This window comes from Spinacia oleracea, chromosome 3 (genome assembly GCF_020520425.1).
Source record: "Spinacia oleracea cultivar Varoflay chromosome 3, BTI_SOV_V1, whole genome shotgun sequence".
NCBI classification, from domain to species: Eukaryota; Viridiplantae; Streptophyta; class Magnoliopsida; order Caryophyllales; family Amaranthaceae; genus Spinacia; species Spinacia oleracea.
The window spans coordinates 16,427,902-16,489,099 of NC_079489.1; the positions used below are offsets into that span (position 1 = coordinate 16,427,902).

Here is a 61,198-nt window from a genome sequence, read left to right on the forward strand (position 1 = left end):
GTACTCCCTCCAAAATGGAGAGGCGAATGGTTCTCATTTGTCAAAAGAGAGTCGAATGTATTGTTTGCTCCTCTAATATTTTATACCTCATATATTTTAGAAGGTGAATTTAAAAACTGCACAAATATCATATACGGAGTAAGTTTCATCTCTAAAATACAAATTGCTGACAGAATTAAATATGTGATATTTTAATTATTCTTATTTTAAGTTTAATTTATTTATATTAAAAGAGAGGTCAATCAATGAGTGACATTTGTCATCACCACATTGATTTCCTCTCTTTTAGTATAATATATATAGATTATTCTCACGCCTAAACAATATGTAAAATTAATATTATGTTTTTTGTGTTTCTATTGTTATAGCCTAAAAAATAGGAGAGTGGGAGTATAAAATCTCGCAGCTGCATATATTTAGATTGGGCTGTATATTTTTTCTGGAAGTTTTGTTATTTGATGCGTGATATTATTTTGTTACAAAATATTTGTTGCTTTAATTATTTTTTTAACATTTTTGTCAGCCGTTTTTTCTGGAAAGTTAACATTAGAATCAGAGATATTATTGTTTTGTGAAATATTTGTTGCTTTATTAAAAAAAAAAAAAAATTCGTAGCCTTTTTTTCCTGGTAGTTTAAGATCATGTGCGGTATTAGAAAGATGTTCTAAAATGTTTATGCTTAGTTTTTTTTAAAAAATTTTTTAATATTAAAAGAGAGGACCAATCATGTGGTGACATTTGTCATCACCACATTGAGTTCCTCTCTTTTAGTATTGTATATAGATATATAGATTATTCTCACGCCTAAACAATATGTAAAATTAATATTATGTTTTTTGTGTTTCCATTGTTATAGCCTAAAAAAATAGGAGAGTGGGAGTATAAAATATCACAGCTGCATATATTTAGATTGGGCTGTATATTTTTTCTGGAAGTTTTTTTATTTGATGTGTGATATTATTTTGTTAAATATGTGATATTTTAATTATTCTTATTTCAAGTTTAATTTATTTATATTAAAAGAGAGGTCAATCAATGAGTGACATTTGTCATCACCACATTGATTTCCTCTCGTTTAGTATAATATATATAGATTATTCTCACGCCTAAACAATATGTAAAATTAATACTTCCTCCATTTTTTTATTATTGCACCATCTATATTGGGCACAAGGATTAAGAAAGGTGGTAAAAGGTGAGAGATTGACAAAAATATCCATGTGATTAAGTACAAGTTGTAGGTAAAAAACAAGTGGGGTTTGGTCCCCACCACCCATACAAGGATAAAAATGTCATTTCAGGTAGGTAAACTTACTAAAAAAGGAAATGGTGCAATTAATATGCAACTTCCGAAAAAGGAAAATGATGCAATAATAAAAAAATGGAGGAAGTATTATGTTTTTTGTGTTTCCATTGTTATAGCCTAAAAAATAGGAGAGTGGGAGTATAAAATCTCGCAGTTGCATATATTTAGATTGAGCTGTATATTTTTTCTGGAAATTTTGTTATTTGATGCGTGATATTATTTTGTTACAAAATATTTGTTGCTTTAATTATTTTTTTAACATTTTTGTCAGCCGTTTTTTCTGAAAAGTTAACATTAGAATCAGAGATATTATTGTTCTGTGAAATATTTGTTGCTTTATTAAAAAAAAAAAAAAAATTCGTAGCCCTTTTTTCCTGGAAGTTTAAGATCATGTGCGGTATTAGAAAGATGTTCTAAAAAGTTTAAGCTTAGTTTTTTTTTTAATTTTATTTTTAATATTAAAAGAGAGGACCAATCATGTGGTGACATTTGTCATCACCACATTGAGTTCCTCTCTTTTAGTATTGTATATAGATATATAGATTATTCTCACGCCTAAACAATATGTAAAATTAATATTATGTTTTTTGTGTTTCCATTGTTATAGCCTAAAAAATAAAAGAGTGGGAGTATACAATCTTACAGCTGCATATATTTAGATTGGGATGTATATTTTTTCTGGAAGTTTTGTTATTTGATGCGTGATATTATTTTGTCACAAAATATTTGTTGCTTTAATTACTTTTTTAACATTTTTGTCAGCCGTTTTTTCTGGAAAGTTAACATTAGAATCAAAGATATTATTGTTTTGTGAAATATTTGTTGCTTTATTAAAAAAATAAATAAAAATCGTAGCCTTTTTTCCTGGAAGTTTAAGATCATGTGCGGTAGGAGAAAGATGTTCTAAAAAGTTTATGCGTAGTTTTTTTTTAATTTTTTTTAATATTAAAAGAGAGGACCAATCATGTGGTGACATTTGTCATCACCACATTGAGTTCCTCTCTTTTAGTATAGTATATAGATGCTAGGAATATGTTTTTCTTATATGGGATTATAAAATTTTGGGAAGGTTTTACTAATAAAATATCCCGTTATATTGCATATTTATCATATTGGAGTACATTTATGTATATTTAGTGATAAGTTTTTTCATTTTAATAAAATTTATTCTTTGAAAATCACTAATAATGTATAAAGAACTATTTAACTCTTTAGAATGTCTATCTATTAAGTGTTTTGTATGATATAAAAGTTAATAAAAGCATATTAAAATTTACAAAAAAAAAACTGGATAATTTTTTTTCTTCGATATACAATAAGTTACAACTTGTGCTTGCAAGACCTTTAAATTGGAGTATGGTTATGAATACAGCTATTTATTTTTGTTATACCCAAAATAGTACAGAATACTTAAAATATTATACTTGATTTGACTACAAGAAAAAACATGCTTTAGCGATTGAATTTTGCGACTACTAAAATTTTAGTCACAAAATTAGTTTTTGCAAATTGCAACTGAAGGAGAGAAGTAGTCGCTAAGTAGTTGCAGTATTACGACGGTCATGTGATGTCTGCAACTAAGTTGTTATTGTTTGTTTTGTTTTTTTTTTTTTGAAAGGGAAGATACACGAAGGTTAGGAAAGTCTTCTCTTAAGGCTGTAGCTTAATTTATCTAAAGAAATAAAATAAGAAAACTTGTTGTCTACGTAAGGGTCAATATCTTGGTGTGTCTGAACTTGGTGACCTAAGGAGGCAACATAATCAGCCGCACGATTGGCTTCCCGATACACATGACGAGAATCAACATGTACAACTAAGTTGTTATTGTGTACTCCGTACACCACAATTTATGAGTAGTATATTTTATTTCCTACAACAATAATAACGAGGAACTGTTGTGGGCTGTGGGGATGGGCCAGCATGATATGGTTATTACTTAAGAAAATTGGGTAATATTAATCTAATTTTTGGCCCATTTTCTTTTATTAATCCCATCCACGATTTCTTTTTTAATAATCCCACTTTTAGTACCCAGCAACGAAATGGCTTTCCTTTGAGTTGATTCATTTTTGTCCTTGAGTCGAATTGGAAGCACTATTGGGGGCTTAACCCTGTGTTCTCTCCTAATCAGGTCGGGGGGTCTTCTACTAATACCCAACCACTGAAGCACAACGCTATTTGAATATGGAACATCATAACAACGGCTTTCCCAGGCGACGTTTTCTATTTACCGGGACTCGCTGTTGGACAAGTCCCGAAACTGTTTTTAAGTTTTTAACTACTCGAGGAGAACTATGGGCGGGGGGAGGAGGAGGGGAAAGGGATTTCTAAAGAAAATGCAATGAATTGCGTCCTTCCGTTCATGAATGTAAAAAGGCTTTTTCAAAAGTCTCTTCCAAAAGCATAGCTTTAGCGCTAAGTAGAAGTAGAAGCTATAGGCGAAGACTTTCGCTTGGATTTTCTTCATGAAATGTTGATTGCCTTGGAGTTTCCTGTTTGCTTCACTAAATGGATCAGAAAGCAACCCCTCCAATTGCTCGCCGGCCCAGACTTTGCATAAAAATATTGATCAGCGTCTCCTCTGAGTGACAGCTGCCTTCTTGCATGCGAAAGGAAATCTACATGCTTTGATCTCGAATTAGCGTTCCACGAAGCTTTCGGTTGTAATAGCTAAAGCTATGCTTTTGGAAAAGGGCGAAGTTCTTTTCCCAAGCCATCTCATCAAGGCCTAGCCAAAGGCGTGAGATTCATTGTTTTCCAAGCCCAGAGATTTTCCGGAAAGTCTAGGTTGGCTCCCAGCTCCATCTCAGCCGGCTTCTTCTCCTGCGGAGCTCTGATAAACGGTGGCCGAAGCGCTATGCCGGGGCGGGGGGACGAGAAAAGAAAGCTTTTTCTTCGCTCTTCCGGAACCGGTACAGAAATGGGTGCCAACTGCACTTGGTCAGTAGAACATAGTCTCGACGGCCCTGCGAAAAGGTCTTTCAGGGTGCCATGATTTATTTGGTACGATGTGTTAAGCATATGCCTTTTGACACAAATCAAAACCCGAGCTCTATGCTGTTGGGGAACTCTGCAAGGGGAACGTAGTCGCTTAAGCGATCGGAGCGAAGTTTTTGGAGCGGTAATTGATTCGTTTAAGTTTCCGAAATTATTCGACCAGAAGAGGGTATTCTCGAGCGTAGATTGATAGAAATTTGAGGTCAATCTTATTGGGTTTATGTATCCGGTAACCGATGAAAAAGTCAACGAGACGGTGATAAATTGATGATGATGACTGAATATATCGAGAGAGTTGTGAGATTATTTTAGGTTTATCACTTGTTTTAGGTCTACCGCCTACAACAGGTTTATCACTTGTTTGGCCCAATAAAAGTCGTTGGGTAGTAAATGTGAGATTATTAAAAAAATATGATGTATGTGGGATTAATAAAAGAAAATCGGCCAAAGGTTGGATTAATATTACCAAATTTTTCTATCTCTATTATATAAGTGAATAAGTGAGATTATTTTAGTAAATTTACTTTTGGTGTTCTCCTTGGATTATTAAAATATCCTCCACATTTATAGAATAGATAATATAATGACAACCTACCCAATATGAAAAGCCCAAAGAATCATTTTAATCAATCTAGCCCCTTAAATAAATCCTTACCAATTTAATCAATCTGTTTAAATGCGTTCGGCTCTGTCTAACTTATATATTTCTTTTATTCGCATGCATTGCATTTCTATTATATTTTTACATGTTATTTCAGATTTAAATGTAATAACACAAATCTATTTCTTATATTCGCACGCATCGCGTGCATATAAGACTAGTATATATTAAAAAAGATAGTGATGTTGGATTTTTGTTAACCCTAAACAAGGAATAATGACACGCAACTCTCTGCCTCTTAGGTTTCATCTTCCTATCCAATGTGAGTTTTGTTTCACCTCCCTAATCTTCCTGTGATTTTAAGGGTTTGTTTTTATATTCTTTTGTGACATTACAGGCTCCGTTTTATTGGACTTATGTTGACTGAACTTATATTATCTGAACATAACGGAACTTATCTGAACTTATTTTATCTGAAAAAACTTATTTGTCTGAAATAAACTTATTTGTGTGTGAAAATGTCTGAAAAAACTTATTTTTGTTGAACTTATATTATTTGAACTTAACTGAACTTATCTGAACTTATTTTGTCTGAAATAAGTCAAAATAAGTCAAACAAAACAGGCCTTAATTAGGCATTGCTTTCAAGGTCCTAATACTTTTAAGTTCCATTAGAACGAAAATTTGGGGCTTCCACAGTTGTATAATTAATTAATTATGCATAGATTATGATATGATTTATTCATATTGGCGTCATGTATCCAACACAATAAGGACTGTCTTATTTTAACCCTTAACTAGTGTGTGGCCCGGGCGATGCCCCGATCGCTACATTGAATAGTTAAAATTTTAGATTTTTCTTGAGCTTAATATTTGACGAAATGCATGTATACCTTAAATGAAAAACATCAATTAAGTTTGTCAACTACACAGACACTACGTCATTTATCATGCCAAGTAATTTTTCAATTAGATCATCTTACAATTGTATAATTTGTTTTCTAGTGGAACTAAGTGCTTCAAATTAATAACACCAAATTAGATATAAGCAGCCATGCAAGGTATTTCTATAGTTGATGCTTATGAGATTCATGACATCATGTTTCTTCATAGTTGTCCTAATTATTTATTTTTACTTTTTTCAAAATATTCCATAGAAAATAAATAATCAAATAAAAATTTAGTTGGTTTAGACTTCATGTTAACATTTATTTATAAATTAATGTGAAGAAATAAACCACAATTGGTGGTTGGTTAAGATGGTAATGAGAATTATCATTCAGACATGAGGTCTAGAGTTCGAACCTCGTTGTATTGATTTTTGGTTATCCATGACATGACATACCACTTGTTGAGTGAATGATGTGGCGCAAAGGAAAGAGTACTACGTGACACATAGACATTTTCCAAAACGTCTTTTAATATATTAGTATAGATAGGATATTGTAGTACTCTCCAATTAATAAGTTTAGAACAACCTAAATCTAACAATATGGTTGGTTATATTTTATCCTTATTTTACAGAATTCATGAGGTCATTTTAGTAAATGGATTTTTGGTGTCCCGTTATGGAATAGATTACAATACTCTTAATAAGTTTTAATTTAATTTAATCATAATAATTCTAAAAACTGATAATTTAATGTCATATTGTAAAAAAAATGAAATTTCAATGCACGTAACAATCAAAAGTCAACAACAATTTAATTTAATTCTATAGCAAACATGAAAGAGGTTATTAAGGCAGTTAAAAAAATTGGAATTCATCCCTTCAATCTTACATTTTTTTATTACAAAATTAAACTTAGTCTTACTCTTAATCATACCCTAATTTTATATGGTTATACAAGCACTTTGCGGCAAAAAAGGCAAAAAAATGAAAAAATGAACAAGTAAAAATCTTTTACGTTTATTTTAATTAATTTGTTATTACATTAATTCCTATATAGATTTTATTACATATAAATATGTATATTTTTTTTCTTCAGTTCTAAATAATTTTTCTTACATGTTTTAGAAAATGTACATCCTTTTAAGAACGTGTAGCGTGTATATAGGACTACGTTTTAATTAACAAATTAGAGAAGAAAGTCATTGAAGTATTATTTTAGTTCATTAGAATCAAACTTTAGTTTAAGATATCGATAATGCACTTATAAAAATTGTTAAAATATCCTAACACTTATAAAGCTTTGAACTTGATTTACTATTCACCCAATAGTAGAATACCCACACTACCCCCGTTTCATGCCTAAATTTTATTTTTGTCTTATTCTTAATAATAGTGCTCAGACTATATTACCCTCGGTTATTTTACTTACACGTGTTTCTTTTCTCCTTCTCTTTCCTCCTTCCTTTTCTTTCCTTTTCGATTGAACGCTGGGAAGTGAGAACCCTATCTTTTCTTCTATCTCCTCCCGTCTTTCCTCTGCCATTCATCATCTCCTTCCTCCTTTCACCTGGTTTTTCGAGTTCTCCTTCCTCTTTCTACATTGGATCTTTTTCTCTCTCCTCCAAGCAGCTTCAATTCTCGTCTGCTACTTCCGACGATTGTTGTAGCAACTACAATCTTTGACCCAGGTTTGTTTTATTCAGTTTCTCAATCTATTTTCTTGATTTTGATTTCTTTGATTTCATGGCACTCTTTATGAATTTGTATGAATTAGGACTGATGGTATGAATTTTTTAATTAATTATGTTACTTTGTTAATTTTATGATGAGATCAAAATTGTATGAATTAGGGCTGATTGTATGAATTTGTTAATTAGTTATGTTAATTTGTTAATCTTATGACGAGATCGAACTTGTATGAATTTGTATGAATTAGGGCTGATTGTATGGATTTGTAACCCTAAACTGAATTAAGTTGTGAAGACTAATTGCACTTGCTTAATTTAAGCTGCTTGTCCAACTAGCAGTTCATAGTTCATACTCTTACATTATTTGAATGTACGAACATCTTCAAGCTTACAATTGACATGTGAATTTTCTTTTCTTGCCAGCTTGTTCTGGTTTACATGTCCAAGGTGGATGGAAAATTCAATTTTAGTCAGTGTCAACTTCTTGACCGAGATTATGAAGGTTATCTTTGCAATTGTTATGATTTTGATTCAGGTAAACTTGTTAATCTTTTTAGTTATAAATTCTGTCAATTTTTTCTTTTTTAGCTTAAGTTTGGTGTCAAGCTCTGAACAATTCTCTTCACTCTGCATGGTCTGTCTTCCCCCCACTCTTTTTTTTTACTAAGATCACAGGGGGGAGCAGACAAAAAAGTTTTGGTCTCCATCACTTCATATATGCATTTTATTATATGGGTAGGGACGTAGGGTGCTTTGCTAAAGTTGACAACTCAAGTTGTCTTGATTAGTTCACTTGTTTGTTGTCCTGAATGTGCTTTCTTCTGTTTATGTCACCTTGAATCATGATTCTGATAACATATCACTCTAAAACGGAATCAGGTCTGCACAAGCTTCAATCGGCCTGGGGTATGGGCACAAGTATATGACTCTGTCTATACATGTTAACCTCTCTGGAATCCCACAAACCCTTTACATCCTAGGTATTGTTGTATTTAGCGGTCTGAGCATAGCGCTGTAAGATGACTTATGTTGCATAGATCTCATATTATCAAGAGATGTGACTGTAGACTAGAAATAGGATAATTGACATGAGAATACTTGATGGATTAAGCTCTTGCATCTGTTTTATCTTGTGGCATTAATTTCCTACACGAACGACCCCTAATGGTGAGTATAAGTATATAACATAAAGACGAGCCCTCTACCTCAAAGAAGCGTTAAGGAATGTTGGTATACATATAGGAAAGTAAAAGGAAAAAAGGTCTTGAAGCTAAAGAATTAGTAATAGTCTTCTCCGTATAAAGAAGTGATCTACATAGACCGCTTGGTAGGGATGCCAGTGGGTTTCATGGGAAATTTTAATTTTACTGTTTTAGTTAATTTTTTCATGTTAGATTTTACTTCAAGATGAAAGAGTAAAAACCGAAAAAGTTACTTTAGGATAGTTATGGGGGCTACATTTCCATAACTACCAATTTAGTTTACTTTTAAGTTAGGCTATTCTGCTTACATCTGTACTTTGGGGAACTTTTTCTTTCATATTGTTGACTTATCTACTCTGGTAACTGGTAACGTTTGCAGGCCAGACAAAAAATTTGGAGAAAAGCCTCTTCCATCTGTCTCCACATTTGTTCAGGTATTCTTTTTTATTATGTCACAACATTCACACTTGTAAATTGTAATTCCCCCTTGTAGTGTATAATTTATGTTCTTTTTAGCTCAGTATGTCTTTGCTGGACAACAAAGAACGCCAGGAGGATAGCAGTATCCCCTGGGTCCCTCGTGAGAAATTTTAAGTTGTTATGGTGAATCAAACAAATGTCCATTTATATTGGTACTAAACTATTATGATCTTCATTATTTATTTAGTCTTCCAGGAATCTTGATCTTTTGCATCTTGTTATTTGTTTGGGATTGATGATATTAGTTAAGGTCACATTAAAAAAATTCCTTAGTATACCTTTTGTATCGCGATACGTTGATTGGTCCAGGTCAACTAGGTAATTTTTTTCTTGGGACAGGATATGTAAAGCTTCAAGCAATTTTTCAATTTGACATAGGAAGGAATACAAGCCTTTAGGTTTTGGTATTAGGGTAAGATTTATAGTTTAGTACCTTTCAAAGTTCAAACTCAGTGACTGGGTAGTCCTTAAGACACATGATAATATGGATCAACTAAGGTTGCTTTTTTTCTCACAGCAAATGCTGTAAATAGTCATTGCTGGCATATGCTGAGAGGTATGTCTGCCCGGCGTAATATTTTTACAAAATAGAAATTATTTAAGTTGAAGTATCCTTTTGAAAGTATGTCACTTTGTTCTTTCTTCAAAACAAACCCATCATCCTAACATTTATAAAGGCTTGAACTTCATTTACTATTCATGTAACAGTTAGATTACTATAATGCCCTTATTTCTTCTTTGTTTTACATTCTGCCCTTTGCCTCAATCTGATGCCACGTTCCCCCCTTGCCATCGGCTCTCCTCTCCTCTTCTCTTCTCTCCCCATTTGGTGCCCTAATTCTTTGTTTTGTTCTTCAGCTCTCTCTCTCCTCTTCTCTCATGGTAGTAACTAGATATGCTATGGCTATCTTTCTCTTCCTCGATCTTACCTCCCTCTCATCTACTACCGGCCATATTCTTTGATCAAACAAATTTCTCTGGTCTCCTCGCCCTCTTCCTGTTCCTCTTCGATAAATCTTTGTCTGGTTTTTTCACCCCTTGTCCTTTTCTCTCTCATGTGAATCTCCTCTGATGACCATCAAAGTATCGCCGGCAATGTATCTCAATTGGGTTGTGCTTTTGTGTGTGTAATTTGTGTAATCTTGAGCAATGTAATTATAGTTTACATACACTCTTTTGTAGTTGGGTTATTACTGATTTTTATGTTCCAGAAAACAAATCAAGGGTTTTAATTTCTAGGGGTTTTTCTCAAATTTGTCCTTTTTTTTGGTGAGTATATTTTGAACCGAAATTCAATTTGTAGGTAACTGATTACTGGGGCGAGTACTTGAGGTCCTCTGTCGATTTCTTCTCCCTGAATCGTTTCTTGCTCGTCGGACTCAACTAAGCAATGATGTAAGTTTAACTCCTAATTTCTTTTTAGTACCAGTGAATTGATATAAGATTAAGTTGAATTGTAGTAATCTGAGTGCGGTTGCTTTCAGCTTGATGCTGATTAGTCGATTAAAAGGAGGATGTATAGGGAATTACCAATAGAGATTTTATTGTTAGAGCTACTAAGGAGGATGTATAGTGGAATTACCAGTGGAGATTTTAATGTTAGAGCTATCAAGGTTAGAGCTTTTCGCCTCTTCTGTTGATTTCAGAATTAATTGGAGCCTATACTTCTTAGTGTTGTAAGTGCACTTAAACTACAATATATGTCTGTAGGATGTGGCACATTTTCTTGAGGCTTTTAGGCAATCTTAAAGCATTTTTATTTTAACCATAAATTAGAGAAAGTATGATAGTGATTGAACTATTATTAATTTCTGATGATCTATCTTAATCTGTTAGCTTATTTGGAGGTTTTTGGTTTGTTGGGTGTTTCCACAACTCTGATTTTTACGTGGCCCTGTTTAGTCTGAAATTTAAAAATTCTTCCGCCTTCCACAGTATGTGTTTATTCAACTTTGAAGAGACCTGCTCATATATCATTTTTATTAATATTATTAATGTAAGTGTTCTACTGCTTGGTCAAGATAGAATCTTATAGTTGTCATTTGAATGTTATTTATTATGTATTGGAACTCGCAGTAGTAGAGATGTAAATGGAAAGACCTTCCTGTGTGGAAGATGTAGTTTCCTGAAGATGTTATATTGGCTTGTGATAGTTGATTAGTTGTTATTTTCCCAGAGATGGCTCATCTATTGTTTGTGCATTACAGGTTTCTTCAGTTCGTGCAAGCAAGTTAGATGATAAAAGACTGAGCATATTTACTGGAACAAAGACTCTTCACTTACACTGTGTGTCCAAAGAAGATAGAGAAGCATGGATTGAGGTGTTGTTAGCTGCAAAGATCTTTTCCCCAGGGTGCTTTCAAGCATTGAATTTTCTCTTGAAGACACTCTTGTGTCAACAAATAACCTTCGGCGAAGGATGTTACAGGAAGGTGTTGCCGAGCCAGTGATTAAAGATTGCGAGTCTATTATGCTCGTAGAAGTCTCTAAGCCGAAGAATCAATTTACAACTCTTCCACACAAACGTATCTCTTTGCTGGAGACTTTGAGACGGTTAGAGGTATGTATCAGAATCACCCAACTTTATTAAAACTGTCAGGTCATTTGGCTATTATATGCAGTCTAAGAATTAAAATTCTCCGTAGTAGGATTTGTGTATTTTGCAATTCTATTGAAATAAACGGTGTGATACTATGACAGTGTGACATAGATAACTTTTAAAGTGGTATAAAAAAAACCTTAAGATTTATATTTTCCTTTTATAGACAAAGAATCATGTTACGAAGTTACCACGCATCTCCCTTTTCCTTCCTGCGTTTGTGTTTTAGCTATATTCTTTTAACAACTGCTACTATCTTCATATGTGAGCTTTTTCTTTTGTGGATCAACCTACCAGAAAATACTTCGCTTAAAAGATCCTCTTTTGACTAATAGTTGCAAGTTTATACGTATATCCTTATCCGCTTGCATTATATCTTTCAAAGTATCTTGAGTCGTGGAGAGTGTTTAATTACTGGTTATGAATAATGAGAAGTGTAGTACGTTGTTAATATGATCTTATTTGATCTATCAGGCTTTAATCCATGGGAAAGACCTACCCAACTGTCAATGAGGTCAACCAGAAATCTAATCGAAAGGCTAGGAGAAAGTGAATGGATTTTATCTTTCGTCTTGCGTAAATTAACTTGTTCGAAATTTCAGTTGGAACTGACGTTTTATTTAGCAACAACAAAACTTTGATGATTGATTTGTTTGTTGCACAGATGGCACTTTACTGTTACCTTTGATTGTATGTCAAAGACTGGAGGACGGTACAGTGAGGCACTAGGAGGAGTTGTCTCATGGGGCTCACATAGTACTACTGCTCTTTCCGCTTACTTGAATGAGGTATCTATTGATTCATGTACGAGTAAAATGATTAAATTTCTACATCTTGGTTGATATTTGTTTTCCACTTCACCACATTGTTGGTGCATAATTGATAAAACCTTCGGTGTAGTGGAATAACAAAAATAATTAAGCTTGAATACATGCCTCACGTGTTACTTAGATGTAGTTAAATGCAGTAATAGTTTTCCTAGCAATTTCTGGGCCATTGCAGATTAACGTGCTGATCAGGTTGGTTCTACACCTTTATGACTATATGTATTAGGTTATTTACTTGGCCCAAGAGAACAAGGGGAATAGAAAAGTATGATTGGTAGCAAGATTATGAATCGTATTGTATGTCAAAGTCAAGTAGGCTCAATTGTCTTGCACAATAAATTTTCAAATATTTTGGATAATTTATCTACTAAGATACGGTTATCTACATTCAAAACTTATTAGTCGTCATCATTCTTTATTTGCAGTTGGTATAGATTCGACTATCTCCACATTGTTGTAGTGGAATATATCCAACATAACATGCAAAATTTTCAAAGTTAAACGATTCAACAATTTCTGATTCGATTATGTTGAAATTTCTGATTCGATTTTGTTGAAATTTCTGGGGTGTGGGGGGGGGGGGGGTGGTGTTATAGGAGTTTTTGGTATTTAATATCATAATTCATAAGAGTTTTAATGAAATAAATTATAATACCCAGTTGATATTTCCTTGTGTCAGCCTTTTTTATCTTGTGCACTGTGCCCCTTTTCTCTTTTAATCAATACTTGGATTGTCATTGCGGACTCATAGTGGTCAGTTGTATGCTGGGAAAATCATAATTTGAAAGAGCTGCATTTCAACAAGATAAGGCATCTTCATCCCACTTGTGAAAATTTTAACTTGCCAATATGTTGAAAGCCAAACATCCATGCCTTCAGCCTCTCATCGCTTGACATTGAGATTAATGTATTTCCTTTATGGATAATTGTTTTTGCATTCTTTCATATTGAAACGGAACGGTTTCTTTGAGATCATTTATATTCTTGTTGACCGTAATGTAGCAAATGTATTGTTCAGTTAATTGGTATAGGACAATTAGCAATACTATTATGAGAACTGTCAAAACTGGTGTCAAACGCACTTTCCGATTATCGATTAGTTAAGAATATAAATTTTAGGGAACATTCTTTTGGAGGTTGGATTAGTTGTTATGAAATTATGGTGCAGTTTAGACTAGACATGTAGTTAAGAATGTAAAAATAACTATGCAACCAGCAAACCGGGAATAGTGTGCAGTACTGTAATGCATGTATTATAATTGCGAAAAGAAAGAACGGTGTACCACGAAAGTTGTTTACATGATATATTGATATACATATGCACTTATATAGAATAAAGTAAAATTATACCACTAAGCTAGGCGGTAAGTAAAGATGTAATGGAGTAAGAAAGAGAGCATGTGCCTAACAAAGCTCTGGTCAAGGGCATTATGTGTTTGCAGACTGGATCCTTCCTTTTATTAGTATTGAACTAATAGATAAAATTACCATAAAAGGGCATAACAATGTACTCATCGTACTCTAGAGATTGAAGCTTTGGTTGTTGAAGTGGAAAACCAGATGATTTTGCTTCCTGCTTAGCTTGTGAGACCTTGTTTCCTTGGCAACGGTCGGTGTAAGAGTTGCAGGGCCACAGACTAAGACACCAACATCAACCGCCCCTCCCCCCAATGTTCTGACAATTGTTCAAAAATTTCTGCAATAATAATTGTAATCAAGTTGTTGATCAAAAATGTCTGTCCATAATTCTTTCATGGATACATTACTTTTAAGGGTGGGCAGATTTGGGTTTTAATAATGATGCTGAATAAAGAGATTTGACAAACCGGCCTTAAACATCTGCTGGAAAATTCAAATTTCCTATGTTTTATCCTACAAAGGATCCTCAAGTTGCTTGACTGAAGTTGTTAAGACTCAGTTCGTTTCAGTTTTCACTTTATGAACTTATATGAACTCATTTACTTGTGAAGTTTACTTGGTAGCCCTTATCTAAAGATGTTTTTTCCCGTAACTTATAGGTGAAGAGAGCAAACTTTGGTGTTAATTCTGACTTTTGAGATAAAACTATCGTATCTTGCTACATTTTTAAAAATAACAAAAGAAGGGCATGAAAGGTTTTGGATTACAACGAGCCTTTAAGCCGACAAATTTAACAAGTGATTAACCCTTGTATAATCTTATTTTAAGCATTATCTGAGAAATTTATATATTCCTTGATCGTATTATCATTAGTTGATCTTATTTGACATGCCAATTCAAACAATTGGTTAAATTTGGTGGTTTGTTCTTCATTTCTCTGTTTTAGGTTAGTTTTTAGTACGTATTTGATTTTTAGTTGTTATGGTTGATTTTTAGTTGTTATGGTAACTCAACAAGCGCTTCACCCAAAACATCGAGTGATCGCTATAGACGTAATTTTTTACTCTGGTTATGGTGGATTATCGAGCTACCTTCTTGTGCATGTTAAGGTAGTTGTTTCATATGTAGAGTATATATGCCATTTTCTTTGTCTATAACTATTTGTAAATATCTACTGTAGTATTTTGATTCAATTTGTTCTATCTGTCTTAGTATTAACACCGCTTAATATTAACACCACCATAACTTATGTTGCCTGATTACTTTTTAAATTGTTAAATGTCTCAGATTAAGTAGAAACAATAAGGCCTTGTGAATTATGTCAAGGCATTAAGCTTGCTCATTTTCTGTCAATAATTTCACTTTGCTGACACATTGTATTTCCTACAGCAAGGGTTCAAGACGAAGATTTAGTTTCTTAAATAAAAAATTGGCAGAAGGTGTAATATCCCGATATTTTACGATTTCTTAAAATGTATTTTTATAGTTGTCTTTAATTATTTGATTATCATGTAACAACTTTCCTAGTTTACATAGTTTATTTTTGTAATTTGGAAGAATAACACCTCATTTTATTTTTATACAACCCTCGTATATATATACATGTGATAGAGTATAAATACTCTTTAACCCTAAAAACCTTATTATGTTATTCATCAGTTTTACCAGGGCAGCCGTATCTTTTTTCCCTCTACCAAGTTTATCTTGTTACGTTCATCACCATTCAATCGAATTCTTTGTTTCATGCGCACAAATGAAATATATAACCTTAATCATGGCAAAAGTCAAAACCTTTCTTCATCCTTCATTAAATTCACGGAAGAGAATTAGATTATCAAATACCTTCATCAAAGATCAACAATATCTCGCATCCCTATTACTATAAACCAAGCATGATTCTTTAGCTTTTGGATTTAAACTTGATATCATGTCGTCGAGATGCAGCGGATATTGTTCTAATGCATAGTCTCGAACCCTCGCGAAGGTAATCACGCTTAGTCCCTTCTGTATATTATTAGTTGTAATCACGCGCACTCGTTACTTTGGAGATGTTTAATTATACTACTTATTATGTATATATTCGAATTGTATGATGTATTGTATGGTATATTGTGATTATATGATCGCTTTGTTGATCTGATTTATAGTGATATATTGGGTTATATGAGAAATGTGTAGTTGTTATATTGATTAGCAGTGCGTTTGATGGTTGCATGTTTATGGTAGTGTAATTTCTTTTGTTGTTACTAGAAGTCAAAGTAATGAGATTTGGATGAATTATTTTGGGAGTATTACTTCTATCAAGAATGAATGTGTTGGTGTGATTATTATTAGAGTAAATCATATTATTTATCGTTTGGGATTTTAGGTCTTTATTTTGATAAGGCTCGGAATTTAGGTCGTTGTTGTTACGGGCCTAGTTGATAATCCGTATAATGATATTTTGGGATCTTATTCTGTTATTGAGAAGTATAGATCTTTAGCTTAAAATGGGTGTTGATCATTTAATTTTGATCAAATGATGAGTTATACTTCGTATTAGTCCTTGGTGATGTTTATACTTCGTATTATTTTTATCATTTATTATTATACAAACTGATTGAAATTGATTGTATATTCTAATGGTCCAACTTTATTTGTAAGTTGTTTAGATTACAACTCATGTAGTATATATGCGTATATCTCCGACGCTATTTAGTTTTTATATTAGTTGATGCATTAATTGTAGCGGAGGGGTATGAAAATTGAGGTCTAGATTGTTTATCTTGAGTTGTCTAGAAGAATTATACCATACGATTTGGATTAATTATTTTGGGATGACAATCGATCATCTTGTAGTACATTTCCTCCTATGATAACATAACCGGTTAAATAGCACATTGTGCTTTATTATTTGGTCGGAGCCATGAGCACGACCCTAGGCTTAATCTACTCCTTTGAGTTAAAAACACTCACGGGGGGGTGTGCACACTTAAAGACTAAGACCTGTTTGGTGGTTACATCCAATAGTCCAATACTATTGGGTGGTGGACTAGATTCACATTTTTCTGGTGGTTACATCCAATAGTTTAATATATACTAATGGGTGGTGGACGCGATCCACATCTCTCTGGTGGTTACATCCAATAGTTCAATATATACTATTGGGTGGTGGACTCGATCCACATTACTCAAATGGTGAACTTATAAGAAATTAAAAATAAACCCTTGTTACTTATTGTTATAGGTACTAGTTTTATAAGAATTGTATATCAATTTGTATTTATGTGTTTGTTAAATTATTATTATTATTATATGTCTGTTTATCCAATCAGCGTTGATTTCTCAGCTTTTGCTGACGTGTGTGTTTATTTGCTATGTGTGTTTGCGGCCATGTCTTTTTCTTATGGTGGCCCTGCGACGATCCTTTTGGAATTTGTCCTCTATGGTGAGCAGTAAAGATGACTGGAGCAGATTGATCGTGAAGGATTGCCTTTAGAAGTTAAAGGAAATCAAGTGTTACTGTTTACTCTTTTATGACAGTTGTACAGTTGTAAATAGATCACCTAGTAATTGAGTTTTAATAGTTTGAGTTGTGTAAGCCTTAGCACTTGGCAATGTGGTCAAGTGTGGCGGTGATACCTCCGATTTACTAACTAGAAATAAATAAGAATATAAAAGACTTTATAAAAATATTGCGGAAGCTTACACTTCTTATTTATTTCTAGTTAGTAAATCGGGGGTGTTACAGAAGGCAGGGGATCTCTATTTGGCGGTTGTTGTAGAACTACTCCAAAGACGATAAATGGCGGACTCTCTTCGAGCATTCAGTCCCTCCGAGTTAACAAGTCATTCACACTTTTGTGTTGTAAATGAGTAATTAGGAAATGTGATCTATGCTTGTGTACTGTTGTTGCCTTCATTGTTTCATATAATTCTGAGGATTTGCTTCCGAATTTGTTTACTGAAGGGACCTTCTCGCTTCTCGTTTCTCGTTTTCTATGATCTGTATATAAAAATATTTGGATATCAGTACAAAGGCGAGCTTTGCATACAAAACAAATACAAGTACTACAGTTTGCAACCATTAGTCGTTCGTTTTTATTATTCTAAGCTGACTCGTGAACTTTGACCCCGATTTTACACGTAGTGTTTTTACGATATATGTTTGTATCCCTTGGGGGATCGTGCGCGCTAGCGCACGGTCCAACAACTAGTTTATAAAACATTAGAACGTACTTGCATATATATCAAATCAGATTTTTAAAAATATTTGCACACATTGCGTGCATAAATTACTAGTAAGATTAGTAACACAACCAGACATGAAAATAAGAAGCTGAAAATGGGTACTTGGGTCCATTTAGAAACTATATTGGAAATTTCTACATGGGTCCAAGGAAAATGTCCCAGTATTAGAGCAAGATTAGCGCTAGTATAAGCTAAGACTTCCACATCATCTTTTTATTAATCAGATTTTTGTCGAGACCCCTCGTACTCATTAATTCAAGACTCCTAAAATAAAAAATAAAAAAAAAATAAAAAATAATAATAATAAGATTCAATTTACAATTTAAACGTCTTAAGTAGAGTCTTGGAATTCCAAACTCTTGCTCAGACTTTTGTCATACTCTTCCACTTAAATGGGAGGTCTTAAGTTAATACTCAATAAGACTACTGCTCAGACCAGCGCTAATCTTGCTCTTACAGTTGTTTGAATCGAAATTCATCATATTAATTTGAGCCAAATTCTCTTTATCCGAATATGACTATTGACTAATACCAGAATGAACCCGCCCAAAAATCTCATGACGACCCTCGTAAAGACTCTCCAAGCAAAAATACTACTGTACACCCATTTCTAAATGATCATCGCCACTAATATATTTTTTTGTTTTTTTTTAAAGTTGGTGACTACTATCTTTAAGGGTTGCATTTTCTTTCACTGAAACAAACAAGAAACTGATGGTATATTACATCCTTTACTTAAAGTTCTTACAAGTACCAGTTGTATGGATTTCAATGCATTATTTAACTAATAATATATTCAATTTTGTATGTAAAAAAATAAAAAAGTTGATATTCTGAAAACAAAAACCGAGGACAATCTAACAATGATCTCGATCACATTATAATGTTTTGATGTACGGAGTATAAAATAGCCAAAATTTATAGTCAAAATTTACATTCTTTGAACACATATTCTAAGGCATAAAGAACTTTCAATAATGAAGGTAATATATGTGATTTTTTTTATTATAAGTACCTTCAAAATATTGTTGTTATAAAAAATCTTTAAAACATTGTTATTATATAGAGTACATCAATTAAATAATGATTAAATTACGAGTCAGTCAATATATATAGTTGAAGAAAAGACATGAAATTGGAGGAGAATGGAAAAGCATGAAACTTAAAAAATAAATAAAACTGAAGATGTTTTCTAAGAGAGACGCGTGAGTGCGTGACACTCTATATTTCTTGCAAACATTTTTGTTATTAATTTCTCTAATTTTCGTTTTTCCGTCGATTTCACGCATTTAATTGGGTAGTTTTGTGATTTTAGCAAATACTTTGTACTGTATATCTTTTTTTTTTTTTTTTTTATAGGCTTAATTTGCATAAAATAAAACAAAGTTCTGTATTGTATATCTTATTGCACGCAATATTAGTTTATTATTTAAGGAATGAGATTAACACAATTTGGTATAGTAATGCAACGGAATATATTCTTTTCCTGAATTTTAATATTTAGGAAGACATTGCAAATTAAAAGATCACGTTACATTTTATTCGAGGAAGGTAATCAACTCAATTTTGTAAACTAACCAAAGATCTCGTTACATTTTATTCGAGGAAGGTAATCAACTCAATTTTGTAAACTAACCAAAGATCTCGTTACATTTTATTCGAGGAAGGTAATTAACTCAATTTTGTAAACTGACCAATGCTAGGGATATTAAAAAAAAATTCGACTAAAATATTTATAGTGATACTAGCTAGGAATATATTTCCTTAATATTTTTAGGAAAATAAATAAATTAATTAAGTTTCATATTCCAAATTACGATCTGAATATATTTAATTTCCTTAATATTTTTAGGAAAATAAATAAATTAAGTTTCATATTCCAAATTTACGATCTGAATATATTTAATTTCCTTAATATTTTTAGGAAAATAAATAAATTAAGTTTCATATTTCCAAATTTACTATCTTGTATTCCCTATAAATTCAATGCTAGTTGAACCTTTTATGCATCCCTAATAATCTAATATCATTCACCCTTTATTTTAGCAATGGCACCAAGTAATCGTAATGGAGCTTCTCTATTTACCATTTTCTCTGTGTTCGTTGTTTTGTCTCTTTTGGTCATAGCCAATTGTAAGTTATGCAAATACTTTAATGTTACTTATGTAAGGAAGTACTAGTTTATACATGTACATATGATAATTTTGCAGTACTATACTATTATGTATATAATGTGAGCATCACTCAAATAGTCAAATGTATTATAGTATATATATTTCATTCCCATTTCATTTAAAATGTTTTGATTTATCCTTTGATATATTATATATTTTGGATTTATGTAGGTGACGTTGATAATGGTGAAAAATACAAAGGATTGGAGATAAGAGAACAAACCAAGGAAATATTGAATGGAGTTGAAATGATGAAGTTTGGCCGAAAACTTGCAAAACCAACATGCGTAGAAAGGGCTTGCGGCTTTGTTAACCCCAATGTTAATTGCTTTTGTTGTAATCCTTACTCATGTTATGATACTAAAGAAGAGTGTGACAAAGTATGTCATTAAGCGTAGTTTTATATGAAGTGTGACTTCAAAATAATTAAATAAAAGAGCTATTTATTATTTTAGCTATTTAACTCTTTAGAATGTCTATCCATTAAGTTTATTTTAATGACATAAAAGTTAATAAAAACATATTAAAATTTAATAAAAACTTGATAAAAGTTATTCCGGTATATAATAAGTTACACCTTATGCGTGCAAGATCTTTTGATTGGAGTAAGGTGATGAATACAATTTGCTGTTATACCCAAAATAATACGGAAAACTTGAAATATTATACAAGGAATACTTAATTTCGATACAAGAAAAAACGTGCATTAGCGATTGAATTTTGGCGACTACTAAAATTTCAGTCACAAAATTAGTTTTTGCACTGAAGGAGACAAGTAGTCGCTAAGTAGTTTGCAGTATTACGACGGTGATGTGATGTCTGCAACTAAGTTGTTATTGTGTACAACACAATTTATGAGTAGTTGCAAAGTAATCATGACAGATGCGATAGATAATACAATCAAGCCACAAGATGGATCAATACGAGATTTTCTGAATCTATACGTGGTATACCATTAAAATGGTATATTAAGGGTAAAATAGTAACTTCAGTTGATATATTAATGGTTAAATGGTAAATTTATGTAATAAATTGAGTATGTTGTTTGGAACCAAATAAAAATGAAACCACGTTATCAAACTATGTTGTTTGGTATCACAGAGAAAATACAACTCTTTTCTTGTACCAAACTATGTAGTTTGGTACGAAATAAAAATGCAGAATATTAGTATAACATTTCAATGGTATACCTAGTATAGAATAAGACTTTCTCGGATAGATACTTCTATACTTGGGGTCCTATTCGCCGAGTCAGTTATCAGTTATATAGAGCCAAACAGTCTGTATTCTGTATCCACTTACCTGCTAATCTGATATACGTAGGTATAAAATTCACCACAATAAAACTGTCTTTTGTACTTGTAATTTTATCGTTCTATCATAATTCATATATGAGGTAAGCCTACCAAACTGAATACAATAAAAAGACTGAACCCTCAAGGCTCAAGAGATGAATATCCACCAGGTTCATCAATGCCATAACAAATTAAACCAGCATGTAACAATATCAATTGACAATCAGAATGAAGTTCAACACACCAGCTAACATAAACTCCAATATGCTCAAACTCCCCATAAGATAATATCATTATGTGAGGTGGTGGGATCTTGTTCCTTATACATGACGCGTTCATAAATCTCAACATCACAAGTCTTGGAAGCTCTTGGAAACATCAATAACTTCTCCCTGACTTCTTCACTGGCAGAATCCGGATCATAACCAATCATCATGCTCTTCAACACATGGGAATTATTTAACAAATACTCTACTACTTGTACTTCATCTTCGTTTCCTTTAAAACACTGAATGCCAATTATCTCCAGATTTTCTAATAAACAATTTGGGACTTTGTCGGGTGGAGTCCATTGGTATAGATCATCATCTGACGGTCTGTTATCACTGTCGTTGATCCCCTCCTGCAAATGTTCACAAATAACTGATAATGCACCCCTAGATATTTTAAGACAAACCAAGAAATATGCTTCCACTCACCAAATCCAAAATAAAAAAAGCTAACTTGGGAGTGCTATGGAGCAATTTTGAAAAACAGGTCCAACCCGAGTATAGATTTAATTGCATGATCAATGTCGTCAAATGTGGGAATGCAGGCCAGGCATAGCTAAGAGCCGAACCAAGTACCTTCATAAAGAATAAAAATAAAATTTAACAAAATGGAATTGAATTAAATCATATTAGTACTGAACAAAATTATTTTGCATGCTCTATTGCTCGGAAAAAGGCATGAATCAAGGTTGGAAACTTGGAATGTAACCCAATTAGTACTTAAATGAAGAGAGGAAACTTACATCTATAGTACTCCAATGCAATGTCAGAAGTTCAGTGGTGGCAATCCCCTTTAAAAGATCAAGGAGGTGGTGTATGTACTTGGGAACTAAATCATCAAGCCATATGGCTTCATAATTGACAAAAACATTAGATACCCGCGATACATCTTTCACCACATACTTAGAAAACGAGTCATCATCTACGGAGAGGTATTCCAGATTGGGTGTATTGATAATAATATCATGCTCCTCTTCATAACTGCTTTCAGTATTTACCAGTCGCAAACTTAATCTTCTTAGAGTAGAAACAGAAATATTAATCTTCAGGCCCTCAGGGTAATCAATGAAACCCAACAGGTACAGTTTTTCTAAGACTGGGCAACAAGACAAGAGCCGATTCACAGCATCCTCACTGTCAGGGAATATGACCTGAAGATTAAGTGACTTGAGACAAGGAAAACTAACTACGGACTCAGGTATTTGAATGTCAAAACAATCAAGATTGAGATACACTAATGTGTTGTAAGAAAGAATGCATTGTGGCAGAGGTGATTCAGGTAAGATGTAATCATCTGTGTTGTTGGCGTGTATAGTCAGCTTTTCAATTTTACAACTCTTTATACTAGCAATCCATGAGTTTAGACGAGAGACGTCTATTAACAACGGGCAGAAAAGCTCAAATGCCAAAAAGTTTGCCGAGTTACAACTTTTAAGCACATGCTCCACAAGGTTTGAAAATATATCAGGATCAAAATCAAAACCTCGCAAACAAATACGACCAATGCCTTTCCAAAGATACCTCCATCTGGAGGACAATACACAAGTTCTCACTGCTTCATCAGTTTCAAGGAAGGAAAGTGCTCGAGCAATCAAATGATCAGGTAAATCACTAATTATGTCCATCTGCTCAACAATTTCCTTCTCCTTTCCGTCATTCTGCAGAAAGGGCCGTTTACGTTGGCTCTCAAGTCCAATTCCGAGTTCCAAATTACAATCCATTGATTGTTAATGCCTGACAACATTTCATCATATGACAGTTCAGAAAACTATCAAATCAGGCTATAGCAGAATGAAGCCAGAATGTATTGAATATATAAGAATTACATATTTTAATTGAATTCCAATACTTGGCTCGCAATTTTCACATGTAATGTCAAGAAATTACAATGACAACTGCCAGATACATCATACGATTCTCAATAATATGCATAAAATCCACACATTTTTTGAACGATAATCGCATTGACTGAACAAATTGAACACGTTAATTGCACAACAAAACAAAACAAAACAAAATGGTGAATTTCTCTGTAATTATTGCAAAATGAAAACCCTAATTAATTCGGAAGGAATGAATTTGCAGATGTGAAATGGGTATCAATTCATGCAAATCAATAACGAAATGAAAACCCGGAAATTGGAAAAGAGTGAAATTGAATTAATAGAATACAAACCTGGAAATTGGCGAGTTGAAATAAATTCTAGGGTTTCGATAATTTGGGGAAGAATAGAATGGTGAAAGAAATAGCAGAGAGCGGGAGTATGAATGTTGATGCTTTTTAAAATACGCGCCAATAAGTCATGTAGTGTACCACCCACGATTGCATATTATTGAAGCTTTTGCCCAGCTTCTGTCTACTCCCTCCCTTCCCTAAAAATTAGTTCTATAAAGGAAGATAGAGAGAGAGAGAGCAAATGGGTTACTGAATAAAGTATGGGACAAATAAATAGGGACATTCTCAAATGGAATATGGGATAAACAAATAGGGCTCAAAATGCAATATGGGGGTAGAGCTGTTAATACGGTTACTCGAGTCGGGTCCGGGTCTGATCATCTCGGGTCTCGGGTCATGATCTAGTCGGGTCATGTCAGATCATTTTATACTCGGATGTAGGTCGGATTCGGGTCGGGTTCGGTCAGGTTGATTATTTGTCGGGTCATGTCAGTTTATTTTTTCATTTTGATATATGTCGGGTTCGGTCGAGTCTTTTCTAGTCGATCGGGTACAATTTCGGGATCGGGTCATAATGAGTCGGGTTTGAGTCATACTTGTAGTAGTTAATTTCGGGTTCCGGTCAAGTTCGGACTGGATAATTATCGGACACGGGTTAAAAAAGGGTTCGATAACTATCAAGTCTAGTCAAGTTTAAACCTTATAATTTATACCTAGTCTATACCTAGCAAAACCACATTCGATTAGATGACACGTGTCATCATATTTGATTAGATGACACGTGTCATCCATTCTTACCTCTATCAATTTGGTTTTTTATTTTATTTTTTCTTTAATGTTTGATATATTATACAACTCTAATCGCCTCTTTCACTCCATATTCCTCTCATACAACATTTATTCACCAATCTATTCATTCAACATCTTCCACTTCACCTTCCCGATTAACACTCAATATTAATACACTATTTAATTTATGTATTCTTTCAACTTTCAAAATTTAACTCCATTTAAATCATACTATATTTTAGCCCGTGTGATGCACGAATTCTAATTAATTGTTAAGTTAAAATAAAACATTTATATATACCAACTGCTATATATATATTAGAATACATTGTATTTTATTTTGGATTTTCATTTTAGATTATATATATATATATATATATATATATATATATATATATATATATATATATATATATATATATATATATATATCCAAAATCACAAACTCAATAAAATTATAACTTAAAAAAATAGACTAAATAATCACTATACAACCGTTCGTTCTTTGAACGGGCTCAAAAGCTAGTTAACTTTTATAAATTTGGTTTTACGCTTTTCACTTGTTCTAGATTAGGAAATAATATTAATAATATTAATCCACAACTTACTCTTGACTGAACCCGTAGGGTCACAAAAATAGCACGTGAACGGATCAAGTATTTAAGTGAATATATATATGGAAAAATTGACATAAATAATCCCAATTTTCACACATCTTCTAAAAATAATCCCAACTTTGGATTATTTTAGAATAATCCAAACTTTAGGGGTTACCTTCTCAAAATAATCCGAAGTCTTTTTTTTGTGTCATTACTAATCCATTTTGGGTCTATTGTACATAGGCAAATTGATAGTTTGGATTATTTTGAGAATGTAACCCCTAAAGTTTGGATTATTCTAAAATAATCCGAAGTTGGGATTATTCTGAGAAGATGAGTGAAAGGTGGGATTATTTATGTCAATTTTTCCAATATATTATTCATTAAGTACTTTATTTATGATCATTCGGAAATGACGAGTCTCGGTTCCAGTGGGAGCTGAAATCGTCAAAAGGCAAAGTAAAGAATATTCCGAAAATGAAGATATTGCCGGAAACGAAAATATGGTTCATGACGGAAGTATAAATATTATCCAAGTCTTAGATGTTGCCGGAAACGAAAACATGGATCGTATCGGAAAATATTATTGGAAATAGAAATATTGTCGGAATCAGAAATATTGCCGGAAAAGGAAATATGACCAGAATCGGAAATATTGTAGGAATAGGAAATTATTTCCGGAATCGGAAATATTAACGGAAACGTAAATATTTGTTCGAAACGGAAATAGAGAATCAGAAAACGAATCGGAAGCTCGACGAGCGACAAGCCGACAAGCGAGCCGGCCCATCGCTCGACAAGCACAAGGCCGAGCGCACAACACTGAGCACGAAGCCCAGCGTCAGCGCTCAACCATATGCGATGGGCCTGGAGCGCTGTGGGCCGCGAGCAAGCTAAGGCAAGCAGCCCGTCGAGGCCAAACTGCAGCGTGTTGGGCTTTGGGCCAGCAGCGGCTACGTTTGGGCCTAGCCAGGCACACGCACCAGCGTGGCCCTTGTGGGCTTGTGGCTGCGTTGGTTGTTTCGTCTTGGGCTTCAAGCAATATCCGATTACTTAGTCGCCAAGTAACTTTGGCTTTGAGTATTAGTTTTCCTTGTCCTACTAGAATTGGATTAATTAAGTGTTTAATTATTGCTACAATTCTAATTGGTTAAGAATTTCAATCCTAATGGGATTGGTAATTGTTTTCCTAGTAAGACTCAAATTCCTAATTTCCTACTCTATAAATATGAGGCTAGCCCTCATAATTTATACACATATCAATACATCAAAACAAATTCTTTACATATATTGTGTTCAAGGGAGAACATATATTATAGCCTAACCCGAGTACATAAAACCTTAAGTAATATCCTAGTTGGTTGAACCTAAGGCGGATTCGAACGTGCTGTGGACTTTCTACGGAGGGGCGACACTTGGAGCTCTAAAGACTTGTTCTTGTTCGGTTCGGGAGCATCTAGGGAAGACACGCATCATATTGTAGAATGAGTCAAGGTGAATTGAATTAAGGACTTTTCGTGCCTAGTGCACAACCCGCATGTTAACAGGCATGTCGTGGAACTCAACAGTATGTTGAGAAGGAACAATGGGAGTAATTTCACTTGAGTCTTGAATGTTTGATCACAAGTCCTAATGAAGTAATGAACTAAAAAAGAGTATTGTTAGGTTGATCGTTTATTAAATGTTGCTTGTTTATGTCTTGAGTCGGCTTTGTAAATAAAATATTAATAAACGTAAAGTGCAACCAGAATAAGCTTCAAAACTCATAGAACGTATATACCTTGAGTATGAACAATGGAGGGAGTACCTTGCCAAGGGGCTTGTACTCCTACGAATGATACAAGACATTTTTTCATTCTTTTATGCGCTGGAATTCCGCCGATATGGTCCGACATGGTTACTTTCTTCCGTAATGGATATTTGTTTTAGTGTTTGGTTGCCTCCCAACACTCTTCCGTGATGGATATTTATTTGGGCCCGATCAAAGCTTATTCTAATTAATCTATGAGTCAAGAGTCGTGTCGAGAGTCGAGTCTTGTCTCCATGATTAATTGTTTACTTAATTGGCGTTTGCATGTGATCTAATTTATCATTGGAATGAAGCATTTCATTCTAGCTTGTTTGTACTCAGCTTTCGCTGATTACGTGCTTTGTGTTTTAGTAATGGCATTTTCCTTAATGACCATAAGATGATCCATCATTTGCATTTGCATTGTTGGGGAGTAGTCTATCAATAACAGGTTTGTTTAGAGGTGACTTGCAGGATAAGTAATCTTTCATGGCTCGATTGAGAGAGTTCTGTACTTGCATTATTCTAACTCTAATTATTTTATCTAGTCTAGCCTATAACGTTTTTGATTAGTTAAAGGATTTGTTTAAAGTATTTTGGTTTGGGCTGTTATGGTTCCAACTTGTATGGAGGATGTTAACTATTATTATTGTTTTAAAAGTTTTGATTAATTCCGCTGCGTAATTCTGGTAATAGCCTGAGCCGTTATCACGGTGGCGGTAATACTTTAGTAATTCCTTATCTGGATTTGGAAATTGGTTTTAAAATAGCAAGGAATTATTAGGGTGTTACAATATTATTAAACATGGTATACGTTGTACTATGTAGGTAAAAAACTCATGTAGAACTTGTTTCACTTTGTTTTGGAAAAAATTGATGAAAGAGCTGCAATTTTTTTTAAAACTTTGATTCATTTTTTTAAAGCACTTAAATTTTGAGTCCAAATTAAATATGTGCTTAATGCAGCTTTAGAACCTATATGTGTGGTAGATTATATGATCTAAATTACCATAGGATTATAGAATATATATATATATATATATATATATATATATATATATATATATATATATATATATATATATATATATATATATATATATCTTATGTTATTCCTAATTATTACTCATCCGTTCCAAAAGGATATTCCAATTTAGAATTGGAAAATTTGGTAATATTAATCCAACCTTTGACCGATTTTCTTTTATTAAGCCCACCTACGACATATTTTTTAATAATCCCACCTTTATTACCCAACACCTTTTATTGGGCCCAACAGGTCATAAAACTGTTGTAAGCGGCATTATTTCTCTACATGGCAGTACTCTCTCTCGATATATTCAGTCATCATCATCAATTCATCACCATCTCGTTGACTTTTTCACCGATTACCAGCCACTTAAGCCCAATAAAAGTCGTCGGGTAGTAAAGGTGGGATTATTAAAAAATATGTCGTAGGTGGGATTAATAAAAGAAAATCGGCCAAAGGTTGGATTAATATTACCAAATTTTCCTTTAGAATTTTGACACTATTTAAATTGAAGACAATCTTATAGATTATTTCCAATACGTAAGAAAAAAAACATATTCATGCAAAATCTTATTTGATTCATTTCAATGAGTATTTTAATAATATCAAAATTTTATATTTTTTTTGCTAATATACAATTAGAGATATAAATGATACATAATGTGCATTGAAAACTGAAAAGTAAAAATTAGAACATCGATCATTATAGTACGGAGGGAGTATATTACTATTTTATTAAAAAAAATCAATACAATTTTTTAGTTTAGGTAAGGACTCTTGTTATAAAAATTTTAGTGTGAGTTATGACCCATATAAGTTCTTGAGTACTTCAATGTTGAGTAAAATATTGGTCAAAATTACCACAAGTTATGTTGAGTTTTTCTTTAGGTAGAAATTTATTTGCCATTATTTATTATTATTAATTCATATGCAGTAAAATATATTAGTACTTTGGCCCAAAGTCTGTCAACAGAACATTAAATCTATGTAAAACCCATATTCTAAGTTAAAAATGATACTACTCCGTACTTATAATGTTCAGATTAATATATTTGGTTTAACTAAAGTTCCAAGTCTATGACAATAAATTTTTCTAATAGAAAATTCAAAAAAAAATTCAAAAAAAAATATTCACATAGATTTTTGATAAATCTTAAGGATAGGCCACCTCATAAAATTATTACAATAAAATTTATTCTAAACATGTGTAGATCTCTTCTATTATATTAGTCATATAAATAAAACAGTAAATATCTATTTACATCTATATTGAATTTAAAGAAACTATTTTCTGTTTTAAAAAATTATTAGAGTATTTTTTTGTGTGAAAAATAGTTGGAGTATGATGATTCGTTTTTATTTTAAATAAAAACCATGATTATGATTTATTAGATGTCCCACCGACTCATTCACGAGTTTTTTTTCTTACTCTAAAAATTACATTTGAAATTACTGGGTAACTATTATTGATTTTAATACTACGTATTTATGTAATTTTAGTAGTAAAAAGTATGCGAGAAAAATCTCGCAAAGAAGTGACACATATCATCTTGGGATAATAATACTACGTACATATACGTCAAGTGAAAATTACTAGGTACACCCGGGTGTACCGTGCACCCAAGGGTATTTTTATACTCGTGGGTGGTCTCTCTCATATTTTCTAGATGGTGATTACTTAGGAGTAACCCTCGTGCGGAGGGGCTCCTAATGTACTATTTTTCTTACCTTTTCAAAAAAAAAAATGTAATGCGAAAATGTAAGAGGGTACACCGTACACCCGGGTGCACCTAATATGTTATACAGGTGAAGAGCTCCTGACTTTTTTTTTTAATAAACATTACAGAGTATATATTATTTAAAATTCTTGCCATAAAATAGAAGATCCGGAGGAAAGGAAATTATTATTTTTCCTAATAAAAATTACGTTTTCAAAAACTTCTTTAACAAAAATATATATATTTTTAGAAAAAGCAAGAATACTCTAGGAGATGACACGTGTCATTCCTGGTGTGTCTTTTAGTATATAGTTACTAGTCTTTTATGAAAAATTAAAATTGTGTTATATTGCATCTAATCACCGTAAATATTAAGCAAGAAAATTTGTTCACAAAATTATTCGTTTAGAGAAAAAATCAGAGTCGTCTCTATTAAAACATCTGTATAGATATTTATCCGAGTTACGCCCTTACATGACAAAATATCTAAATTGTACAAAATAGTACTAAAGTAAAGAAATTGACGTAATAGTGATTCACTTGTTTATTTTGCTCGCATTGTACTTGCGTGACCACGTGCAATTATCCGCCGTATCAATTTGCAACGCATAACTAACCTTTATAGGAAAGCAAGTTATGGATTAAATTGTTCAATCGTTGGAGGAAATTCCTACGAAAAAATTTGTACCCTAAAAGTTTGAATATTCTTTCCAAAACCCAAATGCGTCCATTACGTTTATATGTGGAAAACTTTAGTTTTCCGCATTTAGATTTTATTTTTAATAACGCTATTCCGGAATATTATTTGAAAAATTAATTGGTTTTGCTTTTACCCCTTTTAACTTTAATTGAGATATTTTAGAAATTATTGAGAGATTGTGTAATTTTGGGAAAGATTGTATCACGTGATTGCTTCACAAAATTGATGTAGTTAAAACATTATTTAATTTTTTGTCAGAAATATTTATTGTTTTCTTGTTATTACGTTATTGCTTAATTTCCTGTTCATTGAATAATCATCCCCAAGTTCGTTTTTCATTTATATATTATTTGTTTAACGGAATTTGATTACTGCAGTTGTCATTAAGGGTACTAGTCTTATATGCACGCGATGCGTGCATGATTATATAAAAACTTAAAATTGTATTACAACCACTAAATATAAATATTAGATAAAAAAATGTTCACAAAGTTCATATCTAAAAAAATTACGGTTATACTATACGATCATACATCTAAATAGTAAAACAGAGTAATCATGCCTTACATGACAAAGAATCTAAATCTAAATCTTAATACAAAAATATAAATTCCAAAATTCCATCATATACCTAAGAGTTACTCCATTTTGTTTCATTAACGCCATTTATGAACTTCATCAATCAAACTCTTTGAAAAACTTTCTACAGCTTTTTTCACAGCCATTTGATGAGGAGATACACAACTAATGCTCCATTCATAAACTTAAGTCCTAATCCGAATAATGAAGGACCCTGGAATCAAACCAAAAGAGAAGAAGCCGGAAGAGAATGGAGTTTATTCCAATAGATGTCAGAAGAGCAGAAACAATCATTTCTGGAGGGTATCCGTATCACTGATTATCTGTAAAGAACTTGCAAACCTGACATGAGAAACAAATCATCAGTCACACATGCAACATAATTGAATAGGGTTGATCAACATGGAACATCAATTTTATCACTGAAAGATTTCAGGTGAGAAACTTTAAAGCAAACTGGAAATAGGAAGTAATCGAAGAACGACGACCAGAGCAAACAATATTTTCTAGATCAACCATATTACTTTTTGTTTTCAGTAAGTAAACTTCCTGTTTTCAATTTGCTTTAAATCACTGAAATATTTCGAAGAACGACGACCAGAGCAAACAATAGGATTGTATCACGTGATTGATTCACAAAATTGATGTAGTTAAAACATTATTTAATTTCTTGTCAGAAATATTTATTGTTTTCTTGTTATTACGTTATTGCTTAATTTCCTGTTCATTGAATAATCATCCCCAAGTTCGTTTTTCATTTATATATTATTTGTTTAACGGAATTTGATTACTCCAGTTGTCATTAAGAGTATTATAATATATATTTTATAAAGAGTATCTAAACGTCAAATGTTAAGGACCTCAGTAGTTTCCCTATAGAACAAATATTTAGAAAAATATTTAAGTAAGTTTTGATATATTTCCCTTAAAATAAACATTATGCCATATTTGTTAATTATTTTCATATTAATAATGAGAAAGAATCAAATAATACCTTATGATCCAAATGTGCTACCACTTAAAATGTTTAAATAAGACCGTAAGTTATATTACCAAGAAAATTATATAATATAATAAAATTAAGCTGGTAAAAATGAAGTTTGTCGTTTTTTAAATTACCAACGTTTGTTTCTTGTTCTCCAATGGCTTCCATCACCGGCTCACTGTTGCATTGCTCCAAAATGTTACCTTTTGAAATTTTTATTTTCATTTCAATAAAATAGTAGACGTAGATAATATTTAATTAGCGGTTAATTAATCATGCTTTGACTTTTTCCATTTAATTGATTGCTTTCCTATGAAAATATCATATTTGCAAATTAACATTAATTGTTAGTTTATTAATTTATTTAATTATTAGTTTATTAATTTATTTTTTAGTATCGTCTTATAGCGCCGCTCCTCTCTCTCTCCTTTTTCTCTCTTCTCTCTCCTCTTTTAGGGTTTTAGTTTTCTTTGCCGTTTAGGCCGGAAATAGTCTAATTTCTTTGGAAATTAGACTATTTTCGACCCTTATTCTTGTTTTTTCATTGTTTTTTCCTTATGTATTGTCTTGTTTTGTTTTTTCCGTTGATTTGTTCCCAATTTATTTTTGGGTTTGTTCCCAATTTATTTGGGTTTTTCCTAGAGTTTTCTAGGTTCTTGATTCTCATCCATGGATGAGAATTTTTTTAGGGTTTCAATAATTGGGAAGGAGATTTGGATTCATACAGGTTTAGAGTTTATCATCAACTCGTCAATCAGAACCATTCGGGCGCATATTGCGAAGGGCTCTACTTGGAAAGATGCGAAAACATCGAAAATCATTGCTCGCGTTAAGCTAGAAGCGGTGGAGTACGAGATGTGCTTTAGGATGCAGAATAGTAATTGTTTTGACTGTAACTGTTATGTATTTTCTTTGAATCTGTCGTATGCAGATCTATTTTGTTATTGTAGATGCCGTATGGTTGATTATTAATGAAATTGTTCTTCCCCGTCAAAAAAAAAATAAAATAAATTATTTTTATGTATTATAAATTGATTAATTCAATTGTAAGTAAGTGAGGGTAGTATAGACAATGTTATAGGGGACACCAAAAGTGGAATCTTATACAGTTATACGACGTACTCCCTCCGTCCCGGAATACTTGACCTGTTTTCCTTATCGGGCCGTCCCTTAATACTTGATCTGTTTCTAAAAATGGAAATATTCTAACAATATTATATTATTTCTCACTCCACCCCTATTAACCCACCTATCCCCTACTCCATACAAAAATTAATTAAAAATTCAACCCCTACTCTCCCCAACCCCACCTCTTAACCCACCTCCCACTAACTATATTAAAATAATACCCCACTATCAACTACTACCTATTAAATTAAATAAGTCAATTCAAGTCCCTTAAATTCTATGCCGGTCAAACCGGGTCGAGTATTCCGGGACGGAGGGAGTACTCCGTATAATAGAGATTGATATTTAGTTTGCTGGTTTGGCGCCAAAGGTTTCAGTCTCCCCCGCCACTTTTGCTGCCATGGCAACCTTCCGTCCTCCTCAATTTTCCGACGTAATTTCTGCCTCTTTCTATCATTTTCTACTTTATTTTTATTTTTAATCGCCATTTCCGTTTCCTCAAGGCAACTAGTATTGCTGCGATTTCATGAAAATGTACAATACAAAAATCTCGAAATTTAATTGAATTAACCCCAATTTTGACAGGATGTTGCTTGGCTTCCGGCGTGGCTTCAACCCAATCAATCGGCGGTTACACCGTCTCAAGGTTTGACGAGTGAGGAAAACTCCCGCCATTCTCTTCAGGTTTCAATTAATCAATTTACCCCTATTTCTGATTATTTTTTTAATTTCTATTTCTAGGGTTTCTTAATGCTGATTAGCTTAGTTGTTTAGGGATAAAATTTATCCCCAATTGAGTCTTATTTTGTATTTGGTCCAACAAAAAGGAAAAAAGTTGTTGGTTTTAGTTTAATTTAGTTATTGGGCATTGTTTAATTTTGACGGTGACTCAGTGGCTGTGTCGATTTTTGACATCGAGTGCAATTAATTGTTAGAGTGTAGTATTAGAGAAGGAAGTAAGTTGTAAGATATCAGCTTCTGGCTAGTTCAATTGCAAATACTCCTACTTTAGGGTGCTTTTAGGGTTTGGTTTCAACGTTCTACATGCACCGCTTTGAATGAGGGGATTGAAGCTATTGGGTGATAAATTGGTGTTTCTTTTTATTGTACCTTCAAATTTTGACAATACGTATTTCAATTAAATTTTAGTTACAACCAGATGCACCATGTTCATGCATCACCTAAGTTAATAATCAACTAAGTGGGATCTTGTTTTGCTCCTTATCTCCCTAAAATTTCTCGCCTCTTCTAAGTTCCGGATGAAGGCTCTAAAAATATTTGATATTGGCAGCATAGGCTAAACTGAAGCTATTAGTTTGTATGGAAATTCAACAAGAACATTTATTACTGAATTACACGGAGTATTACTATTACTAAGCATTGTTTAGCTAGATGTCGTATACACAAATTCTTTCTTCATGCTCAACCAGGATGCAGCTTAGTTGTTGTATGATGCAGAGCTGTTTGTGTCAATCAGTTACACTAGATTTTGTTGACTTGTGGACGGTGCTTACGTTTCATGACAATGAAGAAACAAACAGATGCAATGATATATTTAATCATTGATTACTTATAATGAATCAGTAATGCTTACTTATTGTAAATTTAGACGATAGCTTCTTTTTGTTCACCCCCTCCACTGCTGCAATGTGCAGGATGTGGACATCTTTAAAGGAGAGAACAGCCAGGTTAAAGAACCTTATCTTTCAACACATAGAGGGAGCAGATACAACATTTGCCATTTGTATTTATCTGGAGAAGAAAGTTCGCCAGCTACCCTCACTCCATCTTGTGACAAGGTGCTCTTTAATAGCTAGTCCAATAATCTTTATCATGTTTCACGACTTTGGACGATATAGTACATAGTATCAAAGATATATGATCTCTATTCCTGCCTATTTTTATTGATAGTTTTGCCTTATTTTCTCGTGCTCGATGCCCTCTTCATTGTATCTTTGTCAGGACTAAGCATACTACTTATAATCTGCTCTGTAGAATTTCATGCTTCCATTGTATCCATAGAACTTCATGCTTCCAGTTTTAGAAAAATAATTAAAGTGGTTTAGTCTTTTTTCCCTTTGCCCTATTAAGTTGGTGATGCCCATGATATTGTTTTTCTTCTGGCTATATGACATCTTGAACTGAACTCATCAATGGGTTTCACCCTTCTGCATTCCACAGAAAAACTAAATTAACTTGCTATTCTAGGTTGCTGATCCATTCTGGTGTTTTCCTGTAGCATTGTATCAGATGGAAGGGAGATTAACAATGATTGCTTGATCTTCTTTTCTGTGCAGTTATTGTCGCATTATTTTCACTTTTAAAACTGCAGCTTACTTTTCGTTTTGCACATTTTCTTTCTAGCAGGTATTGCATTTAAATCTGCATCTTTCATCAGACGGAACTTCGTCGAACATTTCCAATACACTCTTACATATTTCACTAGATGACAAGCTTGATTCTGCACTAGCTCTAGTTGGCACAAAAGAAAAGAGCCAGTGCAATATAGGTCATGATTCTTCTAAAATGAATATTGTTCCTTCTCCTTCAAGTGAAAAATACTCTGGATATTTTGCTAACCAAATTCCATTAACTAATGATGCTGGAAAGAACACTTTAGAGATCTTTAACTCCAATTGTGCTAAAGATGATGACATTAGTGATGCTGTGGAGCTCTCGATTGCAGCATCTGAAGCATTAGTCATACATAAAATAGTACAAAATGAATCATTTTCGGCAGCTTTGTCCACTTCAGCAATACTTGAAGTTGCTCTTCGAGTGAAACAAGCACGACTAGATGAATTAAAGGATTCCTCAAATTGCTTTGAGGATTCTGATAACACTGCTGACATCCTTTCAGATTTAGGGGACTCTGATATCGAGGATGCATGTAAAGATGTTGGTCTGTATATCAGTAGCTTGGACAATACCCCTCTTGAAGATCTGTCAGCATCTCGAGTTAAGGAGACTCCGTTGTCAGAAATTCCTGGAGAGGATACAGAGGTTCAATGCAAATGGCAGGGAGACCAGGAAATATATTTCAATAATTGTTTAGTAACAGAGCTTCAGGAGAACAATCCGGAAACAAATAAATTAAAGGACCCGCCAGCTGAAATCTTTGACAACGAGAAGCTCGAGTTAGACAGAAACCTACCACTTGACTCGATCTTAGTAAATCAATCACAGAATGGGCATTTAGATGACCTGCAACTACTGCAGGTAATTGATTACAGGACTTTTTCATCTCCTCATATATCTAGTGTATTTCGTTATCTACTAAACGTTTGTATTGGATTTAAGCCTTGTTCATACATTCTTTTCATCTTTCAAAATCCTTAGAGAAATGTGTACTCCATATTTTGTACTGAAACTAATAAATAAACTGATACTATGTATCTAAAGGAACTAAACAATGCTGTTCCTTTTTTTATTCCCCCGTCCTGTCTTAAAGAAGTCACACTTGGATTAACTGCACTATACTACTATGTTAATTTGCAGGAAGAAAAAAATGACATGACATATGTAGAGGGCTTCGCACATCAATTAGAAGTAAATTCTCTTCCTCGGTCTCAACATTTAAGTAAAGCGAGATTAGACTCTATACCTACAAAATGGCATTCACGTTATGCAGGTAAAGACTGTTAAGTGTCTCCATGATTTCCATCACAATGTTATGAGTGCTTACCTGAGCCCTTTACTTTTTTGTTGGCAGACATAAATAAGTTGAACAACAGATCATCATGCAGATTCCAGAGTCGCTGGTTTGGTGGTTGGACAGGAATGGTATGCATCATTTATTTGAAAGAGCTTTATTATTATGTAGATCACTAAACTCTTGTAATCTTCAGACCTGGAGTTTCTTTGCATCTATGTTGTAAACATGATTGTTTCTTTGCATCTATGCTGTAAACATGATTGTTTCTCTTTCTTGACCTTTGTTTTGTGTCAGACCCCTTTAGTCTGATGATGAAGTTATTGATTGAGTTATCGAAACAGTCTCTCCTCCCCATTCAGTGTTTGGCTTCAGGCTGTATATCTGTCACACTCGAAAGGTCCTATTTCAGTGGGATCTCTTCCTACCTGTTTGTTGTTAAATACTGGTGTAGTAAAAAACGCACACCATATGGTGTATGCCTATGTTGTAAATGGTTTCTCTTTCTTGAACTTGGTTTTATGTCAAACCCTTTTAGTCTGATGGATAAAGTTATTAATTGAGTTACAGAAACAGCATCTCCTCCCCATTCAGTTTTCAGCTTCGGGCTGTATACCTGTCACGCTCCAAAGGCCCTATTTCAGTTGGATCTCTTCTACCTATTTGTTGTTGAATACTGGTGTAGTAAAAAAGGCATATCATGCTTATATTTGGATTCATGTCTGGAAATTAAACTGATGTTTTTTTTTTATTCCGATGTTATCTTAAGCTTATGTCAGTTTTTATGTTTAATGATCTTAAAGAAAACCAAGATTGTGGCTTTGAGTACGCTGGATCATCTTTCTTAAGCTACTACTTTTAGAAAAGAGGGAGTGAGGGATGACTGCAAAAAAAAAATTGTTGTAAAGAAAGATATCTTTACAGAAAAAAAGGAAAGTGGAAACGAAGAAAAACAATTTGCTCACTAATCCGCTCCCTTCTTTTCTGGCAGGAAATAGATGATTGTGGTGAACTGAAATCAAAGAGCAGAAAAACTATCCCCAATTTTTTTATTGGTGAGACAAGTTATCTTTCAGAATCCATCGATGTTTTCCCTGATCAGAACTCTGTTGTACATAATCAGCATCTTAGCTCAAACACTACAGCCTCTGTAAAACCTTTTGAAGGTTCATGCAAGTCAGCTAGTAAAGGGGCATTTGTCAGTCAGGAAGTTGTTAAAGATTCTGCATCATTTATTGATCCGTTATGTTCAACGGTTCCCTGTAGCATTTCTGCACAAATCGGGGATTCCCTTCTGCAAATTAATAACAATGATGACAATCAAGTGCTTGATGCTTTCAAAAGCTTCCCAACAGGTATTGAAATACCGTTGGAAACCGCCCAGACAAGTTCTGGCCACTATGATGAAAATGTAAGTAATGAGAAGCACAATGGACTGGATTTGGATGATGCTGGTCCTTATCCTGTGGTTCGCCGGCAATTGACGTCTCTCAAGACTTATAGTACTGGACTGCCAGGAAATTCTCCCTTTTCATTCAAGAGAAACTTAAACTGTGAGTTTGTGAGCTGTGGAGAAAATGATGCCAGGGTGCTTTCTGACTCCACCGACTACACGAATGATAAGGATACGACAAAGCAACCACCTGTCAAATCCACGCCCAATTGCGCTACATCCAAAAGTAATCAAGAAAATCAAGAGGTGAAGTTGCTTTCACTGGAACAATGCATAAGCTGCACCAAAACCTCAGATAAAGGAGGTCCTGAAAAACAACCACCTATCAAATCCATATTCAGTGGTGTTAGTGCAACAAATGATAAGGAAATTCGTGTTGAAAATGCATGTGAAAGAGTGGTGCTAGATCAGTTTGAAAGAAATGGAGTGGAATTGCAGGTAAATGTTGAGGACAATCCAACATCTCCTCTTGTCCTATGTCATAGGAAACGAAGATTTAAAGCTCCTAAAATTAATTTTAGTGATGCCTCAGCAGCCAGTCTATTGAAAGATCAAGCTCCAGCTTCCGATAAAACTTGTGACGAAGCCAGACAAATTCCTAAAGATCAATTTAGAAATATTCCTAGATCTGAGATTTCAGCGAGAAAGCGAGTTCGTTTTTCAAATGTTGACTTTGTACTTCAAATCCCTCAAGGTCAATTGAAAAAACATCCCAGAAGAGTACTCACTTGTGAAAATCGTGAGTATCGTCAGCTCATTTCATAGTTATATATGTATTCTGAATCTATCTAAGTTGTTTCCGTAACATTTTGATTAGGGTCAAGTTCCAGATTGGGGTACAGGCCTGAAAATTGTTACCAGGAGCAAGTTACTGCATCTCAAGAAGTAAAAGAGCGTCTAACTAAATGTCGCATAAAGGGTAGGAAGAGAACAATATTCCAAGGCTTAGACTTTTTGCTGACTGGCTTTTCCAAGAAGAAAGAAAAAGAAATCGAAGGGATAGTGAGGAAACATGGTGGAATGGTCCTTTCTGATATTCCTGCCCCACCTCCTTATCCAAGTAGAAGGAGGTCCTTGAGATTTAATGCCGAAAGGCTTCCCGTCGTCTTGTGCACAAAGAAGGTTGGCTTTTAAATCTTTTTCTAATTATATTATTGTTCCCTTCATTTAATAAAAACTCTATTTAGTAGTGTCATAAAAAGTATTTTTGTTTTCTGTAAATAAATTATACTCTCTCCATCCTATAAAAACTCTGTTAGGTTTGGGCATGCATGTCAATGATTTTAGTCAGAGGTCCACACCACATGGGTTGAGTGGAATTATGTTTCCATTTTAAGTAACAACGAAATCATGAAGGTTTTTAGTTGAGTACATGCATCAATATGGTTGTATCAATTGGACAATAAATTTGATGTGTCCTAAAACAAGTCCAGTGAACGTTCTAAATTTTGGATGGATATTAGACATTCTTTGTTGAAGGAGGGGTGTCTTCAGGCCCGGTCCTAGGGGGTAGGCGAGGGGTGCGACCGCCTAGGGCCCAAGGTGGATAGGGGACCAAAATTATAGTCTGTCCAGTAAATTAGTACTAGTAATAAACAACACATTAAATGCACATGTTATGTCCTTGGCTCATTGGTAAAAGTAAGTGTCAAAGTTTTGATACCTATAATAGGTCTAGGGTTCGACTCCCCTCTATGTCTTTATTTTTTTTGTTTATTCGTTCCTTCATTATTTTTCTTGTTCACTTCCATCTTCCTTTATTTGCTCAACTTTTTTCCTTTTTTAACTTTGTCAATATTTTTTATTTGAATTTATTTTTTAGCAACTAATTTTTCTCATTTATAATACTTTGTAAATATAGTGTCTCAATTATTTAAACCCTTTATTTGTATTAGCTCTGTCCTTTTAGTACTCAGTTCTAATCGATGTAACTATATGTGGGCGAAAAAAATGCTTATTTGATGGACTATGGGTCTATAAGTTTTAAAATTAATATCAAGTTTAATGATGACAAAATTAACTGATACTTTTAATGCTTAAGATGAACCTTTATTTTAAAAAAATTAAAATCTCTTTATGCATACTCCGTATTAATTATCTTGTACGGAGTAATTAAGTAAGTATTTATTTTATTGAAATATTTCAAGAGATCGACCAGAGCAGGATTTTGAATTCTATGATCCTGCAAAGGAGATATAATAATTTTTTTTATTGATTTGAATCCAACAATAATGGATTTAACAAAAAAAATTATATTATTTCAGTTTAAACGTATCATTTTGGAAGGGGCCCTAATCCAATATTTCGCATAGGGCCCTCAAAATGTCAGGACCGGGGCTGGGTGTCTTGTACTCCTTTGTTTTTTGTGATACTATCTTTTCCATCGAGATAGAATTTTAAGTGAAATTAGGTTGAATGTTTTCAAGCTGCTGCAAATTTCTCTAGTGCTCCTAAATTTTCTTTTGAAATATTCTCATGTTAGCAAGTGTTTCAAGAGTGGAGCAATTATCGAGTCATAGTGTGATTTTCACAAAAAATGACTTTATTGTATTCACTATCTAGAATGAATATCATTTAGCATGACTAATCTTATTAGATTTTTGTTAATCCTGTATGTATGGTGATGTTTCTAAGTATTCTAATTAATATGTTGAGGTAGACAATTTTTCCTTTCATACTATGCACGCAACTGTAGTTTGTAGTTACAATTCATCTACGTGATAATGATTATAATTGACTGAAGTTGATTTTTCTTTTGTTAATTTGGATGCTTCAAGTACAATTAGTAATCATGAAATAGCAAAGAGAACTCTCTTTATGATTTTGAGATGACATAAGATTCATGTGCATCAAAAGATTTTTTATGCAGTATATAGAATATTATACCTCTATATAAGTAGATATATTAATTTTCCAGCTGTATGAGGTTTGTGCATTTTGCTATAAAGGAGTAGAGTTTGCTTGGTAGGTGGAAACAAACATATTACAACTTGATGTGGGAAATCATGAGCCTAGCAATGGTCTATTTGGTGTTTTTGAGAGTGGGTGTAAGGATGTATCATCAAAATGTCCATGAGGGTCAGTAATGGTTTCAAAATGCCGTAGAGTTAGGGCATCGGTTATTCTAATATATATCATTCCTTTTTCACCTTCCACCTACTTTGGGGAGGAACTTGTAATCTTACAATGCAAATGGGGAGTTAAAAGTCATTTCTTTCTCACTTTCCGCCCTAGTTTAGGGGAGGCACTTACTTGGGGCAGGTTGGGATGACTTTCTGCTTTTATGTCTATCATGTGTGGACTATAAAAACAAAATCATGATGTTATTGGTTTGATGGTTAAATTATAGCATGATGAGATTGATGACTTTATGGTCTAAGGTTCAAACTGTGCGCCGTTCTTAAGATTTCTCCTTCCTGTCATTGATGAAACACTCTACAGAATATCTCAAATTTGGATCCCATACATCCTTTACTGGGCCGGAAGTAGACATGTCATATGCATTTGGAGACTGTGTTTCCAGTTTGGAAGCCTTGTCCTGAGACATACTGTTGTGTTGAAGCTCATCCTTGATTACTCTCCCTGTTCACCCCTCCCTCCACTCTCCTTTTTCTTCCTTGCTGCAGTTGCTGTCATTTTTTTTACCAGTGTAGTCTTGAATGTGCATGCCATTAGTCTTTACGATTGCTTTGTTTTTCTAAAATCTCTGTTGCATGTTATTGCAGTTGCAAACAACAAGATTTTTGTATGGCTGTGCTGTCCATGCCTTCTTGCTTAAAGTTGGTTGGGCATATGATTCAATTAGAGCTGGTTCTGTCTTGCCTCCTGACAAGTAAGTTGTAACCCTTGATCTCTAATATCTTCCTTAAGCTTGCTGCTTAATTTTAGTCTCCTGCAATGGTGCCTCTCATCTCATAATGGTCCCATGACCAAAAAGAACTGGAAGTGACGGAGATAGAGGCTTTGATTGTCTTTTTGCTTCACTTGATCTGTTGTGAAACTTGTGATTGAAGGAACTTCAAGCCATAGATCTGTTCTGCAAGGCATCCTATTTCAAAATGTTCTTAAAAGTGTTGGATAATGATCAATTCAATTTTTTTTCAAGTCCCTCTTGGGCTTCTGTGATGATTGTTTTTTTCCCACCCCACTCTTTCTCCAATTACTATTTTTATTTTTGTTTTTGTTGTTTTTGTTATAAAAAATGTTTACCATGATAATGGAACCTGCCCAACCGAACTTACTCACTCACCCTTTTCAAGGCTGCCTGATTTAGATGGATACTCTTCCGCCATCTAAAACAAGGGCCATCTTGCCAGCTAACCCTTGGACCATTTGACCATTCCATGAAATATATATTACTCCGTACTAATAAATGTTTCCTATTTATGTTTGTTGAGATGATTTATAAAATAAAATCTCTGTTGTAAAACTTTTTAACTCTTAATTTCATGTTCCTGGCTTCCATTAAAATAAAATGTATAAAATAAAATGAGGTATTAGTCAGAAATTCTTCATATGCAAGGACAACTGTTCCGATTTTACATTTAAACTTTGCCGGAAAAGATTTGTAAGACTTGTCAGCGTTTAGAGTTCATGAAGAAGACAACATGTTAATGGAGGCTAGAGCCTTATGGAAAATGTTCCATCTGGCATGGGGACCTCCATTTCAGTCATGGCCTTAATGGGTTTGTTGAGCCTTATGAGGATATAACTTTCTTCTATAGCATAACACAGTGATGACCATTATGCTGTATAATATTCCTAGAGGACACGTTTACTCAGTCTTCTGTTAGATAGTTTTTCTGTATTCATGTTTGCATTCTTTCCCCTCACCTCAAATTCGCAAACTCCTGTGGCTTTTTGAATGATAAGCTATTGAGTCCATTACATTAGTAATTTACCCCTTTTCCCTAATATTTTCTGACCTTTTACGTTATTTTGAACAATTATTTTGTAATTTTCTCATGCTAATTTTGTTGTTGTTTTGACAGATACGTTATATTATCTAATCAGAGTGATAGGATGCAGAACCAAATCGGGAAATCAATTTATCAAAATGACAATGACTACATTTTTGACAAAGTTGGAATTATGCTGCATGGGACGCATAGTTTCTGCACCAAATTGACTAAAGTTATCAAGGTAACAAGTTATAATTTGCAAATAAGGTATATTATAGGAATATCTATGCTGCAAGTGAACATAGTATTGGCATGGGATTCTATGTATAACTTTCTTGTTGTCTCTTCTGTCCCGCATTCAGTTAATCATAATTATAATTATTTCCATACCTACAAGATATCATCCTTTTAAAACAATAGGACTCCAGTGTTTTCCTATGTTCAACGGTCAGAGCATGACGATTATTGGAAAAGCTGAAAGCTGAAACTTGTAGTATTGGCATTGAGCGCCACCATTGTTTCCAGGCCCCTAAAATTGTCACTTATTAAAATTAAAGAAACTGATTTCTTTAAAACCAGAAAGCATGTCTTCTACTTCCAGCAAATTCTCTTAGTACGACTAATACAACTGAAATTATGTTCTTGCGCTGAGCTGTGAATCTGTGATCTCATGTAACTTTGATATGATTCTTCCTAATTAAAGGCATGTGCGAAACTTATTACTGTTGTCTGTTATCAAATATCATGAAATCAGTTTACTTTCTTCCTTGTTTGAGGAATACTAGATCAGAGTATAACACATGAAATCAAGAATCCAACTAAACTTCTGCCCCTAATGCATTTTCAGCATGGACGGGGTCATGTGTACAAAAGCCTGCAGTGGTTGGTTCAAAGTTTAGAGAAAAAGAAGATTTCTGTTTGTGTTATAGTTGCTGAGGATGAGAATCGTGCAACTCGTCACTTGAAGAAGTGTGCCTCTGAGCAGAAAATAGCTGTAATGGTTAGTATTAGTTTATTGTGTAGCTTGGTATAAGTGTATAACATCTAATAATCTTTTCATCTTTTCAATATCTTACAAACTCATGTTGTTTTTGCATGTCCTGTGGTTTATGCAGCCGGCAAGATGGATCACAAACAGCTTATTTGAAGGAAAGCTACTTCCTTTAACGGATAATTACCGTTCATCTCAGCCACGGGCAATCAGAGTTCCAGAATTAGCCGCTGTACAGGAATGGAGTCCAGAGATATGATCCTTCGATCCCAGCATAGCAGGAATTGTTTGATTGATTATTTCCAATAGTAGTCAGCGAGTAGAATTCCCATGCTTACAGATCTTTAAAGTATTTGTTTGCACAAAATGTAATTAATTGTAAATATTACATTTATTGTTCATATGAGAAATTGTATTTTAGGTCTCAATTGGGCTCAAAAGGAGAGTGTTGTAAAATGAGTCTTCCATGGGATGAGTTATACAAAATGACAATAATTTTTCTTAAGTTATTTTAATGATTTTAATGATGCTTTTATGATTAGAGTTTTATTTTAAAGAATTGATTTATTAATTAGCATGATTAAAATATTATTTTAATTACGGTGATTGATTATATTAAAAGCATTAAAGCTTAAATTTTGAGGATTTTAATGCATGAAATCAATGACTCGGCTAGGACCGCAAATACGATTGTGCAGGGGTGTGTATGATGCTCTTGGTGCACTGGTGTCCAAACGACACGCGTCATATATAAAACGCGGATATCTTGTTGAATCCGGAGAATAAAAGAACAAACGTTGTTTTTTTGATAAAAAAAAGAACAAACGTTGTTCTTTTGTTAAAAAAAAAAGAACAATGACTGCTCTGTCCCTTTTTTGTCGCTCTTTTGTTTTTCGCTTTATTATTCTGGTATATATACCTTCTTTTTTATAATTTTCGAATCAGAATTTGTGAAGAGAAGAGAGAAAAACTATGGAAAGGAAAGAGAAACTGTGAAGAGGAGAGAGAAAGTAATGAAAAATTCTCAGATATTGGTTGATTTTTCTACTTCAATATCAAATTCTATTGATTTTTCTTCTTTAAATTTGAATTCCTCTGCTGATAATCCGATTTGTGAAGATAATTTTTCAATTTTTTAAAAACGAATTACTTATTTATGATGATTTTGATTTCCATGTTCATTATTTTCATCATTTCAATTTATTTTGATTTTTTTGATCATTTCGATTTCTGCATTTCTCAATAACCTTGATTAATGTATTTTGATTCTATATTTTGATAATTTTGATGATTAATGTATCTTGATTATATATTTTTGATGATTTTGATTTATGTTCTTTTTTCGATTTTATATGTTCTTTTAGTCTTATCTTTTGTTCTTTTATATATTGGTTCTCATATATGTATTATGAGATTGTAATAATACAGAAAATAATTATTGAACATGTTGTTCTTTTTTGCTTTAGCTTGTTGTTCTTTTATGCTTTAGCTTGTTGTTCTTTTTTGCTTTAGCTTGTTGTTCTTTTGATATTACACATTTCAGATCAAATTGTTCTTTTACCATTTTTGTTGTTCTTTTATCTTTTTTCTTGTTCTTTTTTCACATGGTTAAAATAAGTGTTCTACATGATATGTTCTTTTCTGTTATTTATAATGTTCTTTTTCTTTACTTTATTATGTTCTTTTATGCTCTATTGTTGTTCGTTTTTTTATTGGTAATGTTGTTTTACATGGTTAAAATAAGTGTTCTACATGATATGTTCTTTTTTGTATTCATTTTCATTTTCTTTATTTATAATGTTCTTTTATTTATAATGTTCTTTTATTTATAATGTTCTTTGAGGTTCATCCTCTTTTTGTTCTTTTGAGGAATTGCTCTGTTTATTCAGCCTCTCTTCTTATTCTTTCAGCTGTTTTTGAAGATTTAACATCATTTGTTGCTGGTCAAGTAAAAGCTTCCTTTGCTCTTCAATACTGTACTTTTTGAAAAAAGAACAAACATAAAAGAACATTAAGATTTATATCTAATAAACATAAAAGAACAGAACAACAAAACCCCCCCCAAAAAAACAAAAACAAATGCACCGTTCTTATCATGAACATGACTTGTATTTCTTCTCCTTCCCCCTCTTTTTTTTTTTATTTCTTTTATTTTTCATTTCGTATATATATAATATTTCTCCTATTGGATTCATAACTTCTCATTTTAGAAACACATTCTTGAGAGAGAAAGAGGAGAGCTTTTAGTTTCTCCCAACAAAAGAGAGATTTTATGAGAGAGAAAGTTCAACACAACTTTTATCCTCCTTCTTTCTCTGAAATGTGATTTTAATTCAATTACGTTTACAAAAAACTAGTTTATTAAGCGAAATACTATTTCAATTTCGCTATTTTTTGAATTTTTTTTATTCAAAGAGGTTTATGCTGCTGATGAATGTGCATCGGGTGATTAAAGGTAAATTTTCTCGTTCTTAATTCTATGTTCTTTTTAAATTTTAATGTTATTTTCTTATAACTTTCTATTTCCGTGGCATCAAAATAGTGTGTTCTTTTTTAGAATCAGGAATTGTTCTTTTTACATATTTATAATGTTGTTTTCAGATATTTTTTGATAAATAAAATAACGGAATTAGAACATAAATTGGTTGAAAAAGAACATTTCCAGAACTTAAAAGAACAAGAAAAAATATAGATCTGGTTTTAAAGTTCATCAAAGGTTCGTCGTTTTATTTTTTAATTAGAACATAAATTGGTTGGAAAAGAACATTTCCAGAACTTAAAAGAACAAGAAAAAATATAAATCTGGTTTTTATATTTGTACCTTTTGTCTGATTTGTCAATATTAGTGTTCTTTTTGGTTTTTTGCTAATGTTCTTTAACTTTACTTGTTAATGTTCTTTTCTGATTTATTTTCTATGTTTTTTTTTTTTTTTTTTTTTTTGCGATTTTTATGTTTGTTGCGTTTTAATGTCATTTTTGTGCGTTTTTGGGCAGGTGCACGAAGAGCACCGTGCACACCCTTGTATAATCCGAGCGTTGGGCTAGGACGAGCATTTTTTGGGTTCGGATAATTAGAGTGGGGGCTTAGTTTATCCTTTTAGAACTCGTATTATGTTTAGTGGAAAGAATTAACGTACTATATAAATGAGAAAAGGCAGTTGCGTAAAATTTCATAAACTCTAAATTTGTTTCAATCATCTTCTTCCTCGTCTATTGTCCATTTGTCCTACTTAGCTTCCTTCCTACCAGAAAACAACTTCAAGTTTCTTCTTCCTTTTTTTAAGAAAATGTAAAAAAAAAATCCAGAAACCAAAATAGAGGTTTAAGTAGGGGAGAGAAAATTACTGAGAAAGTGAAACGTGTGATGTGAAAAAGGAAGTTAAAAAAGCCAAGTATTTGGAAAAGGCAATGGCCCTGTTTGGCAATTGGTTGTTGGTTGTCAGCTGCTTTACTTGGCTGGTTTGACTGGATGTTCAAGTTCGCTGCTTTTGTTGGCTGTTTGACTATGGATTGGTTACAAATATGTTTGGTAAAATCAGTTGTTGGTTGTTGGTTGTAGCTATGTAAAATGACATTTAAGGACATTTAATGTCTTTTATTCATTTTTCAATACATACTTTGTATTGTGTACGGAGTAAAACGTAATTACAAATAAATAAAATATAAATTAAAAATAAATTACTTTATGCAATAGTATTTATAAATTATTATTTTAATTAATAATTACGGAGTAATAATTAATAACTAATAATTAATAATCAATGATTAATAATTAATAATTAATAATTAATAATTAATAATTAATAATTAATAATAATTAAATTAATTAATTAAATTAATAATAATTAATCATTAATCATTAATAATTAATGATTAATTAATAATTAATTAATTATTAATTAATTATTAATTATTCACTTTTAGTTATTAGTCATTAATTAATAATTATTAAATTTTAGTTATTAGTTATTAATTATTAATTATTAATTATTAATTATTAATTATTAATTATTAATTATTAATTATTAATTATTAATTATTAATTATTAATTATTAATTATTAATTATTAATTATTAATTATTAATTATTAATTATTAATTATTAATTATTAATTATTAATTATTAATTATTAATTATTAATTATTAATTATTAATTATTAATTATTAATTATTAATTATTAATTGTTAATTATTAATTGTTAATTGTTAATTATTAATTATTAATTATTAACCATTAATCATTAATTATTAATTACTAATTATTAATTATTAATTATTAGTTAATTAGTAAAAAACAAGGACAAAAAAGTAATTTAGATAGTGAAAATCCAAAAGCCAACTCCAAAAAGCTAGTGTTACTAGATTTTCATTTTTGGTGGAAAAGCTGGCTTTTCAGCAAGCTAAAAGCCAGTTGTCAAACATATTTTTTGGCTGTTTGACCAGATTAAAAAGCCAACAGCCAAAAGTCAACCAAAAAGCCAGCAAAAAGCCACTTGCCAAACAAGGCCAATAACCAGCTGTTTCAAAATGATCTCATAGGTGTAATTAGTTTTTTTTAAAGTAATTTATTATTATTTTAATCAATTAAATGGAAAAGCTAACTGGTGTTCACAATATTAGTGGTTTTCATCAATTTTAAGGGATCAAACTGACACTTTTAAAAGTCCACGAACTAAATTGAAATTTTTGTGAAAGGTTAAGGACCTCCATAATAATGTACTCATTTATTATTCATCCACGCTGCCGTGCTAAAACTTAAGACCCTTTACCCTTACATTGAGTGCCGGAGTTTTTGGATCTCAAGTCTCAAAGTTAGTCCCAGTCAGGTGAGTCAACAGCATAATGTCATAAAAGAAAAGATTCCAAACAAATGTCATTCATCATTATTATCATCGTTACCCCCATTGCCTCAAAGAGACTCCCACAATCAGCGGGATAGAGGGATTGGACGTACTCACTCGTCAATAGGCGCCCAGTCAGGGTCTGGTCCCCACAACTTTACCCATGTAATTGCAGAAAGGTTGTTTTCAATTGACCCAAAACGATAACGGGACGACTATCTTCTATTTCACGTAAAGAAAGCGAAGAGATTTTAAGAGTCAAACAAATTTATTATTATAAATGTAAGCAACGTAAATATGAACTTTCGATTTAATCATCCAAGTACATAATTGTCAACCTTTCACTATAAAAAGTTGGAGTACATAATTAAGGGCAATAAGATCACGAGGGTGCTTATGTCAAAAAAAAAAAAAAAAAAGGATCACGAGGGTGATGCAATAAGAGCTGGTGGCTTTCGCCAGAGTCGTCGCTAGGGTTGGACAAGGTTGACAACAACAATGAGTAGAGTCTTCAACCAAGTGGCCGGCCGGTGCCGGTTTTTGGTAGTGTAATTATGATAATATAATTGTTTTTAGGTTGGAAATGTTATTGACACACACATCAAACCATACAAGTATTACAACAAACGCCATAACAGATCTAATACCCCTATTAATTCCTTTTGTAATTTGTAAAGTCCTTATATATAACTCGATCATACACGCTCTCACTTAAAAAGAATAAAAAAAATCAAATACCAAATGTACGACTAGCAAAAACCTTATTCCCAAATACTAGGGAAACACCATTAAATGACATTAAGGCTGATAATATTTCCATGAAAATTTATTTTTCAATTAAAAAACACAATTTTATACTGGTATACTTTTGTTTGATTCCTTAAAATAAAATTTATACAGAAAAGGATAATGGGTGAGGATTAATAGGAATAGAGAAAAGAGATGTAAGGAGAAAAAGGGAAAATTGGATTTCTCTATCTTTCAAATGGTAAATGTATGTTTTCCACCTTTGAAAGTTATTGAGAAATTGTTTTTAACTCATTATCAAAACAAAATAATTAAAAAGGGGAGATTTTTTTTACTTCAAACCAAAGAGTCCCTCGTGATGACATGAGTGAATAATTTAAAGGGACAAACCAGTGAGGTTGGCGTAGCGGCAGTCTGTGAGGTATTTCATAATACCTCACAGGGTTATGTTCGTAAATTTACACCAACATCAAACAAATTAGGAATATGACAAAATGAGTAGGACAATAGGAAAAGGACAAAATTAATAAATAAAAGAGAAGAGAATGACAGAAAAAGAGGAGAGAGAAAGTGACATGAACTACCATTTCTCTTTTACAATGTACCATTTTTTAAAAAACAAGTACCATTTTATTTTAAAATGTACCATTCTTTAAGAAACAAGTACCATTTTTTAACAAAACACCATTTGTTTTTTACAAAATGCCATTCTTACTTAAAAAATATATACCATTCATTTCATTTTTTGTACCATTACATCATTTGTTCGATCCATAATCGGTCCAAAAAAATATGATAGCAAGCAGTTTTGTCTTTTCTCTATTTTGTCTCTTTGTTGGTGTTATGTTTTTGGTGATACATCACAGCATGAGATTTTTACTTCCTCACAAACCAGTAACTTCAAATTTTTGTTGCATGAGTTTATTCATTCTCTCGGCCATACTAGGTGTGAAATGGTGGATCCCATCTCCCACTTCCCCCTTCCTAAAATAACTCTTCTTGTCATAGTACTTGTTAAAAACTCCAATCTTATTAACCTCCAATTCTTTCAAGTTTTTAATGCTGCAAAGTTGTATAATCTCTTGTATGGCACCATCACTTTCCTCTTGGGGAGAAAATGGCACCCCAGCAAATTCAGCCAACTTCTTAACATGACTTATTGTATCACCTTTAAGATCCTCGTACTTAAGAAATAACACCTTGTCAGACCTCTCTAAACTCGCCTTCCAATATCCAAGCATGTGCTCAAAATAAGGCCCATTCACTAGAATAATTTTGAGGGTTTTAAATTTTAATGCATGAAATTAATGAGCCGGCTAGGACGAGCTTTTTTTGGGTTCGGATAATTGGGGGCTTAGTTTATCCTTTTAGATACTCCGTATTATGTTTAGAGGAAAGGATTAACGTACTATATAAATGAGAAAAGGCAGTTGCGTAAAATTTCATAAACTCAAAATTTGTTTCAATCATCTTCTTCCTCGTCTATTGTCCTACTTAGCTTCCTTCCTACCAGAAAACAACTTCAAGTTTCTTCTTCCTTTTTTTTAAGAAAATGTCAATCCTCATATTCTGGAAGGGGTTCTTACAGTCCAAATAAATAGTTAATACAGATAGTTGCAATGAAATTAATAAGTTCAGTTAAGTTCAGATAATTTCAGTTCAGATATTTTCAGGAAAAATAAGTGAAAATCAGGTGAATAGAAAGCACCCTAAATGAAAAAGCTAACTGGTGTTCACAATATTAGTGATTTTCATCCATTTAAACTTTTTAAGGGATCAAACTGACACTTAAAAGTTTAGGAATTAAACTGAACTTTTGTGAAAGTTTAGGGACCTCCATAATAATTTATTCATTTATTATTCATCCCACGCTGACCTGCTAAAACTTAAGAACCTTTACCCTTACATTGAGTGCCGAGACGGAGTTTTTGGATCTCAAGTCTCAAAGTTAGCCACAGTCAGCAGCATAATTGATAGGACCCTAGTAGTATATCAACTACCCACAAGGATCACCTCCAAGACAATCAACCAAACCATACAACTCCAATACACCACAAATAATCCACCAAACAAATAACCTAACAATCAACCAATAATGGATAACAACAATAATCAAATGCGGAAGAACAAAATGCAATCAACAACACATGAATTATACGTGGAAAACCCCTTCGATGTGAAGAGTAAAAACCATGGGACTTGTGAGGAGTCCACCCTTGTCACCTTCTCTTATTATGATAAAATTGAGGGAAAAGAACCCAAATCAGACATACAAATGTGCACAACCCACCAAAACTTTCATACATAAGAGATCAACAAACTAAGAGACAAGAGATGAAGAATATCACCAAAAAACGTAGGTTCTGTCCAGCAGCGACCACGGACAAACCAGAGCTCCAAACGACGATCCAACCGTTCAAAATGAGTCCCTATGTATCCTCAACAAGCTGACCAAAAATCAGCACGATCCGACCATTCAATCTCCGGCAAACAGAAGTTTTCTGATGGCTGTCCTGAAAACTACGAACACTCTCTTCTCTTTCTCTCCTCTCCTTTTTTGTGTGTGTGTTTAATCTGATTTTCTGCCAGCTAACCTAACTCACCTTAGGTTATGACTAAACATCAAAAATACCCCAAAGCTTCTAACATAAGCCAACCCATTTAGCCCCAAGTGGACTAAAAACATAATCCAACATTTTGGGCTCACAAACACAAGTTAAATGACTTACTTGTGCAACAAGTGGGCTGGACCCACAACAATCTCCCCCTCCAGCCCATCACGGGTAAGACACGATCACTCCATGATCACTTGAACCTCATCCCGGCAAGCTTACTACAAAGCTCAACCTTGCTTCCGGGAACTACCTTTGTCAACATATATGCACCATTCTTGTCGGTGTGGACTTTCTTCAGCTTCATTCTCTTTTCTTCAATTACATCTCGAAACCAATGATATCTAATGTCAATATGTTTGGTGCGAGCATGGTACATTGAATTCTTGCTCAAATCCATTGCACTCTGACTATCACAGAATACTACATACTCACCTTGCTTCAAACCCAACTCTTGAAGGAACCTCTTAAGCCAAAGCATCTCCTTGCTTGCTTCCATTGCTGCAATATACTCTGCCTCGGTTGTGGACAAAGCTACACATTTCTGTAGCTTGGATTGCCATGAGATGGCTCCCTCTGAAAATGTAAACACATAACCTGAGGTAGACTTTCTATTATCAAGATCACCAGCCATGTCTGCATCAGTATAGCCTTCAAGTATAGGTTTGCCACCTCCATAACATAGACTCAATTTGGAGGTGCCCCGCAAGTATCTGAAGATCCACTTCACTGCTTCCCAGTGAGCCTTACCCGGATTGGATAAGAAACGGCTCACCAAACCGGCCGCATGTGCAATATCAGGTCTAGTACACACCATAGCATACATCAAAGAACCAACAGCAGAAGAGTAAGGAATGGATGACATAACTTCTTTCTCCTTCTCTGTTGTAGGGTAAGCTCTCTTACTTAGCTTGAAGTGAGTAGCTAGTGGTGTACTAACAGGTTTAGCATGCTTCATATTGAACCTTTCAAGCACCCGTTCAATATACTTCTCCTGGGATAACCACAATTTTCCAACTTTCCTATCACGAGCAATCTCTATGCCTAAGATTTGCTTTGCAGGACCCAAGTATTTCATGTCAAATGACTTGGACAAGGATTTCTTCAATTTTTTAATCATATCTGCATCTTGTCCAACTATCAGCATATCATCTACATGTAAAAGAAGGATGATGAAATTACCTCCAGGGAACTTTCTGAAATACACACAAGGATCGGCTGTAGTACGTTTATAACCACTGCTTGTCATAAACGAATCAAATTTTCGGTACCACTGCCTTGGTGCCTGTTTGAGCCCATAAAGACTCTTATTCAACTTGCAAACAAGTTTATCTTTTCCTTTTTCTTCAAAACCTTCAGGTTGCTCCATGTAGATCTCTTCATGCAAGTCACCATGTAAAAATGCAGTTTTTACATCAAGTTGTTCCAACTCAAGATCAAGACTTGCTGCTAAACCCAACACAGTTATGATAGATGTCATTTTGACCACCGGAGAGAAGATCTCATCAAAGTCAATGCCCTTTTTCTGGTTGCATCCCTTTACCACCAATCTGGCTTTGCGCTTCACTATCTTCTCACCATCTTTCTTGTTCTTGAAAACCCATCTGTTTCTCAAGACTTTCTTGCCCTTGGGAGGCTTCACTAGCTCATAGGTGTCATTCTTTTCCAAGGAATCCATTTCCTCCTTCATTGCATCGAGCCACTGGTTTTTCTCATCATGAGACAACACCTCTTGATAGTTTTCTGGCTCTCCATCTTCACTAACTAGAATGAACTCTGAGCTTGGATACTTTGTTGAAGGTTTACGCTCTCTAGGGGACCTTCGAACATGTGTATCCTCCACTTGAGGGGTAGGTTGCTCCCCCTGCTCATGAACCTCTTCATGAACCACTTCCTCATGTGCATCTTCCTCATGGATTTCTTCATCAGATGAAGACTCATCAAGATCATCATCATCATCACATGATCTGGTACATTATCATCAGGTTATACCTCACCAACATCATCATGTACATCATCAAGTACATCTTCAACATTCTCATTTGCTGGCTGAATAACAGGAGGAGTAGAAGTAGAGCCATTAGTATCAAAAGACAAATCTGAAGTAGAAGTATACCTTGTACTCAGAAGATCTGCACCCTTCTCGTGCTTAAAGAATACTACATCTCTGCTTCTCACTACCTTATTCTTCTCTGGATCGTAGAGTCTGAAACCATACTCTTCATCCCCATACCCAACAAATACACATGGATTGAATTTCGAATCAAGCTTTGACCTCTGCTCTTTAGGCACATGCATGTATGCCTTGCTGCCAAAGACTCTCAAATGTGAATAAGTGGGATCACGTCCTTTCCATGCTCTCTCTGGAATGTCAAGACCAAGAGGAATCGATGGAGATCGATTAATCAAATACACGACACATTGCACTGCTTCGTCCCAGAATGTCTTAGGAAGATCAGACATTCTAAACATGCACCTCACCTTCTCAACAATGGTTCTGTTCATCCTCTCAGCAATCCATTGTGTTGTGGTGTGCCGGGCACTGTCTTCTCATGTCTAATGCCATGTTGTGAGCAATAATACTTGAACTCATTCGAAGTATACTCACCACCATTATCAGATCGAAGACACTTCAACTTTCTTTCGTGTCTCCCTTTCTTCCATGGCATGAAACTTTCTGAAAATCTCGAACACTTGGCTTTTTGTCTTCAACATATACACTCAAGTTCTTCGAGTAGCATCATCAATAAAGGTGATAAAATATCTATTGCCACCAAGAGACTCCACCTCAATAGGACCACAAACATCGGAGTGAACTAACTCCAACTTTTCTTGCTTTCTGGTGGACTACCTAGAAAATGAAGCTCTTTGCTGCTTACCTGCCAAACAATGATCACAAGGGTCAAGAGAAACTGATTTATCAACAGGAATAAGAGATTTACCTGCTAACAGTTTGATCCCCTTGTCACTCATATGCCCTAGCCTCCGATGCCACAAATTTGGAGAATTCTTTTCTTCAACTGCATTCAGCTCACCAGAACATACACTCAAGTATGTCTTATACAAAGAACAACACAACTCGCCACGAGCAACTGTCATCGAGCCCTTAGAGAATTTCCACTTACCATCACCAAAGGTGTGTCGGTACCCTTCTAGATCAAGGACATTTGCAGACAACAAGTTAAGGCGTAAATCAGGAATCTGGCGCACATTCTTCAATGTAAGCATGCACCCAACACTTGTCTTCACACGAATATCACCCAACCCAACAATGCTAGCTGAGCTCTTGTTCCCCATCTTCACACTACCAAAATCACCAGATTGATAGTCCGTGAAATACTCCCTTTTGGGAACACAATGTATGAAGCACCTGAATCTACAAGCCACTCTGTGTCTGAACTCCCTACATGATGACACTCACTAGTTGCACAAATCAAAGCAACATTATCATCACTCTTAGAAGCGGTTGCTGCAGTATTTTTATCATCTCCCTGTTTTTGTGAGTCTTGCTTCTTACCTTGTTCTCTCTTCCAACGGTAGCAAAACTTTTTGATATGGCCAGGCTTGTTGCAGTAATGACATGTCCTAGTCTCTTTGTCTCTAGACTTGGACCTCCCCTTTGAGTTATCACGGCATTTGGGACCCTTACTCTTGCTTCTTCCACGATTCTCAACAACAAGAGCATGTGAATTATCAACTCCCATCTCCTTTCTTCTTATCTCTTCATTGAACATGCTTTCTTTGATCACATCCAAAGATAGAACACCTTCTGGAGCAGAGTTACTAATAGTCACAACCAAGGTTTCCCAACTATCTGGCAAAGAACTCAACAAGAACAAAGCCTGCAATTCATCATCAAGAACAATCTTCATAGTAGTCAGCTTATTAATAATATCCTGAAAGTCACTCAAATGCTCAGAAACAGACTTTCCACCTTTCAATTTCAAATTAACAAGTCTCTTGATTAATGAAGCTTTGTTATGTGCGGTCTTCCTTTCATAAAGACCTTCTAATTTCTTCCACAAATCATATGGGCCGGACTCCTGAGACACATGGTTGAAAATGCTAATATCAACCCACTGCCTAATAGTCCCCAAAGTTTTTCTCTTTAACTTTCCCCAATCTTTCTCTTCCATTTTCTCTGGTCTTTCAGGTTTACAAATGGTGCCATCGACTTTTGTGGTTGTTTCAATTGGATCATACAAATCTTTGCAATATAGCAAATTCTCCATCATCGGTCTCCAGATGGAATAATTGGTTGATGTCAATTTAACCATTGAACTACCTCCACTACTACTAGTAGACTCCATAACAATGATCAAATTAAACCTCGCTCTGATACCAACTGATAGGAGCCTAGTAGTATATCAACTACCCACAAGGATCACCTCCAAGACAATCAACCAAACAATACAACTCCAATACACCACAAATAATCAACCAAACAATTAACCTAACAATCAACCAATAATGGACAGCAACAATAATCAAATGCGGAAGAACAAAATGCAATCAACAACACACGAATTATACGTGGAAAACCCCTTCGATGTGAAGAGTAAAAACCACGGGACTTGTGAGGAGTCCACCCTTGTCACCTTCTCTTATTATGATAAAATTGAGGGAAAAGAACCCAAATCAGACATACAAAGGTTCACAACCCACCAACACTTTCATACATAAGAGATCAACAAACTAAGAGACAAGAGATGAAGAATATCACCCAAAAACGTAGGTTCTGTCAGCAGCGACCACGGACAAACCAGAGCTTCAAACGACGATCCAACCGTTCAAAATGAGGCCCTATGTATCCTCAACAAGATGACCAAAAATCAGCACGATCCGACAATTCAATCTCCGACAAACATAAGTTTTCTGATGGCTGCCCTGAAAACTACGAACACTCTCTTCTCTTTCTCTCCTCTCCTTTTTTGTGTGTGTGTTTAATCTGATTTTCTCCCAGCTAACCTAACTCACCTTAGGTTATGACTAAACATCAAAAACACCCCAAATCTTCTAACATAAGCCAACCCATTTAGCCCCAAGTGGACTAAAAACATAATCCAACATTTTGGGCTCACAAACACAAGTTAAATGACTTACTTGTGCAACAAGTGGGCTGGATCCACAACAATAATGTCATAAGAGAAAAGATTCCAAACAAATGTCATTCATCATTATTATTATGATTATGCCATTGCCTCAAAGAGGCTCCCACAATCAGCATGATAGAGGGAATGAACGTATTCATTCGCCAATAGGTGCGCGGTCAGGGTCTTTTCCCCACAATTTTACCACTGCAATTACAAAGAGGTTTTTTCAATTGACCCAAAAGCGATAAAGGGACGATTATCTTCTATTTCACGAAAAGGAAGCAAAGAAATTCTAAGAGCCAAACAAATTTATATATTACAAAAGTAAGAAACGTAAATATGAACTTCGGATTTAATCATCCAAGTACATAATTGTCAACCTTTCACTATAAAAAGTTGGAGTACCTAATTAAGGGCAATAAGAGCTGGTGACTTTCGCCCAAGTCGCCGGTAGGGTGTTGGACAAGGTTGACAACAACAATGAGTAGAGTCTTCAACCAAGTGGTCGGCCGGTGCCGATTTTTGATAGTACTGATAATATAATTGTTTTTAGGTTGGAAGTGTTTTTGACACACCCATCAAAACATACAAGTATTACAACAAACGCCATAACAGATTCAATATCCCTATTAATTTCTTTTGTAATTTGTAAAGTCCTTATATATAACTCGATCATACACGCTCTCACTTAGAAAGAAAAAAAAAAAATCAACAATACCAAAAGTACGACTAGCAAAAACCTAGCTTATTCCCAAATACTTGGGAAACGTCATTAAATGACATTAAGGCTCTATTTAATTGGTTTGGCGGATAATATTTCCGTGAAAATTTATTTTTCGATTAAAAAACACAATTCCATACTTGTACACCTTTTCTTAAAATAAAATTTATATAGAAAAGAAAAATGATTTTTTTTTGACATAAGCTTAATTTGCATAAAAGTAAAAAGATTACAAACTAAAAGTACAAACAAAAACTAAACTAAGGCCGTGAAAGACCCTTACATAGATTACAAAACAAACAAAATAAAAACCATTAAACCTTGTAGAGGTAGCATTCTCTTCTTCTGTCGGCTCATGATTGTCGTCGTGATAACCTCGCTTACAATACCTTTGAAATGTAAGTGTGCCAAAGCATAAACCACTTATGCTTTCTGATACTTTTTTTAACTCATCAATGACAATAATTCCCTTAACAAAGGGCGAGCTAAAACAGGGATGAAAGACCACTAGAGGTGCCTTTAAGAACCTATGACACTTAGGAGATGAAAAGGGAAGACAAAAAACAACGTAAATAAGCAGCCCTGGTTGAAATTTGCTTGTGATTCGTTCACAAGAGAAACGAGTCAATAAAAGTGACTTAAAAAGCATACTATGAACCCCCAAAAATATTTGGAGAGCAGCGCTAAAATAAGGGTTTTTGAAAGCAATGAAAACTAATCTCAATGCTAACCTAAAATGAGATTTAATAACTCTAAATCTCATACACCAACACACAACCAGGACCCAACAACACCAAACCTTAGGTGGAGTTCCACCCAAATTACCTTCCCTCATCAACCAACTTGAAAACACTTTAACAGGTCCAAGACCACTAAGACATGCAATGAAAAAAACTCCATTTGATTAATGTGAATTAGTAAATGGTGGGTGAGGATTAATGGGAATCAGTAAAAGAAAAATGGTTGTAATTAGTAAATGGGTGAGGATTAAAGGGAATAGAGAGAAGAGATGTAAGGAGAAAAACAAAAAAGGAGATTTGTTTTCCTTTCAAATGAAAAATGTATGTTTTCCATCGTTATCAATAAGAGTTATAGTTTTTCACTCATTATCAAAATAAAATAATTAAAAAGAGGAAAATCATATAGCATAATTTTTTTTACCTCAAACCAAAGAGTCCCTCGTGATGACATGAGTGAATTAATAATTTAAAGGGACAAACCAGTACCTTGAAATTTTTGTTGCATGAGTTTATTCATTCTCTCGGCCATACTAGGTGTGAAATGGTGGATCCCATCTCCCACTTCCCCCTTCCTAAAATAACTCTTCTTGTCATAGTACTTGTTAAAAACTCCACTCTTATTAACCTCCAATTCTTTCAAGTTTTTAATGGTACAAAGTTGTATAATCTCTTGTATGACACCATCACTTTCCTCTTGGGGAGAAAATGGCACGCCAGCAAATTCAGCCAACTTCTTAACATGACTTATTGTATCATCTTTAAGATCCTCGTACTTAATAAACAATATATTGTCAGACCTCTGTAAAGTCGCCTTCAAATATCCAAGCACGTGCTCGAAATAAGGCCCGTTCACATTCTTCCCATTGTAGAAGTCCTCAAAGAATTCTTCCAAACTAGGAGGTTCACAATCTTCTCCTTTTATCTTTTTCAAGATTCCAATCATAAAGTAATACATTGATACAATCATGTCTAAGAATGTACAAAATCCGACATCCAGGATTATTATTATTATTATCAGTCGATGAAATAGAGTCAGGAACAGAGGTGTAGGGTAAGTGGGTATGCAACAACCTCGGCGAAGGAAGCTCATGGAGATGATGTGGGCGAGGGTATTCAAAAGCTTCCCCGTAAACATCGTTTTCAAGACGATAAACAAGTTCATGTGGGTGGTTTTTAAGCAAAGGGCTTTTGTGTTTTGGGTGTTGAAAACGGTTGACAGTAGCAAAGAGTAAAGATTTCAACCAAGTGGTTCCGGTTTTAGGGTGGCTGGCAATTATGATGTCGGTATCTCGAGCATGGAAATGGCGTTGAAACATAAGGATGTTTTTAAGGAAGGTAGTCGTCGCCGAGGGATACCGGCCAGAAGCCTTGGTAGTTCATTAGTGGGCCCACACATGTGTTCACCTTCTCAAGCCCTTGAAATATTTGTAATACTTCTTCTTTCTGGTTTTTTTTCCATTGTTGATGACATAATTAATTATTGGTGATTTGGTGTTTAGACAAGAGAAGGCAAAGGAGAAGGCGATGAAGATGGAGTTGTAATTAAACTAGTTGTAGACTGGTAATAAATAAATACCAAACTCGTTGGTATTATCTAGTGTTTGTGCACGATCGTGTCATGATTTATTATATGCACGATCTCATGATTCCACTAACATAACGCGTCCTTCATTTATTTTTGCGTATTACATTGACTATATAGGCATTAGTCTTATTATATATGAAAACTAAATATTGGTTACTCTTCTGGAATATTGACGTCCTTTTTGTTCTGGAATGAGTGATTGTTCTTGAATACATCCTTAAGAACCACAGATACGTGTCTGATCTGTTTGTCCCGTGTCTATATGTGTACGACACGTGAAATCAAGTGTCCAACTTTTTGTAAAAACTAGTGGTTTGTTGCGCGCAATGTGGCTTGGAATTTTACACTTGGCACAAAAGATGTTCTAGTGTTTATAAGTAATTCAGTATGATATATTATGAATGGTACAACAACTGATTTATTTATTAGCTACGGAGTACAACATATAG

The 61,198-nt window shown here is 33.7% G+C and overlaps 4 protein-coding genes, 1 long non-coding RNA gene and 1 pseudogene across 7 annotated transcripts; 3 read left to right on the forward strand and 3 right to left on the reverse strand.

Annotated features, from left to right (window-relative positions):
• Positions 1-7,256: 7,256 nt before the first annotated feature.
• LOC130470679 (uncharacterized) lies at positions 7,257-11,537 on the forward strand. Of its 2 annotated transcripts, none has more exons than XR_008931408.1 (6): positions 7,257-7,484; positions 7,908-8,019; positions 9,066-9,120; positions 10,470-10,561; positions 10,651-10,779; positions 11,343-11,537. It is a non-coding gene; the product is annotated as an uncharacterized lncRNA (long non-coding RNA). The 2 variants fall into 2 exon arrangements; XR_008931407.1 differs by having other exon boundaries at positions 11,384-11,537.
• Positions 11,538-20,207: 8,670 nt separating this feature from the next.
• LOC130469390 (uncharacterized) lies at positions 20,208-20,809 on the forward strand. Its single transcript, XM_056838671.1, has 2 exons — positions 20,208-20,314; positions 20,527-20,809. Exons 1-2 carry the CDS (start codon positions 20,230-20,232, stop codon positions 20,745-20,747), a joined length of 306 nt encoding a protein of 101 aa, XP_056694649.1. The 5' UTR covers positions 20,208-20,229; the 3' UTR covers positions 20,748-20,809.
• An 870-nt stretch (positions 20,810-21,679) lies between these two features.
• On the reverse strand, positions 21,680-24,343 carry LOC110775675 (putative FBD-associated F-box protein At5g53635). Its single transcript, XM_021980288.2, has 4 exons — positions 24,096-24,343; positions 22,663-23,653; positions 22,349-22,495; positions 21,680-22,272 (listed from the first exon to the last, which is right to left on the reverse strand). Exons 2-4 carry the CDS (start codon positions 23,638-23,640, stop codon positions 21,919-21,921), a joined length of 1,479 nt encoding a protein of 492 aa, XP_021835980.2. The 5' UTR covers positions 23,641-23,653; positions 24,096-24,343; the 3' UTR covers positions 21,680-21,918.
• A 9,367-nt stretch (positions 24,344-33,710) lies between these two features.
• On the forward strand, positions 33,711-44,947 carry LOC110775674 (uncharacterized). Of its 2 annotated transcripts, none has more exons than XM_021980286.2 (12): positions 33,711-33,845; positions 33,998-34,096; positions 35,068-35,211; positions 35,777-36,631; positions 36,911-37,043; positions 37,125-37,195; positions 38,056-39,256; positions 39,335-39,639; positions 42,243-42,349; positions 43,509-43,659; positions 44,266-44,418; positions 44,534-44,947. In XM_021980286.2, exons 1-12 carry the CDS (start codon positions 33,813-33,815, stop codon positions 44,666-44,668), a joined length of 3,387 nt encoding a protein of 1,128 aa, XP_021835978.2. In that variant the 5' UTR covers positions 33,711-33,812; the 3' UTR covers positions 44,669-44,947. The 2 variants fall into 2 exon arrangements, with proteins under 2 accessions (XP_021835978.2, XP_021835979.2); XM_021980287.2 differs by having other exon boundaries at positions 35,780-36,631.
• A 5,935-nt stretch (positions 44,948-50,882) lies between these two features.
• On the reverse strand, positions 50,883-51,239 carry LOC130469514 (flavonol 4'-sulfotransferase-like). The gene has a single exon (XM_056838860.1). The coding sequence runs from the start codon at positions 51,237-51,239 to the stop codon at positions 50,883-50,885; it is 357 nt and encodes a 118-aa protein (XP_056694838.1).
• Positions 51,240-58,519: 7,280 nt separating this feature from the next.
• LOC130469515 (flavonol sulfotransferase-like) lies at positions 58,520-60,613 on the reverse strand (annotated as a pseudogene).
• Between the last annotated feature and the right edge of the window lie 585 nt (positions 60,614-61,198).

Bases quoted from the DNA above. Each gene is read 5' to 3' on its own strand.
- LOC130469390 (XM_056838671.1), top strand. From the start codon at position 20,230: ATGGCACCAAGTAATCGTAATGGAGCTTCTCTATTTACCATTTTCTCT. The intron at 20,315-20,526 runs GTAAGTTATGCA...GGATTTATGTAG, and splicing joins TCTTTTGGTCATAGCCAATT to GTGACGTTGATAATGGTGAA.
- LOC130469514 (XM_056838860.1), bottom strand. From the start codon at position 51,239: ATGCTTGGATATTGGAAGGCGAGTTTAGAGAGGTCTGACAAGGTGTTA.
- LOC110775675 (XM_021980288.2), bottom strand. From the start codon at position 23,640: ATGGATTGTAATTTGGAACTCGGAATTGGACTTGAGAGCCAACGTAAA. The intron at 22,496-22,662 runs GTAAGTTTCCTC...TTCTTTATGAAG, and splicing joins TGCATTGGAGTACTATAGAT to GTACTTGGTTCGGCTCTTAG. The intron at 22,273-22,348 runs GTGAGTGGAAGC...GAACATTTGCAG, and splicing joins CTTTTTTTATTTTGGATTTG to GAGGGGATCAACGACAGTGA.
- LOC110775674 (XM_021980286.2), top strand. From the start codon at position 33,813: ATGGCAACCTTCCGTCCTCCTCAATTTTCCGAC. The intron at 35,212-35,776 runs GTGCTCTTTAAT...TTTTCTTTCTAG, and splicing joins TCACTCCATCTTGTGACAAG to CAGGTATTGCATTTAAATCT. The intron at 43,660-44,265 runs GTAACAAGTTAT...ATGCATTTTCAG, and splicing joins AATTGACTAAAGTTATCAAG to CATGGACGGGGTCATGTGTA.